At 42.5% G+C, this 72,089-nt stretch overlaps 2 protein-coding genes across 2 annotated transcripts; both read left to right on the top strand.

The window, feature by feature from the left end:
• Positions 1-21,281: 21,281 nt before the first annotated feature.
• On the top strand, positions 21,282-48,525 carry LOC139309239 (vomeronasal type-2 receptor 26-like). The gene is made up of 5 exons (XM_070933301.1): positions 21,282-21,359; positions 22,083-22,865; positions 23,223-23,435; positions 32,683-32,809; positions 47,621-48,525. The coding sequence occupies exons 1-5, from the start codon at positions 21,282-21,284 to the stop codon at positions 48,523-48,525; spliced, it is 2,106 nt and encodes a 701-aa protein (XP_070789402.1).
• A 5,872-nt stretch (positions 48,526-54,397) lies between these two features.
• On the top strand, positions 54,398-60,650 carry LOC139310378 (vomeronasal type-2 receptor 26-like). Its single transcript, XM_070934537.1, has 5 exons — positions 54,398-54,559; positions 55,097-55,909; positions 58,294-58,503; positions 58,721-58,847; positions 59,755-60,650. Exons 1-5 carry the CDS (start codon positions 54,398-54,400, stop codon positions 60,648-60,650), a joined length of 2,208 nt encoding a protein of 735 aa, XP_070790638.1.
• Positions 60,651-72,089: the final 11,439 nt, after the last annotated feature.

Here is a 72,089-nt window from a genome sequence, read left to right as displayed (position 1 = left end):
CATTTAGATTTCCATGGATTCTCTCCTATGTCTTATTTTAAGAGACCCAAATCCAAAGATGGAACAACCCCGCCCCCCAAATTCCAAATTATTCTCCCCTCTCATAAAATCCTGAGTTAATCACAACTAGCTTATTGAAAAGTTTGTAGTTGCCTCTGCCCCACCCATTTCTCTATTTTTATAACCATTCATTGATATTCAATGCCTGACCCTAGTATGGAATAGAGGATGGCTTGTTTTTAGAATTGCTCTTCTGGATCATTTATAAGTCCTCTTTGCTGATGATTCTATTTTAATGATTGAATGACTTTGTATCTTGGTCATTTCACAAATTAAAAACAAGGACTATTACAAATAATAATATATTTTAAATATTAAATCTCCATCCAACCTTCTCAATACTCATAACAATTAAACGGTAATGGATGACTATAACTTTATTCTTAGGTTGGACACTTTTAGGTTAAGACTGAATGGGCTTGTGGAGAGAAAGAGGAACAGATGAAAATATATTTTGTTTTTGTTGTTAGAGATGATGCTATGATGAACATTTTTTTTACAGTCGTTCAACTACTAATTCAGAAAGAATCCTAACCTTCATTTTTGCCATTCAACAAGTTAACAAGAAATCTCAGCTTTTGTACAATCTCACACTTGGCTACAACATCCATGACAACTATTTGAGCACCCTTGGCACTTCAGATGCCTTGCTTGACATTCTATCTACTGGAGAAGCCAATGTTCCCAACTACAGCTGTGGAAGGAAGGACAACCTGATGGCTGTTCTTGATGGATCTCTTGATGACATCTCCATTCAGATGTCAACTTTAGTAGGCCCCTACAAAGTCCCACAGGTGTGTCTTTTTGTTTCTCTATTTGGCAAAGTGAACAGGTTGTTGGTGGGTGGGTAATAGATTCAATCATATCTTTTCTATGAAAATCAAGAACTGCTTTTCTCATGGCCATTGTCATGGCTAGGGATTGGGATCCAGAGGAGGCATAAATATTTACTCAAGCAAGACTTGAGTAGCTGGACACAATGTTAAAAAGGGAACATTTAAGTAAATCTCTAAAATGAACTGATTTGCATTTGCAGTGCTCTAGAGATAGAAGACATAGCACGATTATTATCTGAATGTCAATTTTATTAGAAAAGAGAAAGAGCAGTATCTTTCTGCTCTTGTCTTTGATTAGACAAATAATTATATTCAATCTTGCTGATATTGTGCATTTTGTATTCTTTATCTTGATATGTCTTAAGGATTAAGAACAATAGACTGGTCCAGATGTCACCAAACCTTCGGACTTCAGGGACCACCAAATCCATTATTTTAAATCCTGTGGATTTTAGCAAAAGATAAATAGTATTTAATATTTAATATAAAAATGCAAATAATTTTTCTACAGACCACCAAAATTTTCATGCAGACCACCAGTGGTCCATGGACAACCAGTTGGTGACCGCTGGATTATTCTCATATGATTGTGAGAACCACATTGGATATGTTAAAAGCTTACATTATGGATTTGATCTGATCTAACCATAATACACCATTCTTCATTGCTTCTTCAGATCAGTTATGAAATTGTTTCAGAGGCTCTGAGTGATAAAAGTCAAATTCCTTTTTTCCATCAGATGCTCCCTCAAAATGGGATCCAGTATCCAGGAATTGTCCAACTCCTCCTTCATTTCAGTTGGACTTTGATTGGTCTCTTTGCACCAGACTCAGAGGAGGGAGAGAATTTCATGAGAACTTTCACTCCTATGCTTGTCAGAAATGGAATTTGTGTGGCTATCTCAATGACTAGACATACAGAACCTCTCAGAAATGCCATCTCTAAGTGGAGAAAAGTCAATGTCTTTGTTCACTTCATAGAATTTGCTTCTATTGTGGATAGAGTAAACCACATCAATTTAGCAATTGAAGGTTTGCCAGGACCCATTGAAGGGAAAGTCTGGATCACCACAATCATGGAGAAAGTGACAATAAAAGGGCATCCACTTTTCAAATATATCTATAGCATTTGGGTCTTTGCTTTGCAGGAAAGAAAATGGCCAAATGATGAAGCCTTTCAACCCTGTCTTTTTAAGGATTCCAAATTTGAAGACCAGTCTTTTCGCTGTTCTTTTTCAAAGCATGTCCTTTCTGTCAAGGGCCGGAGACGATGCACCCAGATAGCACCACTGGACATGCAAGAGAAAAAGAATAGAATTCAGATACAAAATAACCACCGTTTTTATACTGTTGTTAAGACTCTGGCCCATGTCTTGAATGTTGCATATTCCTCAATATCTAGGAGGAGAAAAATGGAGAAGAAAGAGAGATTGGGGGCTCGAAGGCTAGAGCCATGGCAGGTATGGGGTCCTGAGAAGGATCCATCATATCTAGTTCCTATTTAGAAAAAAATTCAGTGCTGATGTAGGAGAACCATTGTTCTAGAAGAAATCAACAGGTTTGGCCAAGCGGAGGCCAGATTTAGGTCACAGGATTATGTTCCAAAATGCAGGCACAGAGACAATTATATTTTGATATTAAACATTGCTATTATAAAATCATTTAAAATGTATACATTGTAAATAAATTCCTGTACTTACGGGTTTGTAAATAGTGTGAATTTTATATTTTATATTCATAAATTGCAGCTAAACCTGGGAGCATTAGCCTAATCCCTTCTCAATGCAGGAATCCAGTTAAAGCCTTTCGAACTAATGGCTACTCAGTCTTTGCATTTAGCCGTGCCATTTATGTGAATGCTAACACTAAACCTAACCCTAACTCACTGCTCAATGCCAGGAGTTCGATCCTGACCAGCTCAAGGTTGACTCAGCCTTCCATCCTTTCCAGCTTTTTAAAATGGGTACCCAGATTGTTGCTGATTCTATAAACCACTTAGAGAGGGCTGTAAAAGCACTGTGAAGTGATATATAAGTCTAAATGTTATTGCTATTCAGGCAAATAGTGAAGAGGAGTCTGAACATCTCTCGTTCACTAGCTCAGCTTTAAAATTGCTCCTCCTTTTATGATATTTCAACTTGCTTTCAAAATTCCTGGATGTTTCAATTCTAGTTCCATCCGTTTCTGAAGAAGAATGAGTTTTGCAATTTTTCCTGGGAGAAACTGTACTTGGACCAAAGTGGAAATGTTGCAGCAGATCTGAATATCATAAGTTGGTTGCTTTTCTCCAAGGAAGATTCCATCAAAGAGCAACTGGGGAGTTTTGAAAGACAGAGGCTTATTATCAACCCAGATGCTCTTTCACTGCTAAAGTTGCTCAACAAGGTGGTTGAAAATATCGGCAACTTTTCTCGGTCTATATGGTTGGTGTTAGGGTCCCCTGAAAGAGCAGGCTCAGATATTTTTTAACAGCCAATATCTGACCACAGTTATTAATGCCTCTGTTTCACCCCACTGGGATAGGCCTCCTGCTTCTAGGAGGGTCATCCAAGGTGTTCAATCAATTGTGGAACCACAATGACTTGTCCGATATGAGATAATGGCTGAAACTAGAAAAATGAAAGACTTAAATTTGCCTTGACTGCCCACCCCCCAAGTCCTTCTTGATACTTGTAATAATGAGGGTCAATTTGTAATATAATGCTACTTATAGTTGGTCTTTGACTTGTAAGCCATCTCAAAACCCTTTGAATGCAATTTTTTATCTTGATTGTCTTACATTAAAACAAAGAATTATCCAAGAGTTGGACACAACTAGCAATTAACAACAAAACTGTAATTCTTCAAAGGAAAGGGCCTTGTCTTGAATACCTCACTTGGCCTTAGCAATATCCCTTTCCCACACAGGGCTCATACTCATGTCCCATGGGCTGCAGAAAAAGATGCCTAACTTAAACTTTTTGAGTGACATGTTCTCATGATTTCATCTCTACTCGTCCTCACTATAATTCTAGAAACTAGACAGTAATGTTTAGTCTTATTTCACCAGCATGGCAGCTGTACGAATTGAAAATATAAATGTACAGACATAACTTAATAATACATCATTTGAATTTGGCAGCCGTAGTTTGTGAGGGATTTTTTCTTATATCTTAACTGGAAGAAGGATTTGGATTATTTTCAAAGGCGAGTGGCTTTACAATATTTTATGGTTTCCTGATCTATTGCTCCGAAGTGTCTTTCTTAAGCACAGTTTCATTTTATTTTAATCATCAATCAATCTAATAAGTAAAAATTTGGCAGATATTTTGGAATGAATGTTGTTTTTCTGCTTAGTCTCTGCCTCAGTCCAAATGTGTGGACAAGTGTCAACCTGGATTTGTAAAACGGGCTCGGAAAGAAGAACCCATTTGCTGCTATGATTGTATTCCTTGTCCGGAGGGGACCATCTCCACACAGGAAGGTGAGTGACACCAGAGGAAAGGGATTGGATTCAACCAGAACCTCTTATCAAAGTGCATGTTAAGAGACAGATGTGAACGTGACTATTTTATTCTTCATTGCTATTTTCAACATGAAAAATATATTCCATAATGGGAGGAATAAGATCTTGAAGAATAAGGCAGGAAAGGATAGAAGAACATAGTGGATTGGGCAAGATGCCTCCTGCTAAAGGAAATATCTTTACTACCACTCATCTAGGAAGTTTCCTTCCATGTTTACCATCTAAATTCTTTGAAACTTGAGGATTGGTTTCAGGTCGATGGGTTTTGCTCATCCAAACTAATTTTATCTTACAGGCCAAAAGATATATCAGTCAGCCAGTTGGTCAGCCAGTCAGCCAGTGAGTCAGTCAGTCAGTCAATATTTATTAAGATCATAGAACCACATAACCGAAAGATCTACTTGGATGGACCAGGGAGGGAGAGTGTTTGAGTTCAAGGAACAAGAGAAAACAAAAGACTTAATATTGAAGTTTGCAGAAAACACACATTCAGTGACCAATATTTTGATTCTCACCACCCACTGCAGCACAGAATGGATGTTATCAGAACCCTACATCACCGGGCTGAAGGTTTGCCTACCAGCAAAGAGGGAAAAGAAAAAGAACTAAAACACATAAAGGAACCCCTCAGAATGTGTGGCTATCCCAACTAGGCCTTCATCAAATCCAAATAAAGAGCTCCTCCATAAGAAACAATGAAGGGAATAACAGACAGAGCAACATTGTCATTCCATATGTTGCAGGAATATCTGAAGAGCTCAGGAGGATTTTCAACCAACACAATATACATCCACACTTTAAACCCAAACATACACTAAGGCAGAAGGGTCAGTGTTCCTCATTGTGCACCTAAGACACATAAGAGGCCATCTTGGAGGCTTCAAGTTTGCCAAGAAGCTTGTCTACTCCAAGGATAAAACACCCAGATACAAACTGAGCAATGTGGTATATTTGCAATATAATGTAGTGATACATGTACACATCTGTACTTTGGAGAAACAAAACAATCACTTCACAAATGCATGGCACAACATAGGAGAACAAAGCTATCAGGACAAGAATCAGCAATCCATTTTCATTTGCACAATAAAGGCCACTCTTTTGAAGACAATAAAGTCAGCCATACATACATACATACATACATACATACATACATACATACATGCATTCAGACACACACACACACACACACACACATATATATATATATGTCTTTTTTTCTCTTTTTCGTAGGCTTTTATGTGCATATTCTTTCTAGCCAGGTTTTACCTACATAAACTTAGTTGTTCTACAGCCCTAGTTCTGTGAAATCTCATTCACAAGTTTCTGGGCTTTTTTTTTTGCTGACAAACTGCAACTCTGTGTTGCTCTCTGGGAGACTCACATAGCTATTTCTGCCTCTTAAGGCGTCATCAGTGAGCCACACCCACTTCTCAGATATCCTCCCTGTAAAGGTACTTGTGAATGAGATTTCACAGAACTAGGGCTGTAGAACAACTTAGTTTACGTAGGTAAAACCTGGCTAGAAAGAATATGCACATAAAAGCCTACGAAAAAGGAAAAAAGACACATTGTACCTTTACAGGGAGGATATCTGAGAAGTGGGTGTGGCTCACTGATGACGCCTTAAAAGGCAGAAATAGCTATCTGAGTCTCCCAGAGAGCAACACAGAGTTGCAGTTTGTCAGCAGAAAAAAGGCCCAGAAACTTGTGAATGAGATTTCACAGAACCAGGGCTGTAGAACAACTTAGTTTACGTAGGTAAAACCTGGCTAGAAAGAATATGCATATATATATATATATGCTGTCCATTTTGCATTCTGCAGAAAAAAACACACCCAAAAAAATAAAACGGACAAAACACAAAAGAAGGGGTTAACACCGTGTACAGCATTCACATCCCAACGTTTCACTCAAGTAGCTTCAGACAATGGGTACCCTTTCCAGTGTCCCAAATATTGAAACCGACCCCTGTATAGTCTAGAGTCCAGGATCTCCTTCATTTGATAATGGGTCTCCCCTTGTACTACAAAAGGAGGGGTGAGGGAGCAGCTGGTAAGGGCCTTAAATTAGATTCTCTTGCTGGTTTCAATAAGCTACTGTGAAAAACTGGGCGTACTTTCCCTAATATGCAAGGGAGGCTAAGTTTGATAGCTTTGCATAAAGTTTGGCCGCTAGGAGTTTTTTCAGTACTTGCCTGACTAATTTGACATGTTCTTCCATATTTTCGCTGAATATAAGAATGTCATAAAGATAAACAAGGACCCCCTTGTTTACAAGGTGCTCATGCAGAACTTGATGCACGAAGATTTTGGGGGGCCCTTGGAGTCCCAAAGGCATGACCCAAAATTGGAAGCTGCCCACTTCCGCGAAGGCTGGGATGAATTGCCGGTAGAAGTTAACAAATCCCAGGAAACTTTGCGGCTGTTTCCTGGTGTGAAGGGGCTGCCAGTCAAGTATGGATCGCACTTTCCCGGGATCCATCTCTATGCCTTCGTTTGACACTCGGTAGCCCAGGGAGTCCAGAGAACTCTTGTGAAACTCACATTTGGAAGGCTTCACATAAAGTTTTGCAGCTAACAGTTTCTTTAGTACTTGTCACATACCTGCCCTATTGAACATCCTTCCCATTGAAACCCCACCCTCCTAATCAGCTGCCCCACTGTCCTAAACGTCCGGAGCAGTGTTGAAATGCAATTTTTTTTAACTACTGGTTCTGTGGGTGTGGCTTGGTGGGCATGGCTTGGTGGACGTGGCAGGAGAAGGATATTATAAAAGTTCAATTCCCACCCCATTCTGGGGCCAGCCAGGGGTGGTATTTGCCAGTTCTCTGAACTACTCAACATTTCTGCTACTGGTTCTCCAGAACCTGTCAGAACCTGCTGGATTTCACCCCCATTCTGGAGGTTGTTCTTCTAATCATTGGGATGAAGTGATTACAACAAGGTATACTGCCTCGGTGAAGGGTGGGTGTGGGGTCAATTATTTCTCTTTTGTTTACTGTTGTTGATATTTTGATAGTTGTATATATTGTGTTTTTTAAACTGGACTGTAAACTGCCTACATTTGTTTAAGATTTTTAGCTTTCTATGTCTATTTCTATATTTCAGTTTACCAATTTACCAATTACTATTGCATTCTTGTCTCCCAGTATCAGCTGCCATTGAAAGAAAGTCTTTCTTGGAATGTAAAAGGAGGGACTATAAAAATAATTTTACTCTTTTCTCAGATACTGAAAAATGCACCAGGTGCCCAGATGACAAATATCCCACTGAGGACAGAATCCAATGTATCCCCAAAAGAATAACCTTCCTGTCCTATGAAGAACATCTGGGCATCATCCTCGTCTCCTTTGCTGTACTCTTGTTGCTAACAACAGGCCTTGTTTTAGTCGTATTCCTTAAATACCTAGAAACTCCCATTGTCAAAGCTAACAACCGGGACCTGTCCTACATCCTCCTGGTTTCCCTCTTGCTTTGCTTCTTGTCCTCCTTTTTCTTCATTGGCCAACCAAGGAAAGCCACCTGCCTTCTCCGACAAACAATGTTCAGCATCATCTTCTCAGTAGCTGTGTCTTGTGTGTTAGCCAAAACAATCACGGTAGTGCTGGCCTTCCTGGCCACAAAACCAGGGAACAGGGTGAGGAGATGGTTGGGGAAGAGCTTGGCCAACTCCATCATCCTTTCTGGTTCTGCTGGGAAAATTGTAATTTGTGCAATCTGGCTGGGAGTATCTCCCCCATATCCTGATTTTGACCTGCACTCCCAATCAGGAATGATCATCCTTCAGTGCAATGAAGGCTCTGTGACCATGTTTTATGTGGTTCTCTGCTACATGGGTTTCCTTGCTGCCATTTGCTTCACAGTGGCTTTCCTGGCCAGGAACCTGCCTGGGGCCTTCAACGAAGCCAAACTGATCACCTTCAGCATGCTGGTCTTCTGCAGCGTCTGGATCTCCTTCCTGCCCACCTACTTGAGCACCAAAGGGAAATACATGGTGGCTGTGCAGGTTTTCTCCATCTTGGCTTCTGGGGCTGGCCTGCTGGGCTGCATCTTCTTCCCCAAGTGCTACATTATCATCCTGAGACCAGATCTAAATACTAAGGAACATTTAATGATAAAAGTCGGTATCTGATCATGAAGTAGTTTCTTAGGCTCTTAACACTTATTTTTTTGTTACAGTTATTGAATTTGTATGCCTCTTTTGACAATTAAGATTATTTAAAATCAAAAGAAATAAACATACAAAGAATGCAAGACTAATTTAAGATAACCATCAAAGTATAAAATAAATTAATTAATAATTTAAATTGTCATGAAACTAGTGAAGGAGAAGGTAAAAAATGAGATTTTATTATCATATAGGACTGACTGACTGAATAAACAAACAAACATATGTTTGAAACAAGTTTACCAATCAGTGGGTGGGATCCTCTTCAATGCATTTAAAAAGAAATAACATCACATCTTTTTCACTTTGTAAAATCTTTATTTTTTTGTAATCTTTTGTAATATACAGCAAAGAGGTGATTTTAGAGTCAATTTTGGAAAACTTTTCCCAGCTGAAACTGGGGAAAGTCTAAATTTCTTTTGGCCAGGTTTCCAGAGCCATTAATTAACCCAGTTCCTGACAGGCCAGGAATAAGATCATCCTCCCTTGACCTGACCTCTGAGGTAGAATCTGGGGAGTGGTCCAAGGGGGACATCATACTGCCTGCTGTTTGTTTAGTAAACAAAGACACTTCAAAGTATAAAGGTTCTCAGGAGTGGTGAAATTTGTTACTACTGGTTCTGTGGGCGTGGCTTGGTGCGGGTAGTGTGACTGAATGGGCGTGGCCAACTTTTTTTTTTTTACTTTTAAAACCAATTTTTCTACAACTTCTTCATCTTTATCTTTTATTAGATTTATATACCACCCTAGTCCCGAAGGACTCATGGCGGTGAACATGCACAAAATAAAATACATAGATACAAAAGTTAAAAGACATAATTAAAACCAGATTAAATAATTTAGCCCAAGACAATTAAAAAATCCCAATAATTTAAAACAGATTAAAATTTCAATTTAAAAGAATTTTAAAACAGGGGAGAATATTAGGCCAGGCCGGCTTGCTGGAAAAGGAGAATCTTAAGAGCACGGCGGAAAGTCCGTAGATCCATGATCCTCCGTATCTCTGGGGGGAGCTTGTTCCAGATAGTGGGTGCCCCCACAGAGAAGGCCCTCCCCCTGGGGGCCGCCAGTAGATATTGTTTAGCTGACGGCACCCGGAGAAGCCCCTCTCTATGAGAGTGTACTGGCCGGTGGGAGGCTGCTTGTGGCAGTAGGCGGTCCCATCAATAACCAGGTCCTAAGCCATGGAGCGCTTTAAAGGTAGTAACCAAAACCTGGAAGCGCACATGGACGACCACCGGGAGCCAGTGCAGCTCACGCAGGAGAGGTGTCTTCAGCCGAAGAGGTTGTAAAAATGCTTTTAAAAACCTCTGACGATCAGGCAAGTCAGCTGGGATTGTCAGAGGCTTTTAAAAGCATTTTTTCTACAACCTCTTTGGCCAAAAAAAAATGCTTTTAAAAGCCTCTGACGATCCCACTGAACCATGCGATGATCATAGGCTTTTTTTTTATTTTTAAAAGCATTTTTTTCTCAACCTCTTCAAGTATAAAGAAAAAACATCTATCCCCATAATATATTCCATATTTACCCAATGATACAGTTGATCAATTATCTATTTCCAGACCTTTTGTCTCAAAGATCACCCCAAAGTTGATATCTCTAAGGCAAATGAAATTTCACTATCGCATGAACAATTTTAAAATCACTTCCAATTTGTGATTCAGACCAGTGCCCTATAGACCTGTGACTATCTATGATTTTTCACTATACTTTTCTCCAGTTTCTCCTCTGCACGTGGAGGCCCAGAGGTAGTTCAGGATCCCCAGAGGAGATGTCTTCTTACTTATTATTATTAACATCCTGGTTTGTGAGATCTCTCATAATATTCCTCCAGTGATTGCCTTTGATGTAAACATCAGACTAAAGCAACTTGAAAGGAATCTTACATGAAATAAGGATAAATGTCTCAGGTCAAACTCCATGTGGCACAAATTTTGGGACATTCAGGGACTGTGCTTCTTGAATGTACTTTCCTTTTTCTCCTTTCCAGGTGCAGTTCTGTTTATCTCTCTCTAAGTCAAGAAAGTTAATCTCATTTTCATCTTGTGACAGTGCTTTGAATTCTTCGAACTCTCTTGTTCTTCCTTAGAAATAGGAGAGGGATTGATTCAGCCCCATGAATTATGGACATCCTCTTTCTGCTTCTGCTGCTGCTGCTGATGTCCCAGCCAGTCTCTGGGAAGCTGAGAGTGAAGTGCCTGCTGAGTTTGGAGGAACATGAGGGAAGAAAACTACGGAGCTATTACAGGCCAGGAGACCACCTCATTAGTATAGTCTCCACTGCCACAATAATTTCCCAAATAATACTGTCTTTCAACACAGCTCCTTATACTCAATCTCCTTCGTAAGTCATTCAGTGTGATGGAGATACATTCCTTCCATTTGCAGTCCTAACACTCTTCTTCTTTTCATTCAGTTGCTCCTATATTGCAAGACCTATTTAATTTCTTGCATCATTTAGCTGGAACAACCCCATCCCCCAAAGTCCAAATTATTTTCCCCTCTCGTACAATCTCAATCCTGAGTTAATCATAATTAGCTTATTGAAAAGTTGATAGTTGCCTCTGCCCAACCCATTTCCCTATTTTTATAACCATTCATTGATATTCAATGCCTGACCTTAGTAGGGAATAGAGGATGGCTTATTTTTTTAATTGCTTTTCTGGATCATTTATAAGTCCTCTTTGCTGATGACTCTATTTTAATGATTGAATGACTTTGAATCTTGGTCGTTGCACAAATTAAAAATTAGAACTATTACAAATAATGATATATTTTAAATATTAAATCTGCATCCCACCTTCTCAACACTCATAACAATTAAACGGTGATGGGTGACTATAATTGTATTCTTATGTTGGACACTTTTGGCTTAAGACTGAATGGGTTTGTGGAGAAAAAGAGGAATAAATGAAAATATATTTTGTTGTTGTTGTTAGAGATGATGCTGTGATGAACATTTGTTTTTACAGTAGTTCATTTATTTACCCAGCAAGAATCCTACACTTCATTTTTGCCATTCGACAAGTCAACAAGAATTCTCAGCTTTTGTACAATCTCACACTTGGCTACAACATCCATGACAATTATTTGAGCACCCTTGGCACTTCAGATGCCTTGCTGGACATTCTATCTTCTGGAGAAGCCAATGTTCCCAACTACAGCTGTGGAAGGAAGGACAACCTGATGGCTGTTTTTGATGGATCTCCTGATGACATCTCCATTCACATGTCAACATTAGTAGGCACCTACAAAATCCCACAGGTTTGTTTTTTTGTTTCTCTATCTGGCAAAGTGAGCAGGTTGTTGGTGGGTGGGTAATAGATTCAATCGTATCTTTTCTATGGAATTCATGAGCTGCTTTTCACCATGGCCTTTGTCATGGCTAGGGATTAGTATCCACAAGAGGCATAAATCTTTACTCGAGCAAGATTTGAGCAGCTGGACACAATGTTAAATAGGGAACATTTAAGCAAATCTCTAAAATGAACTGAGTTGCATTTGCAGTGCTCTAGAGATAGAAGATATAGCATATCTATTATCTGAATGTCAATTTTATTAGAAAAGAGAAAGAGCAGTATCTCAGACCTCAGATTAGACAAATGATTATATTCAATCTTGTTAATATTCTGCATTTTGAATTCTTTATGTTGATATGGCTTAAGGGTTAAGAACAATAGACTATTCCAGGGGTCACCAATCTTTCGGAACTCAGAGACCACCAAATTCATAATTTTAAATCCTGTGGACCACTAATATGATTTAAAAAAAAAAGATAAATAGTATTTAGTGCAATATAAAAAATATTAAAAAGCTTATTTTTCAAAAGCTTATATTTTGGACTTGATCTGATCTAACCATAATACACCATTCTTCATTGCTTCTTCAGATCAGTTATGGAATTGTTTCAGATGCTCAGAGTGATAAAAGTCAAATGCCTTTTTTCCATCAGATGCTTCCAAAAAATGGGATCCAGTATTCAGGAATTGTCCAACTCCTCCTCCATTTCAGATGGACTTTGATTGGTCTCTTTTCAACAGACACAGAGGAAGGAGAGAATTTCATGAGAACTTTCACTCCTATGCTTGTCAGAAATGGAATTTGTGTGATTATCTCATAACGATTCTCAATGGCTAGAGCTACAGAACCTCTCAGAAATGCCATCTCTAAGTGGAGAAAAGTCAATGTCTTTGTTCACTTCGTAGAATTTTTTTCTTTTGTGGATAGAGTTCGCCATATCCATTTAACAATTGAAGTTTTGCCAAGACCTATTGAAGGGAAAGTCTGGATCACAACAATTGTGGAGAAAGTGACAGTTACAAGACAAACAGATTTCAAATATATCCATAGCATTTGGAACTTTGCTTTTCAGGAAAGAAAATGGCCAAATGATGAAGCCTTTCAACCCAATCTTTTTTAGGATTCCAAATTTGAAGACCAGTCTTTTCGCTGTTCCTTTTCAAAGCATGTCCTTTCTGTCAAAGGCTGGAGACGATGCACCCAGATAGCACCACTGGACATTCAAGGGAAAAAGAATAGAATTAAGATTAAAAATGACCAACGTTTTTATAGTGTTGTTAAGACTCTGGCCCATGTCTTGAATGTTGCATATTCCTCAATATCCAGGAGGAGAAAAACAGAGAAGAAAGAGATATTGGGGGCTGCAAGGCCAGAGCCATGGCAGGTATGGGGTCCTGACAAGGATCCATCATACCTAGTTTCTATTTAGAAAAAAATCCAATGCTGAAGTAGGGGAACCATTGTTCTCCAAAAAACCAACAGGTTTGGCCAAGCTCAGGTCAGATTTTGCTCAAAAGTGTATGTTCCAAAGAGCAGGCACTGAGACAATTATATTTGGTATTAGATACTGCTACTATAAAATTCCTGTACTTATGGGATTGTAATTAGCATGATAGAATTATATATTCATAAATTTCAGGCAAACCTTCGAGCATTTAGCCTAATCCCTGCTCACTGCAGGAATCCCGTTAAAGCCTTTCAGACTGATGGCTACTCAGTCTTCGCATTTAGCCATGGTTTTTACCCTAACCCTAACCCTAAGCCTTAGCCTAACCCTCAGCCTAACTCACTGCTCAGTGCCAAGAGTTTGATCCTGACCAGCTAATGGTTGACTCAGCCTTCCATCCTTCCAAGGTTGGTAAAATGATTACCCAGATAGTTGGGGGCCATATGCTGATTCTATAAAGCACTTAGAGAGGGCTGTAAAAGCAGTGTGAAGTGGTATATAAATCTAGGTGCTATTGCTATTCAGGCAAATAGTAAAGAGGGGAGTGAACATCTCTTATTCACTAGCTCAGCTTTAAAATTGCTCCTCCTTTTAAGATGTTTCAAGTTGCTTTCAAAATTCCTGGATGTTTCAATTCTAGTTCCATCCCTTTCTGGAGAAGAATGAGTTTTGCAATTTTTCCGGGGAAAAACTGTACTTGGACCAATGTGGAAATGTAGCAGCAGATCTAAATATCATAAGTTGGTTGCTTTTCCCCAAGGAGGATCCCATCAAAGAGCAACTGGGGAGTTTTGAAAGACAGAGGCTTATTATCAACCAAGATGCTCTTTCACGGATAAAGTTGCTCAACAAGGTGGTTGAAAATATCGGCAACTTTTCTGTCTGTATATTTTTGTCTGTTAGTATCCTGTGAAAGAGCAGGCTCAGATATTTTTAAAAAGCCCATATTTGACTACAGTTATTCATGCCTTTGTTTCACCCCACTGGGATAGACATCCTGCTGCTACAAATGTGATCCAAGGTGTTCAATCAAAATGGAACCACAGTGACTTTTCTGATGCGAGATAGTGCCTTCACCTAGAAAAATGAAGGACTGAAAGTTACCTTCACCCCCAACCGCGTTCAAGTATCGTTCTTGGCACTTGAAATAAAGATGGTCATTTTATAATGAAATACTACTTAGATTTGGTCTTTGACTTGTAAGCCATCTACAAATGCAATAGCTTATCTTGATTGTCAGCTACCTTAAGACTTCCACTGAAACAAAGAATTCTCCAAATTTAAGTAGTCAATAAATGTGGGTCTGTCTTTCTATGTCATCTAATTGTAGTTCTAATTTTGGGATTTTTTTTTTTAAATTTGGAATTTTCTAATTTTTATCCTCACTATAATTTTAGACACTAGACAGTAATCTTTAGCCTTATTTCACTAGCATGGCAGCTGTATGAATTGAAAATGTACAGATATACAGTAACTAATAGTTACATGATAATAGTCAAATGATAGTTACATCATTTGAGGTTGACAGTCCTAGTTGATGAGGATTTTTTTTCTCCATATCTTAACTGGAATAAGGATTAGGATTATTTTCAAAGGGGAGGGGCTTTGCAATATTTTATGTAGTCCAGAAGAAACCTTTTCTTGATCAACTGCTCAGAAATTTCTTTCTTAAGCACAGTTTCATTTTATTTCAACCAACTTAATAAACAGAAATTTGGCAGATATTTTGGAATGAATTTTATTTTTCTGCTTAGTCTCTGCCTCAGTCCCAATGTGTGGACAATTGTCACCCTGGATTTGTAAAACGGGCTCGGAAAGAAGAACCCATTTGCTGCTATGATTGTATTCCTTGTCCAGAGGGGACCATCTCCACACAGGAAGGTGAGTAACACCAGAGGAAATCTGGCTTTCCTGTCTCTTGGTATCAGCTGTCCTCCAAAGAAGGTCTTTCTTGGAATGTGAAAGGAGAGACTAAAAAAAATATTACTGTTTTCTCAGATACTGAAAAATGCACCAAGTGCCCAGATGACAAATATCCCACTGAGGACAGAATCCAATGTATCCCCAAAAGAATAAGCTTCCTGTCCTATGAAGAACACCTGGGCATCATCCTGGTCTCCTTTGCTGTACTCTTGTTTCTAACAACAGGCCTTGTTTTAGTCATATTCCTTAAATACCTAGAAACTCCCATTGTCAAAGCTAACAACCAGGACCTGTCCTACATCCTCCTGGTTTCCCTCTTGCTTTGCTTCTTGTCCTCCTTTTTCTTCATTGGCCGACCAAGGAAAGCCACCTGCCTTCTCCGACAAACAATGTTCAGCATCATCTTCTCAGTAGCTGTGTCTTGTGTGTTAGCCAAAACAATCATGGTAGTGCTGGCCTTCCTGGCCACGAAACCAGGGAACAGGGTGAGGAGATGGTTGGGGAAGAGCTTGGCCAACTCCATCATCCTTTCTGGTTCTGCTGGAAAAATTGTCATTTGTGCAATCTGGCTGGGAGTTTCTCCTCCATTTCCTGATTTTGACCTGCACTCCCAATCAGGAGTGATCATCCTTCAATGCAATGAAGGCTCTGTGACCATGTTTTATGTGGTTCTCTGCTACATGGGTTTTCTTGTTGCCATTTGCTTCACAGTGGCTTTCCTGGCCAGGAACCTGCCTGGGGCCTTCAACGAAGCCAAACTGATCACCTTCAGCATGCTGGTCTTCTGCAGCGTCTGGATCTCCTTCCTGCCCACCTACTTGAGCACCAAAGGGAAATACATGGTGGCTGTGCAGGTTTTCTCCATCTTGGCTTCTGGTGCTGTCCTGCTGGGCTGCATCTTCTTCCCCAAGTGCTACATTATCATCCTGAGACCAGATCTAAATACTAAGGAACATTTAATGATAAAAGTCGGTATCTGATCATGAAGTATTTTCTTAGGGTCATAACACTTAATTGTTTATTGCAGTTATTATTGAGTTTGTTTGCTTGTTTTGACAATTAAGGTTATTTAAAATCAAAAGAAATCAACATACAAAGAATGTAAAACTAATTTAAGATAATCATCAAAATGTAAAATGAATTATTTAATAATTTAAATTGTGATGAAACTAGGGAAGGACAAAATAAGAAATGAGTTAGTTATGTTAATATAATGCATCTGCAGAGGAGACAAGACTTCCCAGATTGGGGTGAGGGGGAGGGATACGATGTCATCTTTCTCCAGTCCTCAACACAGTCCTCTCAGCAGTTCCAAAAAGGCTCCACATCCATTTGCTCTTCTTAGGCGACCCCAAGGACACAGATCAACCTCCAAGTGGCCTCGATGACTCTCTAAAACAGGGGTGTCAAACTCGTGGCCTGTGGGCCAGATGCGTTAAGTGCTGGTCTTGCTCCCACCTGGTTTAGAGAAGGGGAAAAAAGTCTCGATACGTCATGTGTTGCCATTGTGACGACACGAGTTTGACACTCCTGCTCTAAAAGGATGCAAATGACCAGCTGTCTGCAAGGCGTATAAATCCCTCCATTCCCCACCATCCAGTCAGAGCTGAAGAAGCTTCTTGGATGAGAAGTGAAATGTCTTCAAAGAAAAACAAAACAGTTCAGTTGAAAAAAGCACCTTTGGGACATCAGCATACTACAAATCTACACTTCAACTGAAGTCTCAAATGATGATGAAATTGAACAAAAGAAAACAAAATAAAGGGTGAGTAGACAGGCCTTCATTGCAAGGGGTGGAACTTCCATTTCACTGGGGACAGAACTTTACCTCTAATTTTGGATATTATGGGTATCAAATAAAATACCATCTTTTGTTCCTTAAGCTTTAAGTCCTGATTCTGTAGATAGCTTCAGATCCCAATGATGGAGCATCACAATGGAGGTGGTTGATGAACTAAGAGGCAATCCCACCCCCCACATATCCAGCTCCTTCCCTCCCTATTGCTTAACTATAATTCTATTTTGATTGTAGTTTCCATTTTAATTATTTTAAACATATTTTTCTTTTATGATTTTAATAATATAAGTTTCAAAACAAGACGGGTGGCAAATAAACTGAATGAACGAACAAACATACAAACGTTTGAAACAAGTTTACCAGTCAGTGGGTAGAATCCTTTTCAGTCCATTTACCACTTTTTTTGGAGTATAAGATGCACCTTCCCCCCCCAAAAAAGAGGGTGAAAATCTGGGTGCGTCTTATATTCCTGCCCAGTTTCTCAAATGGAGGTTTCAGAGGCTTTGTGAGATTTAGAAAAACAGCAAACCACATAAAAAGTGAAACAGAGACCATGAACAAGTAAAAAGCAGATTTATTGTAAGGATATATGTATCCCATAAACTTTTGCAAAAGGATTCTCCCATGAAAGAGAGAGAATGTCTTATCACTCCGGTTATATGGTTTAAATACAGTTTCAGACAATCAGACGCCCCCACCAGATATTGTTTTCAGTTGTTATATAATGTTTTGGCTTTCTTCACATGTTCTGCCCTGGAGTTCCCGTCCAAAATTACCCTCTAAAAATACCTTCTAAATATGTATTCATAATTGTTTGTTATTTTTCTTATTAATTGGACATTTAGTCTCCTCCTCCTTTTTCAATGGAGCTTGGGTCACCCTGAACCAACTTAGAATGTACCAAAACATCTGTTTCCTCAAAACAGGCGTCATACACACTTCCCTTTTCTATATATTTTACTCAGGTTAATAGCTGAGGGTTAGCTCAGGTTATGTAAAGGGTAAATATGGAGTCACTTAGGCTATATTCTTTACACGAATAATTCTTTTTTCTCTCAGGCTTTTATTCTGAAGCTCTGTTTCGGAGGCTTTCAGAGCAGGAAAAAAAGCAAGGCACAGAACTCACAACCAAGGAACCTGTTGCTAAAATTCACCTCTGGGAACAGCTGATTGGGAGTATTCCGGGAGGCCGATCCACCTGCCAATCAGCTTTTTTCTTATTTTCCTCCCCAAAACCTAAGGGGCGTCTTATACTCTGAAAAATAAGGTAAAAAGAAAGAACATTACATCTTTTCAACTTTGTAAAATCTTTATTTTTTGCAATCTTTTCTAATATACAGCAAAGAGGTGATTTTAGAGTTGTTTTTGGAAAATTTTCCCCAGCTGAAACTGGGGAAAGTCTAAAACTCTTTTGGCCAGGTGTTCAGAGCCATTAATGAACCCAGTTCCTGACGTGCCAGGAATGAGCTCATCCTCCCTTGAGCTGACCTCTTTTTCTTTTGGGATAAGTTTTTTTATTTTTTAAACACACAAACAAACATACAATACATTTTTTATGAACAGAATATTGGCTCGGTCTTAAACTTGTACAGATTTTTGTTCATCTTTAACACAATTTTATATGTTCAATTTTTCTCATAGCATTTATTCTCTCTAATTTTAAGAAATCAATATTACCTTTCCTCATAACTTCTCATCCTATTATAGTTCAATTTTTCTTTTCCCTTCTTAAAATTTGAACCCCTAAATTTACATTCACAAAACATAGTTCAATCCCCAATTATTTCTTTAAATTCTCTTATTCTAATCACCAATGATTCTTTTTTCAGCTATTCCAAATAATACAATTCACTATATTAGTAGAAACCAATTAAATAAATAGAGAAACCAGCAAATCCAAAATTAATAGGGCTATCAGTGCATGTAACATAGATGTCTGTGCGAGTAAGATTATCACCCCTGGTGTCAACCAAAACCAAGCATTTAATAGCGAGTCCCATACCATGTACATTAATCAAACAGGTGGCAAGAAAGTAGGGGCAGTAAGGCACGACACAGGTTATGTAGAGAGTAAACACAGGGTCAATCAAAATGGACTCAAATGTCTATACACCAATGCACAGAGTATGAGGAATAAACCGGGTGAATTAGAAATTCAAGTAAACGAGGGCAGATATGACATTGTTGGCATTACGGAAACTTGGTGGGATGAAACCCACAAATGGAACATACAGCTAGAGGGATACAAATTATTTAAAAGAAATAGACCAAATAAAAGAGGAGGTGGAGTTGCACTATATATAAGAAATAACTACATCTCTACAGAAATAGAGCACAACAATGATGAAAATTATCTTGAATGCATTTGGGTCAATATTAAAGGGGGTGGGGTAATGACCTTGCCATAGGTCTATACTATAGGCCACCCAACCAAACAGAGGAAGTAGATGAACTTTTTGCTCCTAAGCTAACTAAGGTATGTAGGAAGCACAGCACAATAGTAATGGGGGATTTTAACTACCCTGACATCAACTGGGAGACAAACTCTGCACCAAGTGGAAGATCCAACAGGTCTCAAAGATCACCCCAAAGTTGATATCTCTAAGGTAAATGAAATTTCACTATTGCATGAGCAATTTTAAAATCACTTCCAATTTATGAATCAGACCAGTGCCCTGTAGGGATATATCTATGATTTCTCACTATACTTTTCTCCAGTTTCTCCTCTGCACGTGGAGGTCCAGAGGTAGTTCAGGATCCCCAGAGGAGATGTCTTCTTACTTATTATTATTATTAACATTGTGGTTTGTGAGATCTCTCATGATATTCCTCCAGTGATTGCCTTTGACGTAAACATCAGACTGAAGCAACTTGAAAGGAATCTTACATGAGAAAAGGATAAATGTCTCAGGTCAAATTCCATGTGGCACAATTTTTGGGACATTCAGGGACTGAGCTTCTTGAATGTACTTTCCTTTTTCTCCTTTCTAGGTGCAATTCTGTTTATCTCTCTCTCAATCAAGAAAGTTACTCACATTTTCATCTTGTGACAGTGCTTTGAATTTTTCGCATGCTCGTGTTCTTCCTTAGAAACAGGAAGGGGATTGATTCAGCCCCATGAATTATGGACTTCCTCCTTCTGCTTCTGCTGCTGCTGATGTCCCAGCCAGTCTCTGGGAAGCTGAGAATGAAGTGCCTGCTGAGTTTGGAGGAACATGAAGGAAGAAAACTACGGAGCTATTACAGGCCAGGAGACCACCTCCTTAGTATAGTCTCCTTTGCCACAATAATATCCCATATAATGCTGTCTTTCAACACAGCTCCTTATACTCAAGCTGCCTCGTAAGTCATTCAGTGTGATGGAGGTGCATTCCTTCCATTTTCAGTCCTAACACTCTTCTTCGTTTCTTTCAAATATTCCTATATTGCAGGACCTGTTTAATTTCTTGAATCATTTAGATTTCCATATCTTCCCTCCTATGTCTTCTTTTAAGAGACCCAAATACAAATTCGGGGCAAACCCACTCCCCAAAGTCCAAATTCTTTTCCCCTCTTGTACAATCCTGAGTTAATCATAATTAGCTTATTGAAAGGTTTGTAGTTGCCTTTGCCCAATCCATTTCCCAATTTTTATAACCATTCATTGATATTCAATGCCTGACCCTGGTATGGGATAGAGGATGGCTTGTTTTTAGAATTGCTTTTCTGGATCATTTATAAGTCCTCTTTGCTGATGATTCTATTTTAATGATTGAATAATTTTGAATCTTGCACAAATTAAAAATAATTACAAATAATGTAATTACAAATTACATTACAAATAATGATATATTTTAAATATTAAATCTCCATCCCACGTTCTTAATACTCATAACAATTAAATGGTGATGGGTGACTATAATTTTATTCTTGTTTTGGACACTTTTGGCTTAAGACTGAATGGGCTTGTGGAGAGAAAGAGGAACAAATGAAAATATATTTTGTTGTTGTTGTTAGAGATGATGTTATCATGAGCATTTTTTAACAGTAGTTCATTCACTGATCCAGCAAGACTCCTAAGCTTCATTTTTGCCATTCAACAAGTCAATAGGAAATCTCAACTTTCGTACAATCTCACACTTGGCTACAACATCCATGACAATTATTTCAACACCCTTGGCACTTCAGATGCCTTGCTGGACATACTCTCTACTGGAGAAGCCAATATTCCCAACTACAGCTGTGGAAGGAAGGACAACCTGATGGCTGTTCTTGATGGATCTCTTGATGACATCTCCATTCAGATATCAACATTAGTAGGTGCCTACAAAGTCCCACAGGTTTGTTTTTTTTGTTTATCTGGCAAAGTGAGCAGGTTGTTGGTGGGTGGGTAATAGATTCAATCATATCTTTTCGATGGAATTCATGAGCTGCTTTTTTCATGGCCATTGTCATGGCTAGGGATTGGGATCCAGAGTGGGGAGGAGGCATAAATATTTACTCAAGCAAGATTTGAGCAGCTGGACACAATGTTAAATAGGGAACATTTAAGCAAATCTCTAAAATGAACTGAGTTGCATTTGCAGTGCTCTAGAGATAGAAGACATAGCACGTCTATTATCTGAATGTGAATTTTATTAGAAAAGAGAAAGAACAGTATCTTAGACCTCAGTTTAGACAAATGATTATATTCAATCTTGCTGATATTGTGCATTTTGTATTCTTTATGTTGATATGGCTTAAGGGTTAAGAACAATAGACAATTCCAGTGATCTTTTGGAACTCAGGGACCACCAAATGCATAATTTTAAATCCCGTGGACCACTAATATGATTTTTTTAAAAAAAAGATAAATAGTATTTAGTGCAAAATAAAAATGCAAATAATTTTTCTGCAGACCACCAAAATTTTCTCGCAGACCACCAGTGGTCCTTGGACCACCAATTGGTGACTCCTGGACTATTCTAATATGTTTGTGAGAACCACATTGGATGTGTTAAAAGCTTACATTATGGACTTGATCTGATCTAACCATAATACACCATTCTTCATTGCTTCTTCAGATCAGTTATGGAATTGTTTCAGAGGCTCTGAGTGATAAAAGTCAAATTCCTTTTTTCCATCTGTTGCTCCCCCAAAATGGAATCCAGTATCCAGGAATTGTCCAACTTCTCCTCCATTTCAGATGGACTTTGATTGGTCTCTTTGCACCAGACACAGAGGAGGGAGAGAATTTCATGAGAACATTCACTCCTATGCTTGTCAGAAATGGAGTTTGTGTGGTTATCTCAATTACTAGACATACAGAACCTCTCAGAAATGCCATCTCTAAGTGGAGAAAAGTCAATATCTTTGTTCACTTCATAGAATTTGCTTCCCTTGTGGATAGAATTCTCCACATCCATCTAACAATTGAAGGTTTGTCAGGACCCATTGAAGGGAAAGTTTGGATCACAACAATTGTGGAGAAAGTGTCAATGATAAGGTATCCACTTTCCAAATATATTCATAGCATTTGGAACTTTGCTTTTCAGGAAAGAAAATGGCGAAATGATGATACATTTCAACCCTATCTTTTTAAGGATTCCAAATTTGAAGACCAGTCTTTTCGCTGTTCTTTTTCAAAGCATGTCCTTTCTGTCAAGGGCCGGAGACGATGCACCCAGATAGCACCACTGGACATGCAAGAGAAAAAGAATTCAATTCAGATACAAAATGACCAACGTTTTTATAGTGTTGTTAAGACTCTGGTCCATGTCTTGAATGTTGCATATTCCTCAATATCTAGGAGGAGAAAAACAGAGAAGAAAGAGAGATTGGGGGCTCCAAGGCTAGAGCCATGGCAGGTATGGGGTCCTGACAAGGAGCCATCATACCTACTTCCTATTTAGAAAAAAAATCCAATGCTGATGTAGGGGAACTAATGTAGGGGAACCAATCCTGACCAGCTCAAGGTTGACTCAGCCTTCCATCCTTTCCAGGTTGGTAAAAAAGGTACCCAGATTGTTGCTGATTCAATAAACCACTTAGAGAGGGCTGTAAAAGCACTGTGAAGTGGTATATTAGTTTAAGTGTTATTGCTATTTAGGCAAATAGTGAAGTGGGGACTGAACATCTCTCATTCACTAGCTCAGCTTTAAAATGGCTCTTCCTTTTAGGATGTTTCAAGTTACTTTCAAAATTCCTGGATGTTTCAATTCTAGTTCCATCCCTTTCTGGAGAAGAATGAGTTTTGCAATTTTTCCTGGGAGAAACTGTACTTGGACCAAAGTGGAAATGTAGCAGCAGATCTGAATATCATAAGTTGGTTGCTTTTCCCCAATGAGGATCCCATCAAAGAGCAACTGGGGAGTTTTGAAAGACAGAGGCTTATTATCAACCAAGATGCTCTTTCACGGCTAAAGTTGCTCAACAAGGTGGTTGAAAATATTGGCAATTTTTCTCTGTCTGTATGGTTGGTGTTGGGTCCCTGAAAGAGCAGGCTCAGATATTTTTAAAGAGTCCATATCTTACCAGAGTTATTCATGCTTTTGTTTCATCCCACTGGGATAGGCCTCCTGCAGCTAGGAAGGTCATCCAAGGTGTTCAATCAATATGGAACCACAATGATTTGTCCGATATGAGATAATGCCTTAAACTAAAAAAATGAAGGACTGGAAATTATCTTGACTGCTCTCCCCAAGTCTTTCTTGACACTTGTAATAATGAGGGTAAATTTGTAATGAAATGCTACTTAGATTTGATCATTGGCTTGTAAGCCATCTAAAAACCCCTTGAATGCAATTTATTTATCTTGATTGTCAGCTACCTTAAGTCTTCCACTGAAACAAAGATTTCTCCAAATTTAAGGAATAAATAAACGTGGGTCTGTCTTTCCATGTCATCTAATTGTAGTTCTAATTTTGGGAGGCAGTGGAGGACAGGGGGTCCTGGAGTGCTATGGTTCTTGGGGGATGAAAGAGTTGGAAACAAGTAGCAACTAACAACAAAACTGTAATTCTTCAATGGAAAGGACCTTGCCTTAAATACCTGACTTGCAGAGGTGGGTTGCTACCAGTTTGGACCGGTTCGGGAGAACTGTTAGTGGAAATTTGGCATGGTTCCCCGAACGGGTCGTGACCTCTGGCTGGCCATGCCCGCAAACTGATTCCTGCTTGCTCTCCCCTCCCACCTGATGCTCGCTCGCCCTTCCTGCCCACCCACTCTGCCCATCCACTACTTGCAGAATCTAGCCACGTACTTCTGCTCACCACTGCTGGCAAAGGTAAGGCTGCAGGGCATTGGCTGGTGGGTGGGCAGGGGAGGGAGAGCTGGTGGAGGGGGAATATCAGCAGTGGGTGGTGGACTGATGTGTGTGGGGAGGGAGGGGAGCATGCGGGAGATCGTGGCACCGGAGTTCTTCCTCTGCATTTCCACCAGCCAGCTTGGCCTGTGAGGGAAGCATGTGGGAGATCCTAGCTGAAGGTTACTTGTGAGCAATATTGGCTGGGAGAGGAAGGGAAAAAGGCCAATGGTGCTCATGAGGAAACTGAGGCTCCTAAGTGGGGGGGTCGAGTCTCCCCACCCACAACATGTTCACTTGAGGGCATTGCTGGCAGCCACTTCCTGCACCTCCCGTCCTGTGCTCTTCCCTCTGCTGCTCGGCCTCCTCGATGCAAAGAGGCAGGAGGGGGCAGTTTCTTTCACTGCCTGCAAGCTGCTGGCTGCCTCTATTCTGCCGTTTACTTGTGAGCAAGTTTACTCGTGAACACGGTGCTCTCAAGTAAACTGCAGATTACAGGAAGCCGGCAGATCCCTGGTTTACTCCCTCTTCTGCTCGCCTGGCAGAGTGCAGACTGGCAGCTCCAGGTTGTCTCTCAGCCATTGTGTGCAGGGAACAACCTTGCAAAGTAAAGAAAAACTTCTCTTGAGTACGAGAGGTTAATTGCCTGGCAATCACAAGAAATTTTTCTTTACTGTGGCAAAGTGTTTCTCTGCACACAACTTCTGTAACAATGGATACTTTATGTCCAGACCAGGTGTGTGTGTGTGTGTGTGTGTGTGTGTATGTGTGTGTGTGTGTGTGTGTGTGTGTGAGAGAGAGAGAGAGAGAGAGAGAGAGAGAGAGAGAGAGAGAGAGGAAAGAGACAAAGAAAGAGAAAGAAAGAGAAAGAAAGAAAAAGAAAGAAAGAAAGAGGAAGTGTGTCTGTGTGTGAGAGAGAAGAGAGAGACAGACAAAGAAAGGCAGAGAGGAAGGGAGAAAGAGATAAGAAAGAAAGAAAGAAGGAAAGAAAGAAAGAAAGAAAGAAAGAAAGAAAGAAAGAAAGAAGAAGGGAGATAGAGAGATGAGACAGAGAAAGAAAAAGAAAAAGAAAGAAAGAGGAAGGGGGGGAGAGAGAGTAGGGTTGCCAGGTGTCCACTATTTGTGCGGATTAGGATTAGGATTAGGTGTAGTATAGAGAGAAATGAGAACTTCTGTCAGCATCAGCTTTCCTGCTTTAGCTGCCATAAGAAACGGGGAGGGATTAGGTATGGAGCAAAGGGGGGGAAGAGAGCAGGAGGGGGTTTGTCTTTGTAGGAGGGGACTTCGTGGGAATCGAAACTGGATTTCAGAAGGGGATGAGCGACCAACTGTCTCGACATTCCTGATGGATGACGCTGCCAGACGTGTTGCCACCTGACCTTTGGAAGACCTTTAGATTGGCTGAGAAAATATAAACACGAGGGGGGGAAGAAGCTTAGTAGATGCATTTCGCGCGTTTTGGTCACTTCCAGCTTTTCACTGGGATGTTAATCTTTTCATATTCAGTAAAAGTACCAAATTCTTCAAAATGCTTGAGTTTGGGGTTTTCTTTCCTGGATACTGAAGGAAGCATACCTGACATTAAGCTGGAAGTCATCTCAGTCATCCCGGACAAAACCCGAGGGGACTGAAAATCCAAAGTATGTCAGATCAAGGGAGTGATGACGAAGGGAAGATGGGGGCAGCGAGTTCAACCGCCCTCCAGTCGGAAAGAGAAACTGCAGAATGGCTGGAAAAACTCCGTTTGGAACCGGAGGAAGCTAGATGGTCCAAAGGTGTGGGCAGACTGCTGGACTGGGGGGAGAATCCCCGGGGAGTGACGACTTCCAGACCCCGAAAAAGGGAGGCAGTGTGGATGCAACAGCAGAAGGAACGTCTCATGATAGATCAAGCCTTGCAGCTTATCCGTGATGTGGAAGAAAGCAGAAAAAACCGTGAGTCTTTTGAAACTCCTGTGGAGAAGGGGGAAGCAGACCCCAGGGGGGAGGCCGAAGAGACAGCCTGCGGGGGAGAGGAAGAGTTTGAGGAGGGAACATCCCAGGCTTCGGCAGCTCGAGGAAGAGATGCAGCCGGCCAGAGAACCCCAGCCCTGCAGGCCCCCCCCCCCGCAGACGTAAAAAGCCAAAAATCCCCCCCCCTTCCTGGAAAGTTTGATGGAAATCCTAAAACCTTGGGATTTTTCCTGACCTAAGTGTGGAACCACATGCAGGATTGGGGGGAGGACTACGAAACAGATGCGGCTAAAGTCAGAAGCGTTGCGAATGCCCTAGAGGGAGTGGCGGCTGAGTGGATGGTAGTTCTCCACAATAACAACTCCCTCCTGCTGAGAAATTACAACCAGTTCATGAGGGCCCTTAGAAGACGTTTTGAAGACCATTTAGCTGAACGAAAGGCGAGACTCAGAATGAAGAGCATTCAGCAGGGCCGGAGGCCGGTGGCAGAGTATATCCAAGAGTTTCGTGAACTGGCACCTTATATGACAGGCTGGTCAGAAATGGCGCTTTTGGAGAGTTTCAAGGATGGATTGAATGATGAGATATATCGAGATTGCAGGAGCATGGGGGTCCCCGATGATTTGGATAGATGGTACATAGTAGCTGAGGATGTGGAGATCGAGCTGAAACGGAGCGAACTCCGAGGAAGGCGGATGGGGGACCAGTCATCCTCTCTCTACCGTAAGGGGGCGGCCAAGATGACTGGCGGGAAGACCGAATTCAAACCCAAGTCAAAGCCCTTCACCTGTTTCAAATGTGGGAAGGAGGGTCACCGGGCGGCCGAATGTTTCTCCAAACCACCGCCAAAAGCCACCGGGGCCAGCCAAAAGAAAAGCGATAAAATACCCGCCAAAACCCGCGGCACCGCCCTGAAAGGAGAAGTCGTTGAGTTCACTCCCCGGAACCAGCGTGAGTTGGGAACTCCGACCAACGATGACGACAGCGAGACAGACTCCGACTCGGACACCGATGAACGGGTGAGTTACACGGAAGAACCCTTACTCATCCCCGTAGAAGTAAGGGTGCCCTCCACAGGAACTTACGCGCAATTGTTAGCCCTGTTGGACTCGGGATGCACTAGGTGCATAATTAGCCCCAAAGTAGTGGAGGAAATGGGACTGAGACTGAAAACTTTAAAAAGACCCATTGCATTTTGTCAATTAGATGGTCGATTGCAGGGGGGGGCCCAGCTAGTTTTATGACCGAACCCCTTGAACTACAGTTGGGGAATCATATAGAAAAGCTCAGCTTTATCGTAGCACCTGGCATGGAAAGGCCCCTAATTCTAGGACTGCCTTGGCTTCGTAAATGGAACCCACGAGTAAATTGGAAAACGGGGGTCCTGCGCATCCGTACGGCAGAACCACCTCCGGAAAAGGAAGGCCCCTCCCTAAGGGACGACGTAAGACCAGAAGGGGCCGCAGTAGCCATTAACTATATTGAGGGAGAAGAGAAAATTCCAAAGGAATATTGGGACCTCAAGGAAGTGTTTAGTGAAAAAGCGTCTGATAATCTGCCTCCCCACAGGGCCACTGACTGCACCATTGAAATACTCCCAGGGGTGAAGCTTCCCAAACCAAAAATATACCCCATGACACCTCGAGAATTGGAGGAATTGCGGAATTTTATTGACAAAAACTTAGAACGGGGATTTATCGAACGAGCCAAACCCAAGGTAGCAGCGCCAGTAATGTTCCGCGAAAAGAAAGATGGATCCTTCAGATTAGTTGTTGATTATAGAAACATGAACGCCATTTGCGTGGAAAATGTCTATCCCCTCCCACTTATGAAGGACATGTTGGCCCATTTAGGAAAGGGAAAATTTTTTACCAAACTTGATTTAAGAGAGGCATACTACCGAGTGAGAATAAAAGAGGGAGATGAATGGAAGACAGCATTTAATTGCCCACTGGGGTGTTTCCAATTTAGAGTACTCCCTTTTGGACTACAGGGGGCCCCGGCCGTATTCATGCAGTTGATCAACGAAGTGTTGCATGAGCATCTATATAAGGGGGTGTTGGTCTATTTGGACGATATTCTAATTTATTCTGACAACATGGCCGACCATATAAGATTGGTTCGAGCAGTCTTGAATAAACTCAGAGCAGCTGAACTCTATGCTAAACTTTCTAAATGTGAATTCCATCAAGACAAAATCGACTATCTTGGATATCGTATATCGCATGAGGGAATAGAGATGGACCCGGAAAAGGTCCGGGCAGTAATGGAATGGGCCGCACCACGCACCCGTAAACAGTTACAGAGTTTCTTAGGGTTTGCTAACTTTTATAGACAATTTATCCCCTCTTTCGCAAAAATTGCACTGCCAATTACAAACTTGCTCAAAACCAAAGGGGAAATAAAACCCAAACCCTCGAAACCACTAGAATGGACTATGGACTGTCAGGCCGCTTTCGAAAAACTGAAACGGTTGTTTGCAGCTGAACCTGTGCTCAAACACCCCGACATAGAACAACCTTTTGTAATACAAGCGGATGCTAGCGACGTTGCCGTAGGAGCGATACTCTTGCAAAAGAATGAGAATGGAATATTACAACCTTGTGCTTACACATCCCGTAAACTATCTGAAACAGAAAGGAGATGGGCCATATGGGAGAAGGAAGCGTTTGCAGTTAGATGGGCGCTGTTAACATGGAGACAATTTTTAGAAGGGGCAAAACATCCTTTTGAGGTGTGGACTGACCATAAGAATCTAGAAGCATTAAAAACACCACGCAAATTGTCACCCAAACAGGCACGCTGGGCCCAACATTTCAAGCGTTTCAATTTCACTTTACGTTACCTTCCTGGGGGAAAAAATTTCATGGCAGACGCACTTTCCAGATTACCACAGTACAACAGCATAAAGAAGGAACTGGTTCAACCAATGATCCCCTTAACGCAATTGGCAACACCTGTCACTACCAGAGCGCAGAGTAAAACCGATCCAGAACTCTCAGGGGATTTACTCAAAAAGTTACGAGAAGCACTAAAAGCTGACGAGTGGTTTAAAATCCACTCGAATGAATGCACACTTCGCGATGGACTAGCTTGGGTTGGATCAAAATTGTATGTTCCGGCCACATTAAGACCAACCGTATTGAAATATGCGCATGATGCCAAAGCCGCAGGACACTTTGCGTTTGTCAAAACTTTACATCTTGTTAAGAGACAGTTTTGGTGGCCTGCACTAAAAAAGGACATACAGGCATATGTGGCTAGCTGTCCAGTATGTGCCTCGGCTAAAAGACCTCCAGGAAAATCCCCTGGATTACTGCAAAGTGTGGCTAGACCGAACGCCCCATGGAAGGAAATATCTATGGATTTTGTGGTGGACTTACCCGACAGTGAGGGCTGCACTGTCATTTGGGTAGTAACTGATTTGTTTTCCAAACAAGTACATTTCATACCTTGCTCAAAGATCCCTTCAGCAAAAACCCTCGCAAAATTATTTATTCGGCAGATTTACTGACTACATGGGTCTCCGAAAAGAATAATTTCTGATAGGGGTGTGCAATTTACTTCCAGGTTCTGGAGAGAATTTTTAAGATTGATAGGCTCCGCACAGGGGTTGAGTTCCAGTCACCACCCTCAGACAAATGGTGCTTGTGAAAGAACCAATGGGGTGCTCGAACAATACCTTAGGTGTTACGTGAATTACCAGCAGGACAATTGGGTAGACTTGTTGCCATTTGCAGAAGTGGCGTATAACAATTCTGTGCATAGTAGCACCGGATTCACCCCTTTTAAGGTTGCATCGGGCCAGGATTTTGTACCCATTCCCGAGTTACCTCAAGATGATCCCCAAAATCCCTCTTTGATAGATTGGATGGAACAATTAAGGAGCACCTGGACAGTGACTTGGAAGGCATTAGATGAGGCACACCGAGCTCATAAGGCACAAGCCGATAAGAAAAGGTCCCCAGCTCACATTTACAAAGTGGGGGATAAAGTCTATTTGTCTACCAAATACTTACAAACCACCCAGAGGTCAAAAAAGCTGGGGCCTAAGTATGTAGGACCATTCCGGGTGATTAGACTGATAAATCCAGTGACTGTTGAATTAGAATTACCAAAAACCTTGAGACGGATACATCCTGTATTTCATGTTAGTTTATTGAAACCTGAACACTCATCTCCCCTAAGGGTTGATCATAGCAACCCCCCAATTCCCATCCTCATAGAAGGGGAGCAACATTTTGAGGTTAAGGAAATCTTGGACTCTAGAAAACACCATGGTAAAGTCCAATATCTGATTGCCTGGAAACATTTTCCACTATCTCAGGCTGAAAGGGTGAATAAACGGGATGTCCGAGCTCCCAAGAAAGTACAACAGTTCTATGCCAAATACCCTGATAAACCTTGATCATTGTATATATTCTGTTTCTCTTTCTCTTTTTCCTTTTAATTAGGACTAAGGTCTCTTCTGCAAGAGGGGCCGAATGTCAGCATCAGCTTTCCTGCTTTAGCTGCCATAAGAAACGGGGAGGGATTAGGTATGGAGCAAAGGGGGGGAAGAGAGCAGGAGGGGGTTTGTCTTTGTAGGAGGGGACTTCGTGGGAATCGAAACTGGATTTCAGAAGGGGATGAGCGACCAACTGTCTCGACATTCCTGATGGATGACGTAACTTCTGTAACAACAGATACTTTGTGCCCAGACCGTGTGTGTGTGTGTGTGTGAGAGAGAGAGAGAGAGAGGGGGGGGGGGGTTGGGAGAGAGAGAGAGAGGGAGGGGGAGGGAGGGAGGGAGGGAGGGAGAGGGAGAGGAAAAGAAGAAGGAAAGAGACAAAGAAAGAGAAAGAAAAAAAGAGAAAGTATGTTTGTGAGAGAGAGAAGAGAGAGAGACAAAGAAAGACAGAGAGGAAGGGAGAAAGAGACAAGAAAGAAAGAAAGAAAGAAAGAAAGAAAGAAAGAAAGAAAGAAAGAAAGAAAGAAAGAAAGAAAGAAAGAAAGAGAAAAGAGGAAGGGAGAGTGTGTGTGTGTGTCTGTGTGTATGAAAGAGAGAGAAAGAAATAAAGAAAGAGGAAGGAAGAGAGGGCGAAAGAAAACTCTGTGCTATTATTTTTAATTGTTCCATTATTTATCATGTGTTAATATTTTACACTGTCCCTACACCTAGAGTGATTTTATTGCCTTTATCTTGCCCAGGACTACCACATATTTTTCAGGGATTTACATGCATTCAATGTCTATAGTTCAGAGCATAAATATATGTGTGTTTATTTTGTACATCAGATTGCATAAGTCTATCTTAATATGCTATTCCTGGTATGTGATGCTTTGTATACATACAGAGAAAGAAACACTCTTGTGATCTTTGACTTTTAGGCTTCAGCCATAAACATCAGCCATAATACTAATGACTGTTTTGAACAATATGCGCGAATGGCTATTTTATATGTGAAATTATGACTGAAATATTTCGGCACCTATATTGGTTCTCACTCTCAGGAAGTTTCTCCTTAGTTTCAGGTTGCTTCTCTCTTTGTTCAGTTTCCATCCATTGCTTCTTGTTTTACCTTCTGGTGCTTTGGAAAATACATTGCCCCCCCTTCTTTCTGGCAGCCCCTTAAAAGCCTGTTGCCTATCACACTCTTGGGCAAAGCATGGGAGCCATTTCCTCCTTTCAGTGGCCCATGAAAGTACATCTATAGTATGTAGATAATAAAGTTGAAAAAAGGTGAACAACACTTTTACAGAACTATAGATACGTTGAGGCTGGGTGTGACAAGGAATGGCTGGGAGGGGAGGGGCCAGGCGAGGCACCGCTTGACGTGAGTGACATTGGCCACTCCCACCTAGTCACATGACCATCAAACCACACCCTGTGTCACATGACCATCAAGCCATGCCCATAAAATAAGCCACACCCACAGAACCGGTAGTAAACAATTTTACAACCCACCCCTGCTCACTTGGCCTTAGAAATATCTCTTTCCCACACAGGGTTCATACTCATGTCCCATGTGCTGCACAAAAACATGCCTGGCTCACCCTTTTTAAGTGACATGTACTCATGATTTCATCCCCACTCATCCTCACTATAGTTCTAGAAATTAGGCAGTAATGTTTAGTCTTATTTCACCAGCATGGCAGCTGTATGAATTGAAAATATAAATGTAGAGATATAACTCAATAATACCTCATTTGAGGTTGACAGCCTAGTTGGTGAAGATTTTTGTCTTCATATCTTAACTGGAACAAAGATTTGGGTGATTTTCAAAGGGGTGAGGCTTTGCAATATTTTACTTAGTCCAGGAGAAACCTTTTCTTGATCTACTGCTCAGAGTTTTTTTCTTAAGCACAGTTTCATTTTATTTTAGTAAATCAATCTAATAAATAAACATTTGGCAGATATTTTAGAATGAATGTTGTTTTTCTGCTTAGTCTCTGCCTCAGTCCAAATGTGTGGACAATTGTCACCCTGGATTTGTAAAACGGGCTCGGAAAGAAGAACCAATTTGCTGCTATGATTGTATTCCTTGTCCGGAGGGGACTATCTCCACACAGGAAGGTGGGTGACACCACAGGAACTCTGGCTTTCCTGTCTCTCGGTATCAGCTGCCATTGAAAGAAGGTCTTTCTTGGAATGTGAAAGGAGAGACTAAAAAAATAATATTACTGTTTTCTCAGATACTGAAAAATGCACCAAGTGCCCAGATGTCAAATATCCCTCTGATGACAGAATCCAATGTATCCCCAAAAGAATAACCTTTCTGTCCTATGAAGAACATCTGGGCATCATCCTGGTCTCCTTTGCTGTACTCTTGTTTCTAACAACAGGCCTTGTTTTGGTCATATTCCTTAAATACCTAGAAACTCCCATTGTCAAAGCTAACAACCGTGACCTGTCCTACATCCTCCTGGTTTCCCTCTTGCTTTGCTTCTTGTCCTCCTTTCTCTTCATTGGCCGACCAAGGAAAGCCACCTGCCTTCTCCGACAAACAATGTTCAGCATCATCTTCTCAGTAGCTGTGTCTTGTGTGTTAGCCAAAACAATCATGGTAGTGCTGGCCTTCCTGGCCACGAAACCAGGGAACAGGGTGAGGAGATGGTTGGGGAAGAGCTTGGCCAACTCCATCATCCTTTCTGGTTCTGCTGGAAAAATGGTCATTTGTGCAATCTGGCTGGGAGTTTCTCCTCCGTTTCCTGATTTTGACCTGCACTCCCAATCAGGAGTGATCATCCTTCAATGCAATGAAGGCTCTGTGACCATGTTTTATGTGGTTCTCTGCTACATGGGTTTCCTTGCTGCCATTTGCTTCACAGTGGCTTTCCTGGCCAGGAACCTGCCTGGGGCCTTCAACGAAGCCAAACTGATCACCTTCAGCATGCTGGTCTTCTGCAGCGTCTGGATCTCCTTCCTGCCCACCTACTTGAGCACCAAAGGGAAATACATGGTGGCCGTGCAGGTTTTCTCCATCTTGGCTTCTGGGGCTGGCCTGCTGGGCTGCATCTTCCTCCCCAAGTGCTACATTATCATCCTGAGACCAGATCTAAATACTAAGGAACATTTAATGATAAAAGTCGGTATCTGATCATGAAGTAGTTTCTTAGGCTCATAACACTTAATTATTTATTGCAGTTATTATTGAGTTTGTATGGTTGTTGGGACAATTATTTAAAATCAAAAGAAATAAACATACAAAGAATGTAAGACTAACGTAAGATTGTTGTAGGCGAAAAGACAGAAAGAAGGCCAAGCTCTTCAATGCAGGAAAGAGTTTATTGTGCACAGTTCAAACAGTCTGAAGACAAGCAAAGGGTCTGAACAATGATGGCTGCTTTCGGCCAGATATTTATACAGTATAAAGACAAAGTTATTACGAAGAGTGAGACATTTGCTCTCTCCCGTACCCACACACACACAAACACAGCCAGCTGAGAGTTAAGGAAACACTTTGGAACGCACCCAGGTCTTATCTCCCACTTGGCAGTGATAGACACACCGTCTGCCAAATGCCTTTATTTTCACAAACAGAAAGATAAGGTACTTAACGTGCAAAAAGTCCAAGCAGAAATAATATTTCTCTCCGCAGTTCCGAACGAGGCTTTAGTGACTATCCAAGGTTTACTTTTGTTCGTCACAAGGATCACTGACCACTACCCTCTATTATATAGTCTCTAGGGTGTGGTCCAGTGACTCAGTTCTAATCCCTAGCATGCCTCCTAAGCTGCTGCAAACGTTTATCACGCCTTCGGAGGCGTGCGTCCAGGAATGATGTTTCTTCGTCACTCTGATCCGAGCCAGCTGTCTCCCTACTGATCTTCTCTCCCTCGGCCGGCACCTGAGACAATGCCAGAGGGGAGGGGCCTGGAGAGGGAGGCCTGGCTGACTCCTCTTCCTCATGCTCAGAGCTTTCTTCCTCCGATGGGACAGGCTCAGAGGGCGGGGCCACAACACTATCCCCCACCGCAGGGCCCTTCCCCCGGATCTGACGGTCGGGATGGGGTTGGGACGGGAACTGTTCAAGGAAAGCCCGCACCAGGTCAGGGGCCTGAACGGCAGACGCATCCACCCAGGTGAAATCCTTTGGCCCGTATCCCTTCCAGGCGATGAGGTATTGGAAGCGCCCCTTCAGCCAACGGGAGTCCCGGATACTGTCCACCTTGTACGTCGAGGCGTCATCCTCATCGGCTGCGGCTGGGGGGGCAGGCGTCGGCGGGCGGCGGAGATGGCTCGCGGGGGCCTCAGGGACCAGGAGGGACCGATGAAAAACAGGGTGGAACCGCATGGAGCGGGGGTAGAGTCAATCGGTAGGCCACCGGATTGATGACCGCCTCGATAGGGAAGGGACCGATAAAGCGGTGGGCCAGTTTCCTCACCGGCCGGTCCGTGGGGAGGTGTTTCGTGGACAACCACACCCGATCTCCTACTTCCAGCGGTGGCATCGCCCGGCGGGCGCGATCGGCGAACCGTTTATAATCGTGTTGTGGCCCCACCCTCTGAGCCTGTCCCATCGGAGGAAGAAAGCTCCGAGCATGAGGAAGAGGAGTCAGCCAGGCCTCCCTCTCCAGGCCCCTCCCCTCTGGCATTGTCTCAAGTGCCGGCCGAGGGAGAGGAGACAGATGGTTCAGATCAGAGTGATGAAGAAACATCATTCCTGGACGCACGCCTCCGAAGGCGTGATAAACGTTTGCAGCAGCTTAGGAGGCGTGCTAGGGATTAGAACTGAGTCACTGGACCACACCCCAGACACTATATAATAGAGGGTGGTGGTCAAGGATCCTTGTGACGAACAAAGCAAACCTTGGATAGTCACTAAAGCCTCGTCCGGAACTGCTGAGAGAAAGATTTAAAGTGTCAGACATTTGGACTCTTGAGTATTTATCTTTCTGTTTTACTTTGAAAATAAAGTCACTTGGCAGACGGTGTGTCTATCGCTGCCAAGTGGGAGATAAGACCTGGGTGCGTTCCAAAGTGTTTCCTTAACCCTCGACTGGCTGTGTTGGTGTGTATGTGGGTACGGGGACAGATCAAATCCTCTTTCACCCGGATCAGCTGCCGCCGCACCAGTTGCTGCACCGCCTGCAGCTCCAAGAGGAAGTCCCAGGTCTCGGGAACAGGGGAGTCCATGATGGTCAACGGGAAAAGCCGTGGATGGTATCCGACATTGGCATGGAACGGGGTCATCTGGGTGGAGGTGTGTTGGGAGTTATTAAAAGCGAACTCCGCCAGGGGAAGGTACTCGGCCCAGTTGTCCTGCTGCTGGTTGACAAAACAGCGGAGGTACTGCTCCAGTATGCCGATGACCTTCTCCGTGCCCCCGTCAGTCTCCGGATGGTGCGACGACTACAGGCACACCTGCACCTCCAGCGCGGCCATCAGGCTTTTCCAGAAGCGGGCCGTGAACTGGGCCCCGCGGTCCGAAACCACACTGTCCGGCAGGCCGTGGAGGCAGAAGATATGTTGCAGGAACAGGCGAGCCGTGGTACGGGCCGAGGGCAGGCCGCGGCACGGGATGAAATGTGCCATCTTTGTGAGCACATCCACCACCACGAGGACGGGTGTGTATGTAGCGGACAGGGGCAGGTCTGTCAGGAAGTCCATGGAGATGGCTCCCCACGGTCTCTCCGGTGTCGGCAGTGGCTGGAGGAGTCCAGGAGGGGGGCCGGACGCGGCTTTGGCCTGTCAGCACGTCACACAGGACGTCACGTAGGTGTGCACGTCGTGCCATACCCGAGGCCACCAAAAAGTCTGCATCACCAAGTTCAAAGTCTTAAAGAAGCCGAAGTGCCCTGCCGCAGGGTTGTCATGGCACTGGTTCATGACGAGGGCTCGGAGCGGACTTGTGGGCACGTACAGCCAACCCCGGTGTCTGAGCAAGCCCTCCACCACGGTCCATGGGGACGTGGGGCTGACGTCCGCTCTCCGCTGCTGTCACCAGTTGCCCCGTCGCTGCGCTTCCAGCACCTGAGCCCGCAGGTCCACCGGTTCCTGGACCGCAGCCAAGGAGTCCGCTGGCAGCACCGTCCGGGGGAGAAGGGAGTCCTTGGGGCAAAAGTATTCCGGCTTACGGGATAGCACATCCGCCCTCTGGTTGAGGTTGCTCGGAATGTATGTGACGTGGAAGTTGAACCGGGCGAAAAACAACGACCACCGGATCTGCCGCTGGTTCAACTTCCTGGCCGTGGTGAGGTGCTCCAGGTTCCGATGGTCCGTCCGCACCTCCACCTGGTGTCAGGCCCCCTCGAGGTGATGTCGCCAAGCCTCGAATGTGGCCTTGATGGCCAGCAACTCCTTTTCCCAGATCGTGTAGTTGCGCTCGGAAGGGTTGAGTTTCCGGGAGTAGTATGCACAGGGAAAAAGAGTGCTGCCATCCACCGGAGCCTGTAACAGCACCGCCCCAATCACCACGTTGGACGCGTCCGTCTCCACCACGAACGGACGGTGTGGATTGGGGTGCCTCAGGACTGGGTCCATGAGGAAGGCCTGCTTGAGGACCTCGAAGGCCTGCTGCTGTGGGGGCCCCCACTGGAACGGGACCTTCTTCCGAAGTAGCTGGGTCAACGGCAAGGTCAGGGTGGCGAAGCCCAGGATGAAGGTCCGATAGTAGTTGGCGAATCCCAACAGACGCTGGATGTCCTTCACCCAACACGGGGGTTCCCAACTGTGCAAGGCCTCCACCTTGCGCGGGTCCATCGCGATGCCCTCGGGGGTGATGATGTGCCCAAGGAACTCTATGGAAGTCTGGAAGAAGTAGCATTTCTCCAACTTCGCATAGAGCTGGTGCTCCCACAGGCGCTGCAGGACCTGGCGGACATGCTGGAGGTGACTTTCCGGGGTCCGGGAATAGATCAAAATGTCATCCAAGTAGATCACCATGAACCGATCCAGCATGTCCCGGAACACATTGTTCATCAAGTGCTGGAAGACTGCGGGGGCGTTGGTCAACCCGAACGGCATGACGGTATACTCGAAGTGTCCATACCGAGTGCCGAACGCCATCTTCCACTTGTCCCCCTCTCTCATGCGCACCAGGTTGTAGGCCCCTCGGAGATCAAGCTTAGTGAAGATCGAGGCCTCCCGCAACCTCTCCATCAGCTCCGGGATCAGCGGCAGGAGGTAGCGATTTCACACTGTGATGGCATTCAAGCGCTGGTAGTCGCAACACAGGCGCAAGTCCCCCATCTTCTTTTTAATGAAGAGGACCGGGGCCGAGAGTGGGGAGGTCGAAGGCCGGATGAACCCACGGGCCAGGTTCTTTTCCAGAAAGTCCCGTAAGGCGGCCAGCTCGGGCTCTGACATGGAGTACAGGTGTCCCGAGGGCAGGGGCGCATTGGGCATTAGGTCCACCGCACAGTCGTAGGGTCGGTGCGGGGGCAAGCGGTCCGCCTCCTTCTCGCTGAACACGGCGAGGGGCGTCAGCTCCGGAGGCAAGGAGACGTTTGGGGCAGAGACGTCCTGGCCGGCGCAGGTGTGGCGAAGGTGGTCGACACACTGCAGGCTCGGGAACAAGATGGCGTTTCTTGACCACGCCACCTGAGGGTTGTGCGCCCGAAGCCAGGCCATCCCCAGGACCAAGGGAAAGTGCAGATCCGCCGTTACGTAAAACTGGATCGCCTCCTCGTGGTTCCCAATGGCGAGGCGCAAGGGCTGGGTAGCGGTTTTGATGGGCCCCGCCACGAGTTCCCGCCCATCTATAGTTTTGACCCTCAACGGAGGGTCCACTGGAACAAAGGGGACTTTGTAATGGGCCACAAAGGCCTGGTCCATAAAGTTCGTGGTGGCCCCCGAGTCCACCAGCGCGTGCGCCTGGAGCCCCTCCGACCGGTTAGCCAACACCCGGGTGTTCAAAATCAGGTGCCGAGGGGGCTCACAGTCCACAGCCGCTGACTCTGGCGGGGCATGGTCACGTGCCTGACCCAGAGTTTCCCCTAGGCCAGGCCTGGCACGTTTCCCGTCTGGTCACGCCGAGACTCCGGAACAGGCTTGAGCGGTCCACGCTGCTTCCGGGGAAACGAGGCGGCAAAATGTCCCGCCTCGCCGCAATAGAGGCACAACCCCCCTTGACATCTCCGCATCCGCTCCTGGGCCGTCAGTTGAGGTCTGGCTGCTCCGAGCTCCATGGGCTCCTCAGCTGTTTCCACAAAACGCTGTGCGGTGTGAAGCAGTCGGTGTGAAACGTGGGGGTGCCGATGCTGTCGGTGGTTCCGGAAGAGCCCGATGGGGCCATCGCTGTTGCAGGCGGGCATCGATGTGCAGGCATTGGGTCACCAGCGCGTCGAGGGTCGGTGGCACCTCCACACGAACCAGCTCGTCCTGCATCTCGTTGGAAAGGCCGTCCTGGAAGGCGTCCATCAGCGCCACCTCATTCCAAGCTGAATCCTGGCCTAGCAGTCGGAACTCTGCAATATAGTCCTGCAGGGGGCGCTTGCCTTGGCGGAGGTCCTTGATGCGCCTCGCTGCCGTCTGCACCCGGAGGGGGTCCTCAAACATGGTGCGCAGGTGTTGTAAAAAGCCCTGAAAGTCCAGGAGCAAGGGGCTATCTTGCAACAACAGGGGCGTGGCCCATCGGGCAGCAGTGCCAGAGAGGGAGCTGATAACAAATGCCACCCGAGCCCGGTCATCCGGAAAATCCTCCGGCCTCATCGCCATGAACAGTTGGCATTGTCCCAAGAAGGCCGGAAACATCTCCTGCTGCCCAGAAAACCTATCTGGCACGTTCACTGGGCATCTCGGATGGGGAGGGGGAGGAGGTGGAGCTGCAGGAGCATTTCCCAAAGCAAGTTGGGCAGTTAGCTGTGCTACTTGCTGTTGCAGAAGCCAATTGGCCTCCAGCATCTGCTGTATCTGCTGCTGCAGCTGTTGGTCCATCGTGGGTTAACGATGGAGTATGTGGTGACGAACAAGATGATCTGTCCCCGTACCCACACACACACAAACACAGCCAGCCGAGGGTTAAGGAAACACTTTGGAACGCACCCAGGTCTTATCTCTCACTTGGCAGCGATAGACACACCGTCTGCCAAATGCCTTTATTTTCACAAACAGAAAGATAACGTGCAAAAGATAACTTAACGTGCAAAAAGTCCAAGCAGAAATAATATTTCTCTCCGCAGTTCTGAACGAGGCTTTAGTGACTATCCAAGGTTTACTTTTGTTCGTCACAAGGATCACTGACCACTACCCTCTATTATATAGTCTCTGGGGTGTGGTCCAGTGACTCAGTTCTAATCCCTAGCACGCCTCCTAAGCTGCTGCAAACGTTTATCACGCCTTCGGAGGCAAGCGTCCAGGAATGATGTTTCTTCGTCACTCTGATCCGAGCCAGCTGTCTCCCTACTGATCTCCTCTCCCTCGGCCGGCACCTGAGACAATGCCAGAGGGGAGGGGCCTGGAGAGGGAGGCCTGGCTGACTCCTCTTCCTCATGCTCGGAGCTTTCTTCCTCCGATGGGACAGGCTCAGAGGGCGGGGCCACAACAACATTTCACACGTAGAGGTTACCCTTTAATCTATCTCTAGGAAAGACATAACAGCCCTCTTCTCACAGGTTCAGGTTCTCAGCTCCGGAGCTCAAGACATAATAAAAGAGGAGATAAGGGGCTCAAAGGCACCTCAAGAGCAGTAAAGAGGACAGTAAGGAAAGCAATATTTCTTCTCTAGGATATACATGACATTTGGGGTGTAATAAACATTAAACAACAGGATGTATCTGTTTAGGGTCAGTTTGCCCTTTTACAATTCTGTACCTACGTCAAATACCGTTTGTCATCTCAGCACCTTGGCACGGAAGAGGCACTTCTGTCTTGACCAAAGATTTGGATTTCTAATATTTGAGTTTCATCCCAATATCGAATCTTAGCCTGGCTCAAGATAATCATCAAAGTTTAAAATGAATTAATTAATAATTGAAATTGTCATGAAACTACTGAAGGACAAGATATGAAATGAGATTTTATTATTGTATAGGACTGACTAATTGAATAAATAAACAGACAAATGCTTGAAACAACTTTACCGGTCAGTCGGTGGGAACCTCTTCAGTCCATTTAAAAAGATAGAACATCATGTCTTTCCCAGTTTGTAAAATCTTTAATTTTTGTAATCTTTTGTAATATGCAGCAAAGAGGTGATTTTAGAGTCGTTTTTGGAAAACTTTCCTCAGCTGAACCTGGGGAAAGTCTAAAACTCTTTTGGCCAGGTGTTCAAAGCCATTGATGAACCCAGTTCCTGACCTGCCAGGAATGAGCTCATCCTCCCTTGAGCTGACCTCTGAGGAGGAATCTGGGGAGTTGTCCAAGGGCGACATCATACTGCCTGCTGTTTATTTAGTAAACATAGAGACTTCAAAATATAAATGTTCTCGGTGTCTTACATGAATACTGAAGTACAAGTAGAAAGAAAAAAAAGTCTATCCCCATAACATATTCCATATTTACCCAATGATGCAGTTGGCCAATTATCAATTTCTAAACCCTTTGTCTCAAATATCACCCAAAGTTGATATTTCTAGGGCAAATGAAATTTCACTATCGCATGAGCATTTTTAAAATCACTTCCAATTTGTGATTAATACAGGAACATCTAAAAGAAAAGTAAATTACAAACAAGTCCTATTCTTAACATTAGGCAGGGTTCATGGTTACAGATTTCTTCCTTTACATTAGAATACAGGCAATATTAGAATTAAGCATCATCAACATAAGTGTCAGGGTTCCAAGTAAAACCGCCACAAAAGAAGACTCCAAAGCTTGAATTTCCTCAAAGTTCCATTTTATTAGAGATGTCATATTGGCACATCTGTGAAAACCCAAATCTGAAAGTTTCCAGGTTTTCCCCACCCAAAAGAAAGTTCAAGTCCTTTCTCCCTGCACTAACATGTCCATCACATGATCCAGTCAGGCACCATCCAAAACTGGAGATGCCTCCCAGTCACCTCATCACAGCTTCAGGGCAAGGTGGCCTTGACTATCTGAGAAAAGAATGTTATTTTGACTACATATCATCCATACTCTACGCAATCCTGCTCCCATTTTTCCACAGTAGAAAATGTGGCAGGCCTGGAAACCCAAATGTAAAAGATGGCTTCCACGTCTGACACTAAGGTGGAACCAAACTCTATAGTTCTGGGTGACCTTCCCCAGGAGTCTCTGGAGAGAAGAGAGTACATTGAAGGACAACACCCAATTTCCTGGGTGTCAACTATCTTTCTTCAGCATCATTTTCTAGACATGTTCAGAAAGGAAGGACCACAACCACTTCAGACCAGTGCCCTCTAGGAGTATATCTATGATTTTTCATTATGCTTTTTTCCAGTTTCTCCTCTGCACATGGAGGCCCAGAGGTAGTTCAGGATCCCCAGAGGAGATGTTGCTTCTTACAGTAATTATTAAAATCCTGGTCTGTGAGATCTCTCCTGATATTTCTCCAGTGATCGCCTTTGATGTAAACCACAGACTGAAGCAACTTGAAAGGGATCTTGCATCAGAAAAGGATAAATGTCTCACGTCACACTCCATGTGGCACAAATTTTGGGACATTCAGGGACTGTGCTTCTTGAATGCGCCTTTCCTTTCTCTCCTTTCCAGGTGAAATTCTGTTTATCTCTCTCTCAGTCAAGAAAGTCACTCTCATTTCCATTTTTGAATGGTGCTTTGAATTCTTCGAATGCAATTGTTCTTCCTTAGAAATAGGAAGGGGATTGATTCATACCCATGAATTATGGATCTCCTCCTTCCGCTTCTGCTGCTGCTGATGTCCCAGCCAGTTTCTGGGAAACTGAGAATGAAGTGCCTGCTGAGTTTGGAGGAACATGAGGGAAGAAAACTATGGAGCTATTACAGACCAGGAGACCACCTCATTAGTATAATCTCCATTGCCACAATAATATCTGAAATAATGCTGTCTTTCAACACAGCTCCTCATACTCAAGCTCCCTTGTAAGTCATTCAGTGTGATGGAGTTGCATTCCTTCCATTTGCAGTCCTAACACTCGTCTTTGTTTTTTTCAGTTACTCCTATATTGCAGGACCTGTTTAATTTCTTCAATCATTTAGCTTTCCATAGCTTTTCTCCTATGTCTTATTTTAAGAGACCCGAATCCAAAGATGGAACAGCCCCGCCCCCCAAATTCCAAATTATTTTCCCCTCTCATAAAATCCTGAGTTAATCACAACTAGCTTATTGAAAAGTTTGTAGTTGCCTCTGCCCCACCCATTTCCCTATTTTTATAACCATTCATTGATATTCAATGCCTGACCCTGGTATGGAATAGAAGATGGCTTGTTTTTAGACTTGCTTTTCTGGATCATTTATAAGTCCTCTTTGCTGATGATTCTATTTTAATGATTGAATTATTTTGAATCTTGGTCATTTCACAAATTAAAAACAAGCACTATTACAAATAATGATATATTTTAAATATTAAATCTCCATCCACCCTTCTCAATACTCATAACAATTAAACAGTGATGGGTGACTATAACTTTATTCTTATGTTGGACACTTTTGGCTTAAGAGTGAATGGGCTGATGGAGAGAAAGAGGAACAGATGAAAATATATTTTGTTTTTGTTGTTAGAGATGATGCTATGATGAACATTTTTTTTACAGTCATTCAACTACTAATTCAGAAAGAATCCTAACCTTCATTTTTGACATTCAACAAGTCAACAAGAAATCTCAGCTTTTGTACAATCTCACACTTGGCTACAACATCCATGACAATTATTTGAACACCCTTGGCACTTCAGATGCCTTGCTTGACATTCTATCTACTGGAGAAGCCAATGTTCCCAACTACAGCTGTGGAAAGAAGGACAACCTGATGGCTGTTCTTGATGGATCGCTTGATGACATCTCCATTCAGATGTCAACATTAGTAGGCACCTACAAAGTCCCACAGGTTTTTTGTGTGTTTCTTTATCTGGTAAAATGAGCAGACTAGTGATGGGTGGGTAATAGATTCAGTCATATCTTTTCCATGGAATTCATGAGCTGCTTTTCTCATGGCTATAGTCATGGCTAGGGATTGGGATACACAGGAGGCATAAACATTTACTCGAGCAAGACTTGAGTAGCTGGACACAATGTTAAATATGGAACATTTAAGCAAATCTCTAAAATGAACTGATTTGCATTTGCAGTGATCGAGAGTTAGAAGACATAACATGTCTATTATCTGAATGTCAATTTTATTAGAAAAGAGAAAGAGCAGTATCTTAGACACCAGATTAGACAAATAATTATATTCAATCTTGTTAATATTCTTCATTTTGTATTCTTTATCTTGATATGGCTTAAGGATTAAGAACAATAGACTGTTCCAGATGTCACCAAACCTTCGGACTTCAGGGACCACCAAATTCATTATTTTAAATCCCGTGGATTTTAGCAAAAGATAAATAGTATTTAGTGCAATATAAAAATGCAAATAATTTTCTCGCAGACCACCAAAATTTTCTCGCAAACCACCAGTGGTCCATGGACAACCAGTTGGTGATCGTTGGATTATTCTCATATGTTCATGAGAACCACACTGGATATTTTAAAATCTTACATTTTGGATATGATCGGATCTAACCATAATACACCATTCTTCATTGCTTCTTCAGATCAGTAATGGAATTGTTTCAGAGGCTCTGAGTGATAAAAGTCAAATTCCTTTTTTCCATCAGATGCTCCCCCAAAATGGGATCCAGTATCCAGGAATTGTCCAACTCCTCCTCTATTTCAGTTGGACTTTGATTGGTCTCTTTGCACCAGACTCAGAGGAGGGAGAGAATTTCATGAGAACTTTCACTCCTATGCTTGTCAGAAATGGAATTTGTGTGGTTATCTCAATGCCTAGACATACAGAACCTCTCAGAAATGCCATCTCTAAGTGGAGAAAAGTCAATGTCTTTGTTCACTTCATAGAATTTGCTTCTATTGTGGATAGAGTAAACCACATCAATTTAGCAATTGAAGGTTTGCCAGGACCTATTGAAGGGAAAGTCTGGATCACCACAATCATGGAGAAAATGACAATAAAAGGGCATCCACTTTCCAAATATATCCATAGCATTTGGGTCTTTGCTTTTCAGGAAAGAAAATGGCCAAATGATGATGCCTTTCAACCCAGTCTTTTTAAGGATTCCAAATCTGAAGACCAGTCTTTTCACTGTTCTTTTTCAAAGCATGTCCTTTCTGTCAAGGGCCGGAGACGTTGCACCCAGATAGCACCACTGGACATGCAAGAGAAAAAGAATAGAATTCAGATAAAAAATGACCACCGTATTGACAGTGTTGTTGACTGGCCCATGTCTTGAATGTTGCATATTCCTCAACATCTAGGAGGAGACAAATGGAGAAGAAAGAGAGATTGGGGGCTCCAAGGCTAGAGCCATGGCAGGTATGGGGTCCTGACAAGGATCCATCATATCTAGTTTCTATTTAGAAAAAAATCAGTGCTGATGTAGGAGAACCATTGTTCTAGAAAAAACGAACAGGTTTGGCCAAGCGGAGGCCAGATTTAGTTCACAGAATTTTGTTTCAAAAAGCAGGCACTGAGACAATTATATTTTGATATTAAACATTGCTATTATAAAATCATTTAAAATGTATACATTGTAAATAAATTCCTGTACTTATGGGTTTGTAAGTAGCATGGCAAAATTTTATATTCATAAATTTCAGCTAAACCTGGGAGCATTAGCCTAACCCTTTCTCAATGCAGAAATTCAGTTAAAGCCTTTCGAACTGATGGCTACTTAGTCTTTGCATTTAGCTGTGCCATTTATGTGAATGCTAACCCTAACCCTAACCCTAACTCACTGCTCACTGCCAGGAGTTCAATTCTGAGCAGCTCAAGGTTGACTAAGTCTTCCATCCTTCCCAGCTTGTTAAAATGTGTATCCAGATTGTTGCTGATTGTATAAACCACTTAGAGAGGGCTGTAAAAGCACTGTGAAGTGATATATAAGTCTAAATGTTATTGCTATTCAGGCAAATAGTGAAGAGGAGACTGAACATCTCTTGTTCACTAGCTCAGCTTTAAAATTGCTCCTCCTTTTATGATATTTCAACTTGCTTTCAAAATTCCTGGATGTTTCAATTCTAGTTCCATCCCTTTCTGGAGAAGAATGAGTTTTGCAATTTTTCCTGGGAGAAACTGTACTTGGACAAAAGTGGAAATGTAGCAGGAGATCTGAATATCATAAGTTGGTTGCTTTTCTCCAAGGAAGATTCCATCAAAGAGCAACTGGGGAGTTTTGAAAGACAGAGGCTTATTATCAACCAAGATGCTCTTTCACGGCTAAAGTTGCTCAACAAGGTGGTTGAAAATATTGGTAACTTTTCTCGGTCTATATAGTTGGTGTTAGGGTCCCCTGAAAGAGCAGGCTCAGATATTTTTTAACAGCCCATATCTGACCACAGTTATTCATGCCTCTGTTTCACCCCACTGGGATAGGTCTCCTGCTGCTAGGAAGGTCATCCAAGGTGTTCAATCAATGTGGAACCACAATGACTTGTCCGATATGAGAATGCCTTAAACTAGAAAAATGAAGAACTTAAATTTGCCTTGACTGCCCACCCTCCAATAATGAGGGTCAATTTGTAATATAATGCTATTTATATTTGGTCTTTGGCTTTGAAACAATTTTTTATCTTGATTGTCTTACATTAAAACAAAGAATTATCCAAGAGTTGGACACAACTATCAATTAACAACAAAACTGTAATTCTTCAATGGAAAGGGCCTTGTCTTGAATACCTCACTTGGCCTTAGAAATATCCCTTTCCCACACAGGGCTCATACTCATGTCCCATGGGCTGCAGCAAAAGATGGCTGACTTAACCTTTTTGAGTGACATGTTCTCATGATTTCATCTCTACTCGTCCTCACTATAATTCTAGAAACTAGATAGTAATCTTTAATCTTATTTCACCAGCATGGCAGCTGTACAAATTGAAAATATAAATGTACAGGCATAACTTAATAATACCTCATTTGAATTTGGCAGCCCTAGTTTGTGAAGGATTTTTTCTTATATATTAAGTGGAACAAGGATTTGGATTATTTTCAAAGGGGAGTGGCTTTACAATCTTTTATGTTTTCCTCATCTATTGCTCAGAAGTGTCTTTCTTAAGCACAGTTTCATTTTAATCAATCAATCTAAGAAATAAAAATTTATTTATTTATTTATTATTTATTTATTTATTTGTTCAACTTGGATGCCGCCTTTCTCCGAAGACTCAAGGCAGCTTACAATGCATTTAAAAACCATATATAAAAACATTAAAAATTAAAACATTAAAAACAATTAAAACTCATTCACACCATTCATGGAGGATCTCACCAGATTGCAACAGCGAGATCAACGGCCTAGGCCTGCTGGAAAAGCCAGGTCTTCACTGCTTTTCGGAAGGCCAATAGGGTGGGGATGGTCCGGATCTCAGGAGGTAACTGGTTCCAGAGAGCTGGGGCAGCCACAGAGAAGGCCCTCCCCCGCAGGCCTGCCAGCCGGCATTGTTTAGCTGATGGGACCTGGAGGAGACCAACTCTGTGGGATCTTACTGGTCACTGGGAGCTATGCGGTAGAAGGCAGATTTGGCAGATATTTTGGAATGAATTTTGTTTTTGTGCTTAGTCTCTGCCTCAGTCCAAATGTGTGGACAATTGTCACCCTGGATTTGTAAAACGGGCTCGGAAAGAAGAACCCATTTGCTGCTATGATTGTATTCCTTGTCCGGAGGGGACCATCTCCACACAGGAAGGTGGGTGACACCAGAGGAACTCTGGCTTTCCTATCTCTCAGTATCAGCTGTCATCCAAAGAAGGTCTTTCTTGGAATGTGAATGGAGGGACTATAGAAATAATATTACTTACTATTTTCTCAGATACTGAAAAATGCACCAAGTGCCCAGATGACAAATATCCCACTGATGACAGAATCCAATGTATCCCCAAGAGAATAACCTTCCTGTCCTATGAAGAACATCTGGGCATCATACTGGTCTCCTTTGCTGTACTCTTGTTTCTAACCACAGGCCTTGTTTTAGTCATATTCCTTAAATACCTAGAAACTCCCATTGTCAAAGCTAACAACCGTGACCTGTCCTACATCCTCGTGGTTTCCCTCTTGCTTTGCTTCTTGTCCTCCTTTTTCTTCATGGGCCGACCAAGGAAAGCCACCTGCCTTCTCCGACAAACAATGTTCAGCATCACCTTCTCAGTAGCTGTGTCTTGTGTGTTAGCCAAAACAATCATGGTAGTGCTGGCCTTCCTGGCCACGAAACCAGGGAACAGGGTGAGGAGATGGTTGGGGAAGAGCTTGGCCAACTCCATCATCCTTTCTGGCTCTGCTGGAAAAATTGTAATTTGTGCAATCTGGCTGGGAGTTTCTCCTCCGTTTCCTGATTTTGACCTGCACTCCCAATCAGGAGTGATCATCCTTCAGTGCAATGAAGGCTCTGTGACCATGTTTTATGTGGTTCTCTGCTACATGGGTTTCCTTGCTGCCATTTGCTTCACAGTGGCTTTCCTGGCCAGGAACCTGCCTGGGGCCTTCAACGAAGCCAAACTGATCACCTTCAGCATGCTGGTCTTCTGCAGCGTCTGGATCTCCTTCCTGCCCACCTACTTGAGCACCAAAGGGAAATACATGGTGGCCGTGCAGGTTTTCTCCATCTTGGCTTCTGGGGCTGGCCTGCTGGGCTGCATCTTCTTCCCCAAGTGCTACATTATCATCCTGAGACCAGATCTAAATACTAAGGAACATTTAATGATAAAAGTCGGTATCTGATCATGAAGTAGTTTCTTAGGCTCATAACACTTAATTATTTATTACAGTTATTATTGAGTTTGTATGCTTCTTTTGACAATTAAGGCAGGGGTGAAATCTAAAATTTTTCTCTACCGGTTTTGCAGGCATGGCTTGGTGGGGAGGTTTCCTGTGACTGAGTGGGTGTGGCCCACTCGATGTCACTCATAGCCATGCCCACTTAGTCAGAAGACTCCCTCCCACCAAGCCATGCCCACAGAACCCGGTAGGAAAACTTCTTCAATTTCTATTCAGCCGGCATGTCCTTACCTTTCTCCTGCGGTTCCACCCACCCGCCCCATTCCCCAGAATCGGGGAATGCACCATTCCCTGACTCCGGCCTTGCCGCAGAGCCGCTGCCTACTTGCCCTTTGCCACGCAGCTCCGCCCACCCGCCCCATTCACCAGAGTCGGGGAATGCACCATTCCCTGATTCCTACTGCTCACCTTTCTCCCGCAGCTGGCTGTCAGGGAAGGCAAGCACCCGAAAGGTACCAGAGTCGCTCACTCTCCTTCTTGAATGAGCTGCTCTGGTCCATGCGCCAGCTGCACAAGCACACACCCAACCTGCCACTGAATTAAATAAATGGTGTGTGCTTGTGCAGCCAGTGCATGGACCAGAGCGGCTCATTCAAGAAGGAGAGTGAGCGACTCCGGTACCTTTCAGGTGCTTGCCTTCCCTTACAGCCAGCTGCGGGAGAAATCTGAGCAGTAGAAGTCGGGGAATGGTGCATTCCCCGACTCCGGGGAATGGGGCGGGTTGGTGGGCCGGTGGAGCCTCCAGCTGCCATTGCTACTGGTTCTCTGAACCACCGGCCATCATCACTACTGTTCTGTCCCCGTCCCACACACGCACCCAACCAGCCAGCCGAGGGTTAAATAAACTCTTCAAACACTCAACGTCAGTGATAAGGAACTTGGCAGCAACTCCATAGCTGCCTGCCAAGAACTTTTACTCTGATAACACAGACAAAAATACACACAGTTTGAATAGTCCAGTTTGTAATTAAATCCACAGCAAATAGGCGTTGTGTCCAAAGGTGCAAAGTGACTCGCCAGAGATTTAGCTTTGTCCGTCACAGAGTCCGAATGGCCACCACACTCCCTTTTATAGCCTGTGGGGTGTGGTCCAGTGACACAGCTTAATTTCTGGCATGCCTCCTTTTCTGCTGCGCACACTTGTCTCTCTGATGCTGGCGTGGGTCCAACCACAATGTTTCTTCGTCACTATCCAATGGCTCAGAAACACCTGGCTCCTGGCCAATCTCTTCTCCTTTGGGAGACACTTGAGGCATTGCCAGAGAGGAGGGTCCTGGAGAGGGAGGCCTGGCTGTCTCTTCTCCTTCATGTTCAGAGCCTTCTTCCTCCAATAAGATAGGCTCGGAGGACAGAACCACAACAGCTACCTACTCTCCCGAGCCAGTCTGAACCGGGAGCATTTCACCCCTGAATTAAGGTTATTTAAAATCAAAAGAAATAAACATACAAAAAATGTAAGACTAATTTAAGATAATTATCAAAGTGTAAAATAAATTATTTAATATTTTAAATTTTGATGAAAGTAGGGAAGGACAAGATAAAAAAATTAGTTAGTTATGTTAATATAATGCATCTGCAGAGGAGACAAGACTTCCCAGATTGGGGTGAGGGGGAGGGATACGACATAATCTATCTCCAGTCCTCAACATGGTCCTCTAAGGAGTTCCAAAAAGGCTCCACCCCCATTTGCACCACTCAGTGACCCTGATAACATGGATAAACCTCCAGGTGACTTTCATGACTCTCTGAAAGGATGCAAATGACCAGCTGTCTGCAAGGAGTATAAATCCTTCCATTCCCCACCATCCAGTCAGAGCTGAAGAAGCTTCTTGGATGAGAAGTGAAATGTCTTCAAAGAAAAACAAAACAGTCCAGTTACCTCTTGAAGAAAGCACCTTTGGGACATCACCTTACTACAAATCTACACTTCAACTGTAGTCTCAAATGATGATGAAATTGAACAAAATAAAAGAAAATAAAGGTGAGTAGACAGGCCTTCATTACAAGGGGTGGAACTTCCATTTCACTGGGGACAGAACTTTACCTCAAATTTTGGATATTATGGGTATCAAATAAAATACCATCTTTTGTTCCTTAAGCTTTAAGTTCTGATTCTGTAGATAGTTTCAGATCCCAATGATGGAGCATCACAATGGAGATGGTTGATGGACTAAGAGGCAATCCCACCCCCCACATATCCAGCTCCTTCCCTCCCTATTTTTTAACTATAATTCTATTTTAATTGTAGTTTCCATTTTAATTATTTTAGAAATATTTCTCTTTTAGGATTTTAATGGTATAAGTTTCCCAGATGGGTGGCAAATAAGCCAAATGAATGAATGAATAAATGAACGAACAAACGTTTGAAGCAAGTTTACCAGTCAGTGCATGGGATCCTCTTCAGTCCATTTAAAAAGAAAGAACATCACATCTTTCCAACGTTGTAAAAACTTTATTTTTTTGCAATCTTTTGTAATATACAGCAAAGATGTGATTTTAGAGTTGTGGTTGGAAAACTTTATAAATGCTTTGTGAAAGTGATTTAAAGCAGGGGTCACCAAACTTTCAGACCTCAGGGACCACTAAATTCATAATTTTAAATCATGCGGACCACTAATATGATCTGCCTAATGACTGATTGGGTGGGCATGGCTAGCTGGTCATGTGACTCGGTGGGCATGGCCAACTTAATGTCACTCACGTTGAGGGGTGCCTAGCCGGCCTCTATTACCCTCCCCTCCCAGTCACTGCTCACCTGCCTGCCTGGGCTCCTTAGGGCCCTAACAGGAAGCAGTTGTTGGAGCTAAGCAGCCACTATAGGAAAGAGTTGGCAAAACGGCTGGCTCAGTTCAAATTGGATCTGGCCAAGAAGGAGGATCAAGAGAAGCACCTCACAGAGGACTACGAGCATAAGCTTTCCTAGCAGAGGGAAGACCTGCGGGAGTGCAAGGCCAGGTACTGGGGCCTGGAGGCTCAGCAGGTTGACATGGTCAGCCAGTTCCAGGCCATGATCCAGTCCCACTGGAACAAGGCCCTCCGGCTCTTTACCTCCAGTGGCACTTCCCTCCAGCCTTCACCCAAAGCCCTGCACCAGGAGACTGAAGCAGATCCCAAGTCCGAATTTCTGCCCCCCTCTGCCCCACACAAATGGACCCTGAAGGGGGAGACTCTCTGCAGCAACACAAGCGTTCATTACATGTATCCGGCCCAGGGGCCATAGTTTGAGGACCCCTGATTTAGTGCAATATAACAACCGCAAATAATTTTTCTGCGGACCACCAAAATTTTCTCATAGACCACCAATGGTCCACGGACCACCAGTTGGTGACTGCTGATTTAAAGACTATGAAGTTAATTACAAAGAATCTTTGGTATGGGAAAAATCTGTCTTTTTTTATATAAGAAGTTTTTTATTATTTTAAAACATAAACATAAAACACATCTTTTAAAAACAAAGCTCTTGATCCGGTCACAAATTCATACAAATCCCTAACAAATCTTATTTTTCAATTAATACAACTTAATATTTTACTCAGTTATTTCCCTCAAATCTATTATTTAACTATGCCATTATCCCCAAAAACCCGTTACTTAAATCTTAAATCTTAACCAATTATCATACCCTTTTTCTCTTTCATTTGCTTAGATGGATATATTTTTAAAGTATATATCAATTATTATAAACATTCATAAAATATTAAATTTTATAATCAAGATGTAACAACACAGGCAACCAACCCACTCACAGCAACAAAGCTGGCACCCCACACCTCCCCACCAGTATTTATAGAGAGACGGCAGCTCCGATCATGCTTTCGTCGCACAAGCACGAAGCCGAAGACACCAGCCTGAAGATGATGAGTGGGACCTCATCGAAACATCGCCAAGATAGTCTCAATCTTACACGGGAAAAGTCCCGAATACAACAAAACTTGCATACCTCTACCCATGAAAATCTACAAAAACAAATACACACACACACACACACACACACACACACACACATACACACACATATGAATATATATAAATTTGGGGCAAAATTCTCCAGTTTCCCACATTGTCCCATCTTCAAAGTTTGGAGCCACAACTTTGAGTTCTCCCTTTGAGCACCTCCTGTTGACTCATTCAGGGCTCAGATGCTTCTCTTCCTTGCAATTGTCCAAATTATAGTGATTTTGTTGTTTTTATGTTAGGACCCTAGAGACCTTTCTGCAAACTTTCAGAAATTTTACGCAAACATGTAAGAAATTGGTTTGCTATCAATACCAGTCTCAAAGCAACGTCTGGTGGGGTCTATATTATCAATACTACATGCATAAATGACTCTGGAGATGGAAAGGGAATCTGGAGCTGGAATTCAGGGCTGGCAGGTGCTGTGTTTATGTCTCTTGGATGGGCTCTGACTGGACCTGAAGATACTTTCCTGGAAGAGGTTTTGGTTTCTTCCCCCTCTTCATCTCATCCATTGTTAAAAACCAGGTGCCATTGAGAAGGCTCAAATCATGTTGCTACTGCTTCAACTTCTCCTGCTTCTGTGGCCAAGGGGAGCCTGTGAGATACGCAAAGCCAAATGCCTCCTGACTCTGGATCAGGGTGAAGTGCATCCAGACAATCACTACAAGTCAGGAGATTATTTCATTAGCGGCATAATCTCTGCAAGGGACACTAAGTTTGAACCATTAAGCTTTGAGCGAAGTCCTTCAATAAAGTTCCTTGAGTAAGTCCTGCACTGCATTAGAGCCACTCCATTTTCATTGAATGTCTACAGTTCCAGTTCTCCAAAAACACCAGGTGCTTTCTCTCCTTGATCTGCTCCTTTTGCTTAGTTACTTTCTAATTCTGTCTTCTGTTGCACACTGCAAGTGACGAAACTCATTTTGAGAAGTTAAATTTTAGAAACTCAATCACAATGTTTGCCCCATTCCATGTCCTTTCTGTCCTATGAGCAGAGCTAGAGTGTAGACACAGAGGAACAAAATGAACATCTGCCTTCCACCTCAACCCTCAGCTGAGCTGGACTCCGAGGAGGCCTGATCCAACCACAGAGAGCTGCTGTATTTTCTCTTTGCATCAAATGTGCGATAGCGCCATTCTTGTTTATCCACACCAAAATTTACTCCTAGTTTCCAAGCATCCCAATTAAGAACATAGTCATTCAGAGAGTTTGCAAATATCTCTGATTCTCATTCAAGAGTTCATGCCAGGGATCTAACAATGAAACATTTTAAAGAAATAAAAGCATCATCTCTATTATATGGGTTGGGTTGTTGGATATTATCTCTATTATATTTGTTTGTTTATTGGAATTCATAGACTCTGTGACTCTAGATAGCTTACAATTAAAAGAAAAACAAAGACAAAACAGGAAAAGACGAAAAACCAAACCAAACCCAGAAACAACAACAATAACAACAAATCCAACAAATGTCCATCCAATGTGGCTCAATTTTCACTCTGCCTCAGAGGTTGGCAGAATAATCTGGTCTTTACAAGCTTCTAAACATCATCCAGATTGAGCCATTCTCAGTAGGTTTGGTCCAACTCCACAAATATTTATCATATGAAAAATGTACAAGAAATGTAATAAATGTTTTTTTAATGTAATGAGTGGATGAAAAGTACAGTATTATCAGGAAAGAAAGTTGTATGTTATATTCATCTTTTTTTTTTTTGCATCTGCAGTCCATCATCCAATCATTATTGGAAATTTCTGCCCTTCCTTTTTGCCACTGAGGAGATCAACAAGAATGTCCACCTCTTGCCTAATATCACTCTGGGTTACAATATTTATCAAGTTTTCTTCAAGGTACAAATGACTTCAGATCCGTTGCTGGATCTGCTTTCGGACGGGGAGGCCAATGTTCCCAACTACAGATGTGGACGGCAGAGAAACACAGTGGCTGTTCTGGAAGGGGCCGAGTCTGGCATCTCCATCCAAATTTCAACCTTGTTGGGCACCTACAAAATCCCTCAGGTATGTCTTTCTTGGAGGAACTCTTAGAAGATCAATCGAAATAGAGCTGGAAGGGACTTTGGAAGTATTCTAGTTCAACTCCCTTCTCAAGCCACTCCTTCTCAAGCAGGAGACTCTATGCCATTTCAGATAAGTGGCTGTCCACTCTTTTCTTAAAAACCTCCAGTGATGAAGCACCCACCACTTCTGGAGGCAACTTCTGTTCCACTGGTTAATTGTCCTCACTGTTAGGAAGTTTCCCCTTAATTCCAAGTTGCTTCTCTCCTTGATTAGTTTCCATCCATTGTTTCTCGTCTTGCCTTCTGGTGCTTTGGTAAATAAATTGACCCCCTCTTCTTTGTTTATGTGCAATTTTGAATCAAACACCGTCTCCTTGCCTCCAGAATGCTCTGTGAATGCTCCAACACTGGAAGTTTTTGAGAAGAGATTGGACAACCATTTGGTTTCCTGCCTGAGCAGGGGCTTGCACTAGAAGACTCCAAGGTCCCTTCCAATTTTTTCCAACTTTTAATTTGACATTCTGTTAATCCTTTTCAGATCAGTTACAATTTGGCTTCCCGGATTCTGAGGGATAAAACTCAGTTTCCTTTCTTCTACCCGATGCTCCCTGCGGAAGGAATCCAGTACCCAGGGATGGTCCAGCTTCTCCTCTATTTCAAGTGGACCATGGTTGGTCTTATTGCTCCAGAAACTGACCAGGGGGAGAGGTTCATGAGGACAATGTCTTCTTTGATGTTAAGGAATGGCATTTGTGCAGTTATCTATCAAAGCTTTCCACTAAATCTGTATCGGCTAGTTTTAACCCTTAGCAAATATTACAAGTGGAGAGAAGTCAATGTCGCCGTTTATGGTTCAGAGATAATTTCCTTCCATTTTGGATTGTCGATTCTACAAACAATACTTCAACATTTTCAGGGACCTATTGTAGGGAAAGTCTGGATCACCACAGCACACTGGGACCTGAGTCTCGAGTTGATGTTTGCTAAAGTGTCCATTAAATACATTGGTGGGCTTTTTTCCTTCCTAATACAGAAAACCAAATGGGCGAATTATGATGCTTTTAGTCTCTTTGTTCACTCAGTATTAAACTTTTCAAAGAAAACCTTTATATGTTCCTCCACTAAGGATGACTTTTCGGTGAAAGTCTGGAGGCGGTGCAGACAGAAAGAAGAACTGGTGGCTCTGAGGGAAGAGGAGATGGATCGGATCCTGGCTATGGACAGTTATCTCACTTACAGCACCATCTGGGCTGTGGGCAGGGCCTTAAATTCAGCTCATATCTCCACATTCAAGAGATCTGTGAGGCACAGAGGCATAAAGGTAGAAGCTCCAAGACTGATGGCTTGGCAGGTATTTTGTTTCAATTAGGCATGTACAGTATCTTCTGCAAATGGGTATCAGTTTTGTAAGTGGATGCCTTGGTTACGTATTCGGAAAAATCAAATTATCCTGAAATATAATGAAACTCAGATCCAACTCAATTGCAGTCTATCTTTGCTTTCTTTTTCTTTTCCATTCCCCCGATCTGTGTTTTTGTAATAATTTCCTCTTTTTATTTTTTTAAAGAAAATACTATGATTTTTTCTTTCATTTGTATCTTATGATTTATGATGAATGTATTTTTATGATGACTATAATAATGACCTATCACTTATAGCTTTTATGTACACTGAGAGCTTATGCACCAAAGACAAATTCCTTGTGTGTCCAATCACACTTGGCCAATAAAGAATTCTATTCTATTCTATTCTATTCTATTCTATTCTATTCTATTCTATTCTATTCTATTCTATTCTATTCTATTCTATTCTATTCTATTCTATTCATTTGGGATAGGGAGAAAAAGGAGATTTTTAAAAACTTCCAACTTTTTTCAGTGCAATAGTATAAAAATAAGCTACAGACTCATCTATTTATTTTTACATGCTTAATATACCAGCCGTTTCTAAAATAACTGTCTTATCTAATCAGCAAATCCCAAAGTATAACTTTCTTTTTCTTTCTTGACCACAAAGTCCAGAAGTGGTTTCCAAGTAGAAAGAAAACTAGATGTTTTTTACATTACTAAAACAGTTAATCTGACCCATTTCTGCAAGATCCATTTGTTCTTCCATTGAGATGATTAATATATATTTCCATTTTTGTGCATAAAGAATTCTTACTGCAGTCAACATATACAATCACAAAGTTGCAAGGTGTTTTTTGTTTTTTTTTCAATTTCCTTGTCCAGAAGTCCTTAAAGAAAAGTCTTGGTTTCAGTTTTATATTCATGTTACAATCTTCTGTATTAAAATTTGAATCTGGCCGTTTTATCACAAGTCCACCAAAGAAGATAAAAACTTTCTCCCTTACAATTGTATTTCAAACGTACATTATTTTCCAAAGCACCTGAAGGCAGGAGAAGAAGCAATGGATGGAAACTTATCAAGGAGAGAAGCAACCTAGAACTAAAGAGAATTTTCCTGAAAACAACTAATCAGTGGAATGATTTGCCTCTAGACGTTGTAGATGCTCCATTGCTGGAGATTTTCAAGAAGAAGTTGGACAACCATTTGTCTGAAACTGTATAGGGTTTCTTGCTTGAGCAGAGAGTTCAACTAGAATACCTCTACAGTCCCTTCCAACTCAGTTTTATTCATACATTTGAAATTTCTATATACCTTGCACAATTTATCAGCTGTTAAATATAAAATATAAACCCCAATTGTTGGAAATGTGGACAAAAGCAAGGTACCTTCTTTCACACATGGTGGTTATGCTCCGAAAGAAAAAAAAATATTGGATGAAAATACATAGTATGTATCCATCTATGTATGAAAATACATAGTATGATGTATACTATGTATAATAGTATGTATAGTACTATTATAATAGTATAGTAGTATAATAGTATGCATAGGGAACAAAGCTGTTACAAAATCTGGTAGTCCTGCTAAAAATACTTTGAAACCTCCTTCCAGAGGGGAGCATCAGAAACAGACTATAAAGTGGGTATGTGGGGTCTATAACAATGTTTTGAGCTCTAAGCAAATAGCGCTTATAAGTAGTATCCTGAGGAACAGGGAGCAAGCTTCCTATAATCTTCTTGGCTGTCCTTACCACTCTCTGTATGGGCTTTCTATCTGAGGCACTGCTGCTACCAAACCAAACAGTGTTGCAGTTTGTTAAAGCACTCTCAATCATTCCTCTGTAAACAGTGGTCAGAACAGAGGGAGAAAGTTGTGCTCCCCTCATCCAACACTGGAAATGCAGATGCTGGTTTGCACAATTCACTAAGGATGACGTGTGGAGAGACCAGTTCAGACTGTTAATTATCTGCATCCCCAGATGCTTAGTATCTGATGATAAAAGCAACTGTTATTATTCTTATGTTTATTGATACTCTCCTAACCAAGTTTGAAACTGAAAATAAAATCTGGTTTATGAAAGAGGGAGAGAGAAATGTTCAGATACTCCCCAATATAGACCAAAAGGTTCCACTCCCAGTTTAGCTACGAAAGCTGGATTGCTGTCCTTGGGTCAGTCACTATCTCTCAGCCCAACTCACCTCACAGGGATGTTATTGTGGGGAAAGTAGGAAGAGGAAGGTGTGTTGCATAAATTTTCCACCTTGAATTATCTGTAAATGTAATAAAAGCAGGATACATACATACATACATACATACATACATACATACAAACAAACAAACACTTCCAATGTCCTTTCTAAACTTTTCTTTCCCTTTCCTTTCCAGCTTCACCCTTTCCTTCAAAGCCCTCAGTTTCACAATAATTCCATAGCTGGGATATATTTGGATGAGAAAGGAGATCTGACAGCTGACCTGGACATTTTGAACTGGATCATTTTTCCAAACAAATCTGTTAAGAGAATGAAAACTGGAAGTCTAGAAAAACAGACAACGCAGGATTTTAAAGTTACCATTGACCAGAGGAACGTTGGACAGGTAGAAATGCTGACACTCTGGGATTAATATTTATTTTATTCTACTAAATGTGGCAAAAACAGGATTACAATTTTGGGGAATGTGTGTGTTTTCTTTTGTTGCTTTTGAGTTTTTATGTCAGCCGATCAGGTTCTCAAGAGTCCAAATATCATCTTTATGAGATATTCAGTTGGTCTACATATTGATTCTTCTGGATGTACTTCCTTTCATTCCTCAGACCTTACCGACTTCGAGGTGTGTGGAAAGCTGTCATCCTGGATTCATGAAGGTGGTTTTGGAAGGGAAACCCATCTGTTGCTACCATTGTCTCCCTTGTCCAGAAGGAACCATCTCCACCATGGAAGGTGAGTGATAGCAGGAAAAAGAGGCACCCATTTGGGAAGACCACGGCCTCTGACTGGCTCATGAAAGCATGTTTTGAAAGGCATTTTTAAACTTGACTTTAAAAAAATAATTTCTTTTAATATGTATAATTTATAGGGAGTTAAAAGAAGTAGTCTGGTAATTTAAATAGGGAGCAGGATATCAAAAACAGCAGATCAATCAAGAATTGGAAGTAGAAGAGAAATGGCATTTCTCTTTCTTCATCTTATTTATTGGTGAACCTCTGGCCTTTTTTCTTGGTGTCTCTGCAGAAATGGAGAAATTTTGATGCTCTGCTTTGTTCTCCTCTCCTTTCCTCTCCCCTCCCCTCCCCTCTCCTCTCCCGTCCTCTGCAATAGATTTCTTAAACTTGCTAACTATTGCTGCATACTTCCTTTCTCCATACACTGTCAGGGTTCCAAGTAACACACTCAATGGAATCAAAACTCCCAGGCAGGAATGTTCCTCAAAGTATAGATTTATTAGGAATGTCATATTGGCACATCTGGGGAAACCCGACTCTAAATCCCCCTTGAGTTTCTCCCTAGTTAAAAGTAAATTTTTCCCCCTCCCATGCAGTCCATCACATGGTTCAATCAGGTCCAAGGGTCCCTTGGTCTCAGATCCCACCTCCTTGCACTTGGTGGGGAAGTCCGTGGTTCTCAGAGGAAAGAATTTAATTTGGCTACAATCCCCCAGCTATCTCTACCTCCCCTCTCCCATTCCCACAGCTCGACTCATCTCCGTTTTGGCAGTCCTGAAGGTGGAGAGGGAAAATGGCTCCAGGGCTGACACACACATTCTTCGACATAATCGTTAGTTTTATTCCAACTCTGCATGTGATGGAAGAATCTGCTTTATGGTAGATGTTAATCTTGCTCTTTTCAGATGCTGAAAAATGCATGAAATGTCCAGTGGGTCAGCATCCAAGCATCAACCGAGATGGATGTATACCTAAGGTTGAAACTTTCCTATCCTACCAAGAAATGTTGGGGATCATCCTAGCTTCTCTTGCCTTGTTCCTGGTTTTGGCAACAGGTTTCATCTTTGGAGTATTCATTAAATTTCAAGCAACTCCCATGGTCAAAGCCAGCAATCGTGATCTCTCCTGCATCCTCCTCATCTCCCTCCTGTTTTCATTCTTGACCTCATTCTTATTCATTGGCCAGCCAAGAGTAACCACTTGCCTTGTCCAGCAAACAGCAGTCAGCAACATTTTTACAGTTGCCATTTCTACTGTCTTGGCCAAAACTGTCATGGTGGTGTTAGCCTTCTTGGCCACAAAACCAGGGAATAAAGTGCAAAGATGGCTGGGGAAGAGCTTGGCCAACTCTATCATACTTTCTTGCTCTGGGGTCCAAGTTGTCATCTGCAGCATCTGGTTGGGCACCTCTCCCCCATTCCCAGAGTCGGACATGTACTCAGAGTCTTCTCAGGTCATCCTGCAATGTAATGAAGGCTCTGTTGCCATGTTCTACCTTGCTCTTGGCTACATGGGTTTCCTGTCTGTCATCTGCTTCACAATGGCCTTCCTGGCCAGGAATCTCCCGGGGGCCTTCAACGAAGCTAAACTGATCACCTTCAGCATGATGGTCTTCTGCAGTGTCTGGATATCCTTCGTACCCACCTACCTGAGTACCAAGGGGAAGTATATGGTAGCCGTGCAAGTCTTCTCCATGTTGGCTTCCAGTGCCAGCCTGTTGCTATTAATTTTTCTCCCCAAATGTTACATTATTTTCCTAAGACCAGATCTGAACACAAAAGAATGTATGATGTCAAAATAAAACAGAAAATTGAGTTCTGTGTATGTGTTTCCCAGAAATCATCATCCTCTTCATTTAATGACCCCATAATCCCTTGCGGGGTGGAGTCCAGGCAACTGAATGGAGCTAGCAGAGTGTTTACTGGCCGGATGCCCTTCCAGATGCCAATGTGGAGATTTGTTCAGCAGATCTATTCTCGTTGTGCCCAGAGAGAGAAACATCTGCCTCTATCTAGGATCGAACTCACAGCCTCTTGATTGTCAGCCAAGAACTCCACCTCTAGGCCACCGCACCACTCATTTGTTTCCCAGAAATCTCAGTTAATAAATGTACTAAATGGTGTTTGATACTTTAATCTTTTTTCAATTAAATTTTTTTAAAATGAGTCCTTTATGTGGTAGAAATGGACTCCCAGTCATAATAGATGTGTTTTCCCCCTTTCCTTTTGCTGTTCAGTGTATGGGAAAGCGTGTGGGTATGCATGGATGCTATGGTTGTGTGTGTGTGGATTTTCTAAAGATACATTTGAACCAGAGACCAGGAGAACTTTCTGTCGAAGCACATTTTTTTCTTATTGATATTCAGGGCAAAAGGATGGGCCTAAAGAAGAGAGGATTCCCTCCTTTTTATATTATGTAAATGTATGCATACAAGGGATTGAGAACAGAAGCAAGTGAAATGATTAGGCCTGGACAACAGCAAGTGTGTGATTGGGTACAGGACATCAAGAGCTAGTGAGGTCCACGAGGCAATTAGTTCATAAATAAATGCAGTAATGACTCCACATCCCCCAAAATCTTACTCTGCCTCTGATGAAGCTTCTTGGATGAGAAGCAAAATGTCTTAAAGAAAAATTTGAAAGTCCAGATGCCTTTGAAATAAAAGCACCTTTGGGACAACCATGACCTGGATGAATGAGAAGCTCCATGGACCTCTGCACATAGGGCCCTAAAAAACTCAGGAACCCCAGAGAAGAAATTACTAGATTGGTAAAGGACTATATGGTTTCATGCAGTGGTGAAATCCTACCGGTTTGCACCCGTTCGGGCTAACAGGTAGTAATAAAATCTACTGGTTCGGCGAACCGATAGTAGAAAAAAGCTACCAGTTGTTCCGAACTGGTATTTCTGACGATCAGCTGTGCCGAGCGATTTATATTTGCCTTCTAGTGAATCTACAGTAAATAGCACGGCACACCTCTTCCACCCTTGCTGTTCTATTTACCTTGTTAAGCATCCTTTTTCTGCGGAAAGCATGCATTTGGTGTGCACTGTGCATGTGTGTGCACACAGTGAACTGATGGAAAACTGCAGAGGATTTCACCACTGGTTTCATGCCTTTCACCTATATTTGACTCATTACAGTTTGCCTATTCGATGAAGCGCTCTATAGTTGATGCACTTTCCTGCATGTTTCATCTTAGCTTGGCGCACCTGGAGGAGAAGAATATTCATGTGAGACTGCCTCCTTCTTGATTTTAGTTTGGCATTCAACACAATAATTCCTCAGCAGTTAGTGAACAAAACGGGCCTATTAGGATTTAACACACCTTTGTGTAATTGGGTATTGGATTTTCTTATTGATAGGCTCCAGTGTGTGCGAGTTGGAAGAAAAGTGCAATCTGGCTGGGAATTTCTCCTCCATTTCCTGATTTTGACCTGCACTCCCAATCAGGAGTGATCATCCTTCAGTGCAATGAAGGCCATGTTTTATGTGGTTCTCTGCTACATGGGTTTCCTTGCTGCCATTTGCTTCACAGTGGCTTTCCTGGCCAGGAACCTGCCTGGGGCCTTCAACGAAGCCAAACTGATCACCTTCAGCATGCTGGTCTTCTGCAGCGTCTGGATTTCCTTCCTGTCCACCTACTTGAGCGCCAAAGGGAAATACATGGGGGCTGTGCAGGTTTTCTCCATCTTGGCTTCTGGTACTGGCCTGCTGGGCTGCATCTTCTTCCCCAAGTGCTTCTTTCTTTCTTTCTTTCTTTCTTTCTTTCTTTCTTTCTTTCTTTCTTTCTTTCTTTCTTTCTTTCTTTCTTTCTTTCTTTCTTTCTTTTTGCGATTTATATGCCGCCATTCTCCCAAAGGACTCAGGGTGGCTTACAACAACAATTAATAATACAAATCACAAAATCACAAAATAAGTTAAAAAACCCCTTAAAAACCATATTTAAAATTATTACAATTTGTTCAACCCCTAGCAGATCAATTTATTTGACGGAAGAGCCACGTCTTCAGTTCACGGTGAAAGGAGAGGAGGTCCCGGGCTATCCTGAGCTCGGTGGGCAAATCATTCCAGAGGGCCGGTGCTCTGACAGAGAATGCGGTCCCCCTGGAGGCCGCCAGTCAACATTGTTTGGCCGACAGCACCCTGAGGAGGCCTGCTCTGTGGGAGCGCATGGGACGGTGGGAGGAAGGCAGAAGATGGTCCTGCAAGTACCCCGGGCCTAAGCCATATAGGGCTTTATAGGTAAGTACCAGCACCTTGAAATGGACCTGAAGAGCAACCGGCAGCCAGTGCAGCTCGCGCAGGAGAGGTATTTCATGGGAGTAACAAGGAACTCCCGTAACTACCCGCATAACTCTTTCATTCTCTCTCTCTCTGATTCTCTCACTGTCTCTTTCATTCTCTGTTTGTCTGTCTGTCTGTCTCTGTCTCATTCTGATTCTCTCTGATTCTCTCCTTCATTCTCTCTCTCTCTCTCTCTCTGATTTTTTCTCTGTCTTTCTTTCTCTTTCTCTCTCATTCTCTCTTTCATTCTGCCTCTTTCTCTCTTACTCTCTCTTTCATTTTCTCTCTCTTTCATTCTCTCTTTCATTCTCTCTTTCTCTCTCTCTTTCTCTCTCTCTCTTTCTCTCTCCCCCTCTCCCCCTCTCTCTTTCTCTCTGTCTCATCTCTCTTCCCCCTCTTTCCCTCTCTTATCTCTCTCCCCCTTTCTTTCTCTCTCTCTCTCTCCCACTCTTTCTCATTCTCTCTCTCTTTCATTCTCTCTCTGATTCTCTCTCTCTCTCTCTTTCTCTCTTTCTCTTTCTCTCTCTCTTTCTCTCTCTCCATCTCTCTTTCTCTCTGTCTCATCTCTCTTCCCCCTCTTTCCCTCTCTCATCCCTCTCCCCCTTTCTTTCTCTCTCTCCCACTCTTTCTCATTCTCTCTCTCTTTCATTCTCTCTCTGATTCTCTCTCTCTCTGATTTTCTCTCTCTCTCTCATCTCATGGGCCAGCCAGTGTCTTGGGGCTGAGAGGAATTCAAGCATCTCCCTGAGAGACCGAGGTGCACAGAGCACCAAAAAGGGCCGGAAGAAATGGCTGCGAGATCCAGCAAGAGACAAAACTTCACTCTTATTCTGGAATATGGAGTGAATCTCCATCCTCTGCCCTTCCCTCGCCAGGCGAGGAGTGACTGGGAAGGGAGAACGAGGGGTGGGGACAGCTACTGGTGGGTTCAGCTGACAGGAAGCTACAGCAGGGGGGAGAAACAGTCCAGGGGTTCCCGCCACCCATTGCTTTGGCCCACCTGCACTGCCACCCACCTTTGCACCATTAACTCACTCTGGCCAGCGAGGGCTGTGCTACAAAGTTGCAAGTTGCATGAACCTCCCTCTACAGCGGAGATTTACAGCCCCACTATGAGCTGCCTGGCCAGTTCCATATCCCAGAGCTCTAGTCACAGGACTGTCCATTGCTCATACCGGAGCAGCTCCTCCACCCGGGTGCACTGCGGACCACCAAAATTTTCTTGTGGAACACCACTGCACCACGGACCACCGGTTGGTGACCACTGCTCTATGCAATCCCCCCTCCCATCTTCCCACAGTAGAAAATGTGGTGGGCTGAAGGCCCAAATGTAAAAGATGGCTTCCAGGTCTCACACTAAGGTGGAACCAAACTCCATAGTTCTGGGTGACCTTCCCCAGGAGTCTCTGGGGACAAGAGAGTACATTGAAGGACAACACCCAATTTCCTGGGTTTTGAAATATCTTTCTTTAGCATCACTTTCTAGACTTGTCCAGTAAAGAAGGACCAAAACCACTTCAGACCAGTGCCCTCTAGGGTATATCTATGATTTTTCACTATGCTTATCTCTAGCGTCTCCTCTGCACGTGGAGGCCCAAAGATAGTTCAGGATTCCCAGAGGAAATGTTGCTTCTTACAGTAATTATTAAAATCCTGATCTGTGAGATCTCTCCTGATATTTCTCCAGTGATCGCCTTTGATGTAAACATCAGACTGAACCAACTTGAAAGGGATCTTGCATCAGAAAAGGATAAATGTCTCAGGTCACACTTCGGGTGGCACAAATTTTGGGACATTCAGGGACTGTGCTTCTTGAATGTACCTTTCCTTTTTCTCCTTTCCAGATGAAGTTCTGGTAATCTCTCTCTCAATCAAGAATGTCACTCACATTTGCATTTTTGAATGGTGCTTTGAATTCTTCAAATGCTCTTGTTCTTCCTTAGAAACAGGAAGGGGATTGATTCAGCCCCATGAATTATGGAACTTCTTCTTCTGCTTCTGCTGCTGCTGATGTCCCAGCCAGTTTCTGGGAAACTGAGAGTGAAGTGCCTGCTGAGTTTGGAGGAACATGAGGGAAGAAAACTACGGAGCTATTACAGGCCAGGAGACCACCTCATTGGTATAGTCACCATTGCCACAGTAATATCCCATATAATGCTGTCTTTCAACACAGCTCCTTATACTCAAGCTCTGTCGTAAGTCATTGAATGTGATGTAGTTGCATTCCTTCCATTTGCAGTCCTAACACTCTTCTTTTCTTTCAATTACTCCTATATTGGAGGACCTGTTTAATTTCTTGAATCATTTAGATTTCCATAACTTCTCCCCTATGTCTTATTTTAAGAGACCCAAATCCAAAGATGGAACAACCCTGCCCACCAAAATCAAATTATTTTCCCCTCTCGTACAATCTTGATTCAATCACAATTAGCTTACTGAAAAGTTTGTAGCTGCCTCATCCCCACCCATTTTCCTATTTTGATAACCATTCATTGATATTAAATGCCTGACCCTGGTATGGAATAGAGAATGGCTTGTTTTTAGAATTGCTTTTCTGGATCATTTACAAATCCTCTTTCCTGATGATTCTATTTTAATGATTGAATGATTTTGAATCTTGGTCATTGCACAAATTAAAAATGAGCACTATTACAAATAATGATATATTTTAAATATTAAATCTGCATCCCACCTTCTCAACACTCATAACAATTAAACGGTGATGGGTGACTATAATTTGATTCTTGTTTTGGACACTTTTGGCTTAAGACTGAATGGGCTTGTGGAGAGAAAGAGGAACAAATGAAAATATATTTTGTTGTTGTTATTAGAGATGATGCTATGATGAACATTTTTTACAGTAGTTCATTTACTGATCCAGCAAGAATCCTAAGCTTCATTTTTGCCATTCAGCAAGTCAACAAGAAATCTCAGCTTTTGTACAATCTCACACTTGGCTACAACATCCATGACAACTATTTCAACACCCTTGGGACTTCAGATGCCTTGCTTGACATGCTGTCAACTGGAGAAGCCAATGTTCCCAACTACAGCTGTGGAAAGAAGGACAACCTGATGGCTGTTCTTGATGGATCTCTTGATGACATCTCCATTCAGATGTCAACATTAATAGGCACCTACAAAGTCCCACAGGTTTGTTTTTTGTTTCTATATCTGGCAAAGTGAGCAGGTTGTTGGTGGGTGGGTAATACATTCAATCATACCTTTTCTATGGAAATCATGAACTGCCTTTCTCATGTCCATTATCATGGCTAGGGATTAGGATCCAGAGTGGGAAGGTGGCCTGTGGGAATGCAGTGGCCATAGTACATGTATAGACCAGTTTAACTGGTTGGACACTTGTATGGAGCTTAGCATCGAAATAACCAGACTATGAAAAGCGGGTTCATATGGATACTCTCTGAAGGGCCCTATTCATTCTCTCTTTGTTTATAACATAGGCTGTGCCTGTAAAAGCAAAGATGTCTCTTTGTATAAACTTTTCTGATAAGCAAAGCAGACACATCTCCTATCTCTTTGTAAACACATTCCTGAGAATCAGATAAGGGAGATGGGCCTCTCGCCTGGTAGTATCTGGTACCAAGGTTTCGCTTTACATCTTCACCATTGCTTTCCTATCTCTCGTATGTAATATGAGATGTGTAGCCATAATAACGCCTTCTGATGACGCTGTATTTGGGTAACTAATAAAAGAGATTGTAGCTCTTTGTTTGCTGCTCTCTCATCCCGAGAAAACACTTGTCCTGTGTTTTTTCTAAACTGGAATCCACATGAGAAGCCCACCAGTATGAATTCAACATCTGGTGACCCCGACGTGATTACCCTGCTTGGTGCTATATGTCTCTTGGTAATTTCATACTCATTCGGCTGGAAGAAGCCTCTGCAAACCAGGGCCGGTCGTCTGCGGACGAAGCACCCTCCCATAAATCGTGAGTATGGAGGCAGAATTGCCAGGTACCCCGACATGATAGCCCTTGAGGCTATACGTCTCTTGGAACCCCTGTTCTCACCGCCTGGAAGAGGCTGTGCACCACGATTTAGCCTGAAACACGGCGACAATCTTTCGTGAGTATGGGGGGGAGGTCTTTCCAAGCAGCAGACGCAGTATCTGAGGAGCTTGGTGAGATATCCAAGACTAATATTATTGTTTTTAAAAAGATAACGGGAAAGTCCTGCCCATGAAAAGAATTTGATTTACCTTCTAAAAAACTTTTGGCAATAAAAGGGCTCTTTAAAAGTGAATCTGTGGAAGCAGATGGGAACATGCCTCCACAAACCTCCCCAGCCCTGAAAAATTTTTTGCACTCTGGAGATTAGTTATAGAGTGTTTTATGATACATTAAAAATAAATAAATAAAAAAAAGCCTTCAGGACACTGTTAATAGTTCCTTTTCAGACTTTGTTGAGAGATTGCTCTCACGTTAAATCACCCACACAGACGCACGGCATGAAATTAAACATCAGCTCATTCTGAAGGAGTCAGTCACACCCCCACTAAGCAGAATTTAAAGAAACAGTTAGACAAAAAAAGGGGGATGGATAGAATAAATTGCTGAAATGCTTTCAGTGTGTCTGCCGGCTGCAATTTTGCAAGCTTCTTCTGAATGTGCTTAACAAGCCTTCAGAAAAATGCTTGTTTCTGGCAAGCGTCAACAAGCCTTCTCTAACATAAAGAAAGAAAGCTAAAAAACAACACCACTTAAAAGCTATTGTTGGGCTGGAAAAAAAATCTTAATTTGGCAGATATGATTAAAGTGTGTCAGGATCATCGTATAGATGACATTTTAATTGGAGCACAAAAAATACAACCTAATTGGCTTTTTGAAAATACAAAATGATTTATGTGTAAATGAATTGCACATTGCCCCAGAGAAAATACAGCTCCTTATCTGTATGTGCAATCTCTTTCTGCTCCGGCTTTTAAAGTTACCCAAAGTTAAATTTGCAACAATTACTGGGTACTATTAATTGGGACTGCTCATATTTCTCTTTACCTATGCATTTACTTAGTCCATTATTTGAGTTATTGACTAAAAGAAAAAGCCAGGAGATTTAATTCTGTTTTAGAACAGCAAAAAGTACATTGCTTTATTTGTCTCATTACCATCTAAAAATGTTTTACCCTTTATTTAAGCTATTGCTGAAATTATAACCTTGGGACGTAATCCAGACTGTCGAAGAAATGGAACTGATCTAATAAATATTATTCTTTCTATCTCAAAATCTGACTTTTACTTTTGTCTTCGGAATGATTCATCTTTTCAGTGTGCTCTAACTGACTATGTAAGCTGTATTTCATATCATTTGCCTAAAGATCCTAGGTTTACTTGCTTAATGATTTTCTCCAGAGGAGCCATTGCTTACAAGGATACTCATGACGACATCTGGAAAGAATCTTACACTAATTGTCTGCGACTTTCTTAGCTTTCACACTTTTTCTCAACAAGCTTTTAATCTGATCTATGATTCTCAGTATTTGAACTAATTACCTTGAAGTGATTTCTGTTAAAAATAATTTGTTGATGTGCATCTATAATGATAGTGTGTGGAATTGTATGTGGTTGAAATAATTTTAATTATGATATTTTTGGCTGGCCAGCAAAAATTAACTGGGTTTGAACTTGAAACTGTGGAAAACCAGGCAATGGTTATGGGCCCATATCACCTTTTGTGATTATGACTGTTGCCTGAAGTTTTTCACTGTTTTGGGAATAAACTAGTTCATTGAAATAATTTGAATGACTGATTCGCATGAAGGATGTATTATACAAAAGGTCTGATTGCAGTACAGATGTGAATGGGTGTGTATTGGATTGCATGAAATGTAATTTTGTGTATAAGCACCTTTTTTCTTTTCTCTCCCTGCCCTCCGAGGAGAAGGGAGGCTTGGTCTGTTTTAAAAAAGTTTTCCTTTCCCTCACCCCCTCCCTTTTTTCCCTGGGAGATGAGAGGCACGAAAGAGGGGGGGGCTACTTTGTACTTTTAACCATTTTTTTTTCTCTCAGAGAACGAGCCAGAGAAAGGCGGGAGTGAAAGGGTGATATCTGATACCTGCCTTTGCAGAGCACTGAATGGCTCAGAATGCAATTTTGATTTTTTTCCTTCTGAACATTTTTGACGTTTTAAATACTTTCATATCCAATTCTATTTCAGAGCATTGACTCAAAATACTCCTTAATGTTTTTATGTCTACGTGCATTTTGCATACTTAACAGATGGCATGTTTGTTCTTTGTTTGTCTGTTGTTTGTTTATTTGTTTGTTTGTTTGGAATTATCACAGAGATGAGTTAGAAGTTACAATATGTAGAAAGAGAGATAAAATACATAGGACATTTAATTAATGACAGAAGATAACACCTGAAGAGTTGAGGAAATTTTTAGGATTGACTGGATATTGTAGGCTGTGAATAGATAATTGTGCTATTTTGAATAAAGACTGGTATGCAAAGAATCCAGTGTTACAGGGAATGTAAGAAGGAGTTGAATTGTTTAAGAGAAAGTTGGTTTGCACAGACGGGCTGGCTTGGAAGTCAGAATGGCAGTGAGAGAAGGACTTGAATGTTTAGTGTTATAAGGAGATTTGTTTATTGGAAGGTTATAGATGTTGTGGGTAGCGGAGACAGAGATTGGAAGAGGGAAATGACAAAGCTGCAACTGCGCTCATGGTTATATCTTCCATCACACCATGGGACAGTCATGCCTATTTTCATCAAAATAAAAAGCATTAGCGAAACAATTTGGTCTCATGGCAGCTGAAGTGACTGCCATCATACAACAATGTCCTACCTGTAGTCAACAAGCTCATTCTATCCCTATGGGTGTAACCCTAGAGGACTAAAAGCTTGTGAAATTTGGCAAATGGATGTAACTCAGTACCCATCCTTTGCCCCATGGAAATATTTGCATGTTTCCATGGATACTTATTCAGGATTTATTATTGGCATTCCCAAAAAGGGAGGAAGCAACCAAACATGTAATAAATCATTGTATTCAGACTTCTGCATCGATGGGACGCCCAATTGAACTTAAAACTGACAATGGATCTGGTACACCAGTACTGCCTTTGCAGACTTTTGTAACAAGTGGTCCATCACACATAAATTTGGCTTATAAAAGTGAAAGAGGAAAAATGCCTCAGCCTCCCAGCCATGTAAAACAAACTCAATCTTTGTTTATATACTTTGAACTTTCTTAACCTGACTGGACAGCCTCCCACATCGGCTGCGACCCGTCATTTTTCTGCTTCTCCATCAGCCACTCCAAAACCGAAGGTATATTTCCGCCAACTACCTGATCCTGCATGGAGAGGGCCCGCTGACCTTATTACCTGGGGCCATGGATACGCTGCTGTCCAGGACAATGATCGCATCATTTGGATCCCCAAAAGACACGTAAGACCATTTCATTTACAACAAAAAGAAGGAGAAACCCCTGGTGCTGAGATTTAAGAGAAAAAACATCTTGCTGAGTCCTCCCGGCAACAAACTCTTAACGCAAGGTGGTGACCATCAGCTTTGCAGAACTACACCGGAAGTTGGTCCCCTGAGCACAGTGAATATTCATCAGGAGGAAACTACCTTCACATTGTACATATACATTTTAACACTTTCTTACACATACTAATGTTAGTAGAATTGTTTTTCTAATTTTGCTAGTAATTTTGTTTCACACGTATAAGTGACTATGATTTGTTTATGGCCTTGGACATTGTTAGCTTTGGGACTCTCAAGTGACCATGTAAGAACGCTCCTGCCACAAACGCATTGTCTATGCACAAGGTCCTTACTTTCTACCTAAGTCTACTCCAACACCTAAGGTTCCCATATTGACATTTCCAGCTGAGGGGGGAATGAATAAAGACAATGAGCCTCTATAACAATTACATAGAGGAGACTATATATCATGGATTCTGGAATTAAGTCACGATCTTGCATCTATTGCCCCTACATCTCATGATCCTTCATGTCAGCAGCCTCTACATTCAATCATGATGGGACAGTAATAAAAGACATTCAAATAGCTGCTAATCGGACAAACTCCACTACTCCTATTTCCTAAACCACACCCACCACTGACACTGGGTGGCTCATTAAAAACTCAGATATCCAGAGGCATCTTGCCCAATCTCGGGTGGCAATGAACTATTGGGATCTTCATTTATTAAATAACTGGACAGTATATATGTTCAACGAGACTATCAAGGTGCTGAAGCTGATGAATAAAGAACTGGCTGAAATCAGAGAGGTAGTCTTACAAAACCGATATGCCTTAGCTAAAGGAGGCAATTGTGCCCTTATACATTCATGTTGTTGTACCTATGTATCTGATTATCAGTATAACATCACTCACACCATAGAACATATGGAAAACTTGATCAAAAAACAATCCCTTATCATCCAATGGATCTGGCGCCATTGACACCTGGACTGCTCTTTGGTCATGGCTCCTGGATGGTTCTTGGTTGAAATCAATTATGCCAACTATTGTATCTATAATTGTACTGCTTGTTTTGCTTTGTTGCTGCATCCAATGTCTCCCCTCCCTTCTGCAAATGTGCAAAGGTTTTATTCCCTCCAATAGGAAGGACGTCCTGAAAAGTGAAACCAAAGCCCTTCTGGAACTGGAGGAACAAATCAGGTGTGGTCAGAGAAGGTGCTCGGGACTTGCAAGATAGGGCTTCCAAGATAACTCAGAGGTTACAAACTCCTGACATGTGGTTTTCTTGGGTGCCTGAAACCGGATGGATTTACAATTTGTGTGAGCGATTTGTGGAAATGTACAACTCAGAAACATGATGGCCTACCTCGCTTGACATCTCCTGGCCACTTTTCCACTAACTTTGTTCACCATAATAAAAGGATGGGTGAGCTAAAAACATTTGCAGAAACCAGATGGATGAAGAACATATTATCTACTGTACTCATGATCAT

Source organism: Pituophis catenifer, unplaced genomic scaffold, assembly GCF_029215685.1.
Source record: "Pituophis catenifer annectens isolate HBS135680 unplaced genomic scaffold, rPitCat1.0.hap2 SCAF_2, whole genome shotgun sequence".
Lineage (NCBI taxonomy): Eukaryota > Metazoa > Chordata > Lepidosauria > Squamata > Colubridae > Pituophis > Pituophis catenifer.
This window is presented reverse-complemented; position numbering and strand designations above follow the sequence as displayed.

Excerpts from the sequence above, each read along its gene's own strand:
- LOC139310378 (XM_070934537.1), top strand. The coding sequence starts at position 54,398 with ATGACTTCAGATCCGTTGCTGGATCTGCTTTCGGACGGGGAGGCCAAT. Across the intron at positions 55,910-58,293 it reads CAAGACTGATGGCTTGGCAG|CTTCACCCTTTCCTTCAAAG; the intron begins GTATTTTGTTTC and ends TTTCCTTTCCAG. Across the intron at positions 58,504-58,720 it reads ACCAGAGGAACGTTGGACAG|ACCTTACCGACTTCGAGGTG; the intron begins GTAGAAATGCTG and ends TTCATTCCTCAG.
- LOC139309239 (XM_070933301.1), top strand. The coding sequence starts at position 21,282 with ATGGCTGTTCTTGATGGATCTCTTGATGACATCTCCATTCAGATATCA. Across the intron at positions 23,436-32,682 it reads GGCTAAAGTTGCTCAACAAG|TCTCTGCCTCAGTCCAAATG; the intron begins GTGGTTGAAAAT and ends TTTTCTGCTTAG. Across the intron at positions 32,810-47,620 it reads GACTATCTCCACACAGGAAG|ATACTGAAAAATGCACCAAG; the intron begins GTGGGTGACACC and ends CTATTTTCTCAG.